We start from the raw sequence: 72,089 nt of genomic DNA, 5'->3' as shown, positions 1-72,089 counted from the left end.
TATTGTAGGTTGCGTGTTCTCCACTGACTAGCATTTCGTAATACAACTTTGTGCTATCTGAAGGATATTTGGCTATACAATATATTTGACACTGAAATAATATGCGAGCCTTGCGACCAGTGGCCGCGGATATACATACAGCCCCTGCAGTTGCCTCCAGTGGTCGGCAATTGTCGATTGTCAATTGACGTTGACCGTCTCGTCGGGCATGTCAAATAAATTAATTTGTGCAACGAGAAACGTCAAAACTAATTACGACATCGCTGCACGTCAATTGAGCCTGGCCAAATTGTTGAGGTTGCTTTGGCCAGATGGGCGTGGCCGGTGGTCGGTGGGCGATGGGCGATAGATTGGGCTGGTCGGATGGTCGGATGGTCGGATGGTTGGATGGTTGGCGGCTTGGGGCAAACAAAATATATTAATGGCGTGTCAGAATTAACATTTAATTATGCGAATTTGTCTGCGCCGAGAGCTGGCGCTTTGATGCATTTCGAATGCAGCTCCGAGAATACATAGTTTAAACCATTAATTAGGGGCCATCAATCTTGGGGCTAACGGTTGCCAATATGTCGCCCGTCAATCAATCAGCATCCGCCCTTTTGCCGACTGACTGCCGTTTCCAATTGATTTCGTCAATTGATTTTAACACCCATCAGACATCAATGCCAAGGAGGGAAAAACAAAATGGCGAGCCCATGGATTACGGGCTTTTCCGATCGAGTATGTGTGCGTTATGTCATCGTCAGCGTCACCGTCAGCGTCAGCGTCAGCGTCAGTGACACTTCAATATTTTATTAAATGACATTAAACTGTCTCTATCGGCTTAATTAATTTATTGTTGCTGTATTGTCGACTCTCGTGGGCACACACACTCACACATGCGAGCACACATACGTATCGCGAGCATGTGTGTGACATTTTTATTATGCAAAATCAATAAAACCATCTCTCACTCATTCACTTACTCACTCGCCGCCAAATGTTCGGTCATGTCCTTTTTGACACTGACAGCCGATGTCCACTATAGCCTAACGTCCAGTTCACCGAAAGCAAAAAATGCCTTTAAATTGTTCAATTAATTTTCCATTTTTTTCTCTTTTGCCAGCTGCACTGCATCCAGATCCGCGGAGGACCCGGGCCACACCAAGACCAGTGGAATGCATTCCCTGACAGTTTGTCAATCGCAGGGGTGCGACAAACGAGGCCGGAGGGTTCGGTGGACGGACCACTGAGACCCCTGAGTCCTGAGTCTCGTGACCCCAAAGGACCCCGGACTGCAGACCACCAGCTGTAGATTCCACGTTCCGCACGCCGATCACATACATGCATTGCGGGCGCGAATTGCAGGCCGTTCGCGAAGTTCATTAAATGTGCAGCCCAATTTTTCGTGTTTGGTTTTTAAGTTCGTTGCTTTGTTTGCTGCCGTTGTGTCGTTTCGATTTGGTTGACGATAAAAGGATGTGAGCTCCCCATATCTGCATAATGACCTAAAAGTCTTTGAACGCAAGTGCTTACCGTTAATAATTTAATTCGTCACTCAAAGGTTGAACCAAACGGTTTATTCGCGTTATTCGCATCCAAGGGTGTATTATAATCTTCAAATTGTATCTTACTATATCAGGAAATCGATTCTTTATTTCCTATTCCTATTATTATTATTCTAAATAATCCCGTACATGAACCTGGTTGATAGAGTAACTAGCATCCTTGCTGGAATACGTAAAAGATACAAAGTCCTGGTGAAGTCGAGCTCCATTTTGAAGTTGTAAGTTTGGGGAATGCTTGTAGATTTTCTTTAAATCTCGAGCATCTGCCCAAAATCCAACTACCCAATTTAGGCTCTTCTTCGTGTAATCCCACTCCATCACGATTTCTGCTTGTCCATCGATTCCCGCTTCAGACTCCTGTCATTGTCATACCCTCGATTGCTCGACCTTTGTTGCTGCTGCTGATGAAATTTCTATTAAGGATTAATACGTCAACGTTTTTGTATTGGCGGCAGGTGCAAAAACTTTATGTGGCACGGCCAGATCCGCAATCGTCATGACAAAACTTTTGATGCTTTTGATGTGTCGGGCGAGTGGGTTCGGGTGTGGGTGAAGGGAACACATTTCCCGTTCTGACCCCTATCGAAATTGGACACTGGAGTGGCCATGACATGTCTTACACTTGAAGCCTCAATGGCCGCTGACAGACAGACCGCAGTATTGATGAGGGATTCGGTGATGGGACTGGTCGATGCGGCGCTGAATCCTCCAGGAAATGTGCGTGAAGAATTTTTATTGTCGTCGGAAATGAAATATGAAACACGCCTCATATGTCCGGCATTTGAATACCAATGCGAAGCCTTCGCCTAATTACGAATTACTCAGAAGACGGGGAGAAGTCCTGTAGTTAGTTTGTGCTGGCTAGTTCTAATTATCGACATGAAGTGCGGTCGATACATATACAAATATATATTACACTATTTAGCATTAACACTAACTATAAAATACCAGGGGTGCGAATATTCTCTGTTCGAGATTGCGTAGGTGCGTGTAATCTATGGTCGTGAGCCAAGTTTTTGGGTCAAAAATAAAATGGTCAAAATGTAAATGGGGCTTACAGCTTTTTGTAGGCTATGGGCGTTAAAGTGAGCTGTTAAAGCTCGAGGAGTAAGTCACAAATGCTTGCAATTGGCCGGTTTTAATGCAATTTAATCAGCTTTTGGCTTCTCTTTAAAAGCGCATCCATTGCCCAGCTCTAATCAACAGACGATTGTTTTCCACCGCCATGCCCTCAGAATGTTTTGACCATCCAAATTCGGTTTGGTAATCCCTCGTGAGACTTCGTTGCCTGCAAACCCCCAGTGGCGACACATTCCGACGGTAATTGCCCAACGGGATTCGCTAATGCCCCAAATTGGCTGTTGACGTCAAATTTCAAATTCGCAGTTTTCGGCCACCTGAAATCTCCTTGTGCCTTGATCCGCCCATTCAGCCCCTCATCGCCGTCGCCTCAGCTGCAGCTGCGTGACACTGGAACAGCTAATTATGAGTTGGAATCCGTCTTGGCACCCGCTCCATCCTTCTACTTGTGTGCAAGCGACGTGTCCAGTCTTCGCCGGCAATTGATTCATTGTTGGTTTGCATATCAACGCAGTGCGGCCCAATCGTTGCCACTGTGCAACAGATGGAGCAGCTGCTTTAACGTTTGCTTGCAATGAGATAATTAGCTGCAAACTGCTTGGGAACCGTAAAATAATTGGTCTGCCATTTCTTAAATCTTGCAGTCAAGTAGGTGTATGGCAAAAAAAGTACCCTAACAGTAATTACATATATTATATAAAACAAAATTAATGGATACCGGAGGAGAACGCTTTGTTGTCGAAAACAACGCACTTTTGATTTGTTTACGAATGTTTGTCATACTTTTCCGAGCTATGGCAGCTTTATGATAAAGTCGTCCCATCATTTTATGATTAAAAACGAGACTATAATATAATTATATTCACTTAAATTACTTTTCCAGCTAATTCCATGGCAGATACAAATTGTTAATTTAAGTTATTTCGGATTATTTTTATGGCTGCTGACTTAGAAACGATAGATCGGATAGTAGGTTGTCTGGCTTTTTATTACTTAGGTGAATGTTTTTATTCGCTTAGAATGTTGCCAGTTGATGTATCCGACTTATGTCAGAACTGGCTTCGATGTTGGATGAAGGAATTGGCTTGTATGGGTCAATCTGGTGAGCAAGAGACGTACTTTTTAGCCTATAGTTCTGAAAATATTCGATACCTGTACGTCTGAAGTACTTCAACTGCGATAATCATCAAAATCCTTAGATTTATATTAAGCAGGCAGAATAGCTTTAAATTGAAATAAAATGCGCGACACACATTTTCAAGAGCCAAGGAAGGGGCAGCTCACACACAAAAAAAGTTTAGACGGATAGGAGCCCCACATCGACGGTCTCCACCAACAAATGTGGGGACAAGGAGAGTGCGGCTTGGAAATACGCAAACAAAACAAATTGCGAACAAAGTACGTCCTTCGTTACCCCTCAAAAATAAAGCCAGAAGGCACTGGGTGTTGTGGCGCAGAGAGGATTTATTTAAAGGTGTATCCAGTCGACTTAGGGCAAGGACAATGAACTTGTCGCTTTCATCGTCGCCGTACTCGTCAGCCGCGAAGTCAAATGTCAGTCAAGACGATGACGTTGGTGATAAAGACGGACGAAAATTTCGAAGGCAGCCTGAGGCAGTCTGTCAGTCGCCGTAACAGAGGGCCGCCTCGAGGAAAGAATGATGGATGAATTTGTGATTTGTGCAGGTTAAATAAATATGTCTGGGCGGGGTCCTGGCTTCGACTCCCGCTCCTCGTTTGGCTAATGAAGTGATTAGTGCAACGCCTCCCCATGTAGTATTAGTTACTAGAGGGCGGAGTGCGGAGGGCAGGGCAGAGCCCTTATAAATAGCCGCAGAGCTTGACTTGAGCTACGCGTTTTCTTTTCCTGCCACGGATATAAAACTAAGCACTTTCCATCGATCACAAATATTAAACACATTGGTTGCCCACGTCCACATTTGTTCCCCAACAAACTATATTCGCAAAGTTTTTGGGGCTAAGGCCCATATGCCTCAGACTAAGATAAATTTACTAGAATTACACTGGCGTGAGGTTGAACACAAATTTCGCTTCGTATTGATTAAATTCGATCAATACCAATCGTCTGATGTATTTGCAAAATTATAATCGACCTTAAAAAGTATGTCACAGGTAGAATCAAGCGTTTCCGACTATAAAGTATATACATATATTCTTGATCAGGATCTATAGCCGAGTAGAACTGGCCATGTCCGTCTGTCCGTCCGTCTGTCCGTTCGTATGAACGTCGAGATCTCAGGAACTTAAAGCTAGAAAGTTGCGATACCAAAGAATATACGCAGTTTGTTACCTGATGTTGCCGCCCAAAACTTGCACTTTTTAAAAAAAGTTTTAATTTTTTAAATTTCATTATGTTTTTCGCAATTTGTACAGATATTTTTCGTTCGCACTTCTATAAATACTACTATAAATAGTGATTTACTTCAAGGTAAGTCCAAATACGTTATGCACCTTATTTTCAAATTTTAGTGACGTATTTTTGTACTGTAGTTGACTCTTTTCAAATTTGTACACTCTTCTATCTCCGAGAACTGTGCGAACGCCTTTCGATGTGAAAGCAATTGACAGGTTACGAGGCGTGAATGGCAACAGAATACCCATAGGACTCTTCATCCCACAATTCGAGGGAGGGACCATCTTATGTTTGTTGGTAAATTGTTGATGTGGCTATTAATTAACGCGTCATGGAATGACAAGACCAACGCTGGTGAGCTAATTTATGAAGATGTATATGTGAGGATTTGGCATAGCCGTGAGACCGTGTATATACGTGTATATGTATCTGCGATGCGTAAAAGCATATTTATGGATTATGTTGGTATAAATCTCAGTTGGGTTTTATCATGGTCGAGCCAAAGTCCAGAGGAGCAGAATGATGATGGAATATGCGTATTTTTTTAATTAGAAACATTTTGCAAGATTTATGAGTGTCCTGTGTGGGCTCATACACATATATATTCGCACTGTGATGCCCATTCGTTTTTGTAGGAGTGGTTCATTTGGGAATTATCTGCAGACGTGCCAGTTCTAATGATTTATACGTTCGTTTAATTGAGAAGTTCGAAGGGACTTTGATGGCACAAATCCAGAAAAGCTTTGATTATAATCGCACCTGAGGAAAAAAGTAATTAGAGTCGGCCACATCAATACGTCTGAGAACTAATGAAGGAAGGGAAAAATGCATCGAAATCGAAAAATTAATAATTGCGGTGATAATTCCACATAATTAGCAAAATCTCGAGTAATGATTTTCAATTATTATTGGCGTTGGAAGTGGATGGGACTGAATTGGATTGGGTTGGATTGGATTGGATTGAGCAATAAGAGAGGGATTTCTGATTCCATTCAGACTTCTGGTTTTTCCGTTTACAAACTTTTGGGTCCACGGTAGCGCATCTTAATTAATTCCTGTTTGATGAAAAACACTTTTACAAATTTATGTAGCCGAGAAAAAGAGGAAAACTTTTACCTGTCGGACGACGTCCAGGAAGCGTGAGAGTCCTTGGGTTCTTGTCAGCTTCAATTACCTCTTTCCAGCCACTTTTTCCCGCTTGAAACCCATTTCGTCAACTTTTTACAACCAACTTCTGCTTCTCCTTCCGATTCCGATGCCGCGCGAAGTCTATTCAATTTTTTCTCATAATTTATATGGTGTGTGTGTCGACACACGCACACAGTGAATTCGTCCTTTCAATCATGGAGCCAGGACTCCTTGGAACAATCGCACGTCCACATCCGCGTCCAACTGTCAGTCAAGTCGCCGACGCCTTCACCCACACGTCCATCCCATGCCCACGCCCACTGCTTCTGTCTCTGCCAACCAATACCCAACTCCCAACTCCCAACACCCATCCCCTCCAGCTCCAGCTGCCAGTCACCTTAGGACTTTACTTGGGAGGCCTTCATCTTCCTAAATCCGGCACCCGGAGTCCTCTAGTCTACTGGTCTCTTGTCCCAGTCCAACTTGAAGTGCAAGTCAAAGTCAACGCGCCTGAAAGACATTGATTGACTTTCTTAATAGACTTTACGTATTGTCAAAATTAAGGGAATGCTTAGTTTCGAAGCTCTTCATTGTATTTCGTCATTGTCTATGTCGACATCAATGGCGATGGTCACGTTATGCTTTGCTTTCTAAAATTAATTTATTAATAATCATTACACTATGCGTTTTAGTATATACTTACTTTGAGTATACCTAATACACTTTATATATTGCTATTTTGAGTCGTCCTATAACAAATCAACCATAGAACTTTAAAGGGCCATTTCGCAATCAAATAAGAGAGAACGCTGTAGTTGAGTTGCTGGACTATCAGATGCCTTTTACTCAGACAGTGGGAGTGCGAACGAGTAAGTTCAACATTCTTTTTAGCATATCGATTGTAAAAAAAATATCTAAAAACCTTACAAAAGTGTGGGGGTGGGAATTTTCGGGCAGTTTTTTGGCGTGAGAGTACGCATGGCCAAAATATTAGTTTTATATAGATACAAATTAAAAATACAAAAAGTAAACCAAAAAAGAAAAGACTGTCACGCCCACACTTTTAAAAACAATTTTAACCTTTTTCATTTTTTTTATTTTATTTTGCAATTTGCAATTTGCAATTTGCAATTTGCAATTTTTACCGATATTCCAGAAAATGAAGAAATTTCTCGTTCGCACTGAGCAACGGGTATCTGATAGTCGGTAAACTCGACTATAGAATGCTATCTTGTTTTGGAATCTCCATGTCTGATCCGTCTCATCAGACTGATGGACAGACAAACATGGCCAGATCGACTCGGCTATTGATCCTGATCAAGAATATATATACTTTCTAGGGCCGGAAACGATTGTTCTTCTACTCTAGAAGTAAAAAGTAAAAAAAAGAAGCTGACAGTTTTGTGAGGTTTGTGGGGGCTAGTAGTGGCTTGGCCAAAATGTTCCGGTAGACATTTTTAAAACAAATAATAAGACGAAAGAGTTAGAGTGGGCGTGGCAGCATTCCCAACCTTCTAGCTTTAATAGCTGCAGAGGTCAAGGCGTTCATACGGACAAACATACGGACAACTACTTTTCAAATTATCTAGTACTTTTACTCTACGAGTAACGGATACAATTAAAATTTGAGTGGCATGCTGAGCCAGGGCAATGACGTTAAAAAACATCTTTATGAAATGTAAATAATCTAGAAAACTTCGCGTATGATCTTGTCGAGCACTCCATCTTTTTTATATAACAACTAAACGACCATCCAATATCGCATGAGCTCTCCCAGAGCCTCCGCCTAGTTAATCAACGATCGTGTTCCACCTTGATAAAGTGGATCTCTTGCCAGCCACGATTAGGCGAAGAACATATCAATACTCTGGCTGGCCTTGTTGGTGGACTTCTGCTGCGATCCGTGGGACCACAGTCACCACAGTCACAGTCATCCGTCATGACCAACGACGTCGGCGTTCTCGTCGCAGCCATCGTTCAATGCATGAAATGGAGTGCACAGGCATCGGGTTTGAGCAGTTTGATGGATCAACTTGCGCACGTCCCGGTCATAACTCACAACACTTCTCCCGACCCCTTTGGCCATCACTTATATACACGTATCCCCATGGACATCGCCATCTATGCACACCCACAGCCAACAGCCCACAGCCCATTCATCTAACCCTCGGTTTGCTGGACAAGACTCCTCCATTTGACGTTTGACGTGAGAGCACGTTTGATGGAAGATCTGTCAGGATGGCCATAAGCCTTGTTCCAATTCGCTTGCAGCTTTAGCCTGTCTGTTTCAATGTTGGCCAATTTGCAAGCTGAATGACTGTCGGTGGCTTTTGTTCTGGATTCCATCCTCATGGGCAGCGATTTCTTCATTTTTGTTACCGCATGCCCCTGATTTATTGGCAATTAATAAAATTGAAGTGTCATAACTCACAAGTCGGTCTCTGCCAGCTGTCTTTCTACGTGTAATTGAGCATTATATGGTGATGCTTAAAATGCCAAAACTTAAAGTATATTTACGGTGCTCTAAAGTGTGTGGGGATGGCAAATGGATGGAAATGATTGATTCATAAAAAAGAAGGTGGAATATGTATCGTTCTCTGCAGGGTTTCCTGTTGCTTGGGAACACTTGCGCCTAAAAATGCCTACAGCCACATGCACACAATAAGAGGATCCTTCGACTGTGCCAGACAGAAGTGGGACTAGGACAAGGCCGCAGCGGAATCAAGGAATTATATCTCGCTAGTCTGCCGTGTGGCAAAGGCCACGACCTAAGCTCCCTCGCCACCCATTGCCCCTTTGGCATGAGACATGGCAGCAGCAACAGGGGCAAAAGTTGAGTAAAATTGCTTTTTTTCGCCAGTTCAATTTCGATTCGGGGTTGAATTTCCTTGCGGGGCACAAAAACGTCCGACTTGCGTTTTTCACGTTTTCCAAACTCTCACACACACACACACACAGCTTCAGCTCCAGACCACCTCCTTCATCCCGCGTGCGTGTGGGCCTTGGCAGCGAGTCGAGCGTCTGCCTGCCGTCTGCTGGAACATTTTCTTTTGCTGTGGCCCAGAGTTCAAGTTCTACCGTCGCACCATCACCCAGCGCCTGCCCGTTTCCATTCATCGAACCCAATGGCAACTTGTTGATTTTGTATGAAATACACATGCAAAAACCGAACCAATTTCCCCCTCATCGACCGTCGACCGTCGACCGTCGACCGTCGCTTTGCTTTTCCCTTTTTTGGCCCTCTCTGTTTTATTGTGTTTGTTTAGCCGTTTCCCCCACTTTGTGGCGAACTAGGCTGCTCCGCAACTGACCGAAAAAATCAATAATCGATATTTCTGTGATGCCCGTTTTCTTTAAAGTTCCGTCCTGATTTCCAACTTCATTTCTTGCAAACACCGAAGAGGTTGTTGAAAATTCTTGTAACAAGCTGCATAGAATAATACCTTAAGTAAGTATTGAAGCAACAACTTGCTAAGGTAGTAGCGTTAATTTGTTAATGTAAAAGAAATGGTCTTAGATATGTATTCGCGGACTTCATTATTTTTTTATTCAAACAATATTGTATTTTAAAGCCCGTCTGAATACTTCGACCGTTTTTGACAATGTGTCCAGCGTGTCACGTGCATATTGCGGCCAAAATCCTTCGGCAGAAACTCGATCCAGCCCAAACCCACAACCACATGCCACAGTACTGCTCATTCATCAATTGTGACAACGGCTCAAGTAATTCCTTCGGACATTTCACGCCAAACTGAACGCAGAGGACACCAATCAAAGAGCTATTCTACAAAGCAAAGGCTAAGAGCAACGAAGTAAAAGCAAAAGAGGACGCTATACTGGAATTCCCGACTATCAAATACCCGTTACTCAGCAAGTGGAAGTGCGAACGGGAAAGTGCAACATTTTTCTGGCACATCGATAAATATGAAATTGGGAAAAAAATATAAAATAAAAATACAATACAAATGTTTCAAACGAGTGAGCAGTTTTGGGCGGTTTGTGAGCGTTATACTGGGCGAAGCAACATTTAAAAAAAACTTCCTGGGATCGAGGCGTTCATACGGACACACGGACATGGCCAGATTGACTCGACTAGTGATCCTGATCAGAAATATATATATAATTTATGTGGTTGGAAACGCTTCCTCCCACCTGCTACATACTTTTCAACCAATCTAGTATACCCTTTTACGCTACGAGTCGGGGTATAATAATACCAATTAAAGTTTTTGGGACCGAGTGGTCCAATCGAAACACGTAAGCTGAGGGACGTGTTCTGCGAACGGCTGACATTTATTAATTTCCGATTAGCGGCGCGGAATTTATGTGCTACCGAAAATTTTAAAGCGACTCATCGGTAGCCCGCCGATCAGCGCTTACGGTTCGAGTTACCTTTCGATTTTCGGATCCTCCGACTTTCGTCATCTAATACTGCCTGACACTTGCTGTCAAGTGTAAACGACGCCACTTCACGGTCCATTGAGAAAGCCTCAGTCCCTTTGCTGAATTAATTTCATTGTGCTCATAAATCACGTTAATATATTTTCCCGATCTAAATGTGGTTTAAGGTCGCACATCAAATGTGGAAGAAATGTGCGGAGAGGTGGAAGCTAGCTGTGCTGATCAATTAGTCGAGCTGAGATTCCTTTAAAGTTTACTGTAAGCTATTTCCATATCGTACTGTGGCAGCTAAAAAAATATAATTGGAACGTCAAAAAAAAACAAGATAACAAGATGACAAGTCGAGTTTCGCGACTGCCAGATACCCGTTACTCAGCTAGTGCAAGTGGGAACGAGAAATTTCGGTAAATATCGGTAAAAATTACGAACAAAATTTAAAAATAATACAACAACTTTTCAAAAGTTGATGGCGGCTTATGGGCGGCTTGTGGACGGTAGAGTGGGCATGGCAAAACCTTTTTGGCAAATTTATAGAAACTTACAAAACTAATTAACAAACTAAAATATATCCAAACATTTTTCAAAATTGTTAGAGTGGGCGTGCCAACATTTGGAAATAAACTTGTGTTGTGTCTATGTCTCTGGAAGCTGCATGCTTAATCTCAACATTCTAGCTTTTGTATTTCCTGAGAACGAGGCGTTCATACGGACAGACGGACGGACGGACAGACGGACATGGGCAGTTCGACTCGGCTATTGATCCTTATCAAGAATATATTTACTTTATATGGAAACGCTTCCTTCTGAATACAAATACTTCGCTATAATCTTAAGTACTTATTTATGTATGTTTTCATATAGCTTATTTCCTGTCCGTGACGTTTTACTAGATTGAATAATTGCCAATATAGAGCATTATAGGGAGTTGTGTACCCAACTGACATACTCGTAGACTGTAAATGTTTTCATTGATCTAATTTTCTGCGGTGATTTCGGGCAGAATGGGACACATTTTTCGTGCATTCCACAGAATGGAGAACATCTGCTCTTCATTCCGAGCGGGCACAGCATAACTCATGCGAATAACAACTGTGGAGGTCTTGTTTTCTGTTTGCAGTTTTGCTGCTAAAGTGTTGAACCGCCGTTGGTGACGTTTTGACACCATTTTCGGTGCGGCGATGATATGGCATTCATCTTGACAGCCATAACTGCCTCCATTGCCTGCATGCGAGTGTGTCCTCTGTGGATGTGAATGTCCTTTCGTGCCCCTGATGATGGTGATGGTGATGACGATGATTTACTCTGTCCGTCTGCATGTCCGCCCACTGTGGGTGAGGGCGATTGCTGTGTCCGTGATGCATTTATGTCACTTACTTGAATGTTGCAACGCATTTTCGGTCACCCAAAGCACAAGCACACACGCAGGATAAATGACCAACATAGCACACCCCACTGGTGGGAAAGGACATAGGGGCAGGAGGTCAGAAAAAGAAGGGACTCCGCACCAGAGACTGAAACATGTTGCGTCGTTTGCAGCAAAACCAAAAAATGTCCTTGACACTTAACTCACGCTGCATTAATGTGAACTGAAACTGAATGCTGAGTTTCTTTTGCTTTAAACAGGCACAGTGGGCCTATCATATCATCATATACTCAAAGAGAAAATTGGCGTACTAAACTTATATATATATTATTGATCAACATTTCTCTGATCTAAAATACTTATACATCTGTTCCCCCTTCACCACAAACATCAATGCACCTTGTGTGCATATTATGTGGGAAAAGCCCATATAAAGTTCTGAAAAATTGCACTTTGAAGGCACTTTCCAGCACTGACCTTTCTATCTCCCACTATCGCCAGCCCTAGAAGGGTCTGAAAGTACGCATGTTTATCAACACTCTCCCAGAATTCACCTAACTACCCATAATATCCCTGTCGCCATCAACAGACCAAAGTGAAGTGCAAGCAACGCATTGCACTCCCATTCCAGCGGACATGCTGAAAAAGCTCGTAAATTACTGGACAATGTGGAGTGGCGACGCTGATTGGAGATGAGGGAAGCTGGGGAAGAGCAGGGACGAGGTCATGCCTGGAAAATATAAACATCAACAACATCGGAGGGGCAACAACTAGAACAACAACACCCATCGCTCATGTTGGTGATGATGCATTTTGCGGTCTGTCACACCAAATGCAATTTGACGGAGCTGTGCAGAAACTGTTTTTCGAGCTATCAACCAATTTGGCCACGGCTGCACGCCACGCCCCACCCTGTGTTCACAGGTCTGCTAGTTCTGGTCCTCTAGTCTGGAAGTGTCCTGTGGAACGGTGGCCATTCCCCTTGGGCCTCTCCTGCTATTTTTGGCTCCCCTCCACCATACGTAGTGTTTTATTCTGTACGTTTAATCTGTACAGTGCGCGGAAATGATCGTCAAGTAACGATCTTAGTCAAATTCACTTAATGTAGAGACCACATTTTTGATATATCCGTCTAGCTAACATTTTTTGTGTTGAACACAATTTGATAAATTGCAAATTTATTCTTATTCTTTAATATATAAGGTAACATTTAACATTGAAATGTTTGTTTCTAGTTTCGACCTTAGCCTCTTGTGCTTTTTTTTCGAAATACGCTTTCAATTTTAGGTGTGCCTATACCTGTTTCTATTTATTTCCTTATTATGTTATAAGTCCTTAGCGTTTCCCAATCTAAAGGCAAATGCATCAAATTCAAAAATGAATTGTCTTCGTATGTACTGGAGTTTTGTAACATAAAATTTGCATTATACAAAACTATGAAATGTAACGAAAAATATTGCGACGGAGTAAACATAATAAGTTATTTTCTTTAGCATTAGTGGTAGTACTGTAATATGAGTAACCTCTATACACTTACATATGCACCATACATTCCAGTTTTGTTTAAAATTGTCCAAATCAACAAATTAAGAGGACAATAAAGCTTGGTTAGTGGTTCGGCAGAGGAGTGATTCACACCGCTGATTATATTTATATTCTCATTGGACATGAATTGTAAATTATCGGCAGATGTCGCACTTTATAAACCTACGATATGGAATTAAAAACGTAGTCTAGGTATAATAAGTAAATTGTAAATGAACAAAATGAAACAACAATGTTTTTTTTTTGTTAGTGTGTTTCGTGCGTTCGTGTGACCGGAATAAAGTCCTGGTTTTGTACTCGGCAGTATGTGTTTATGTCGGCGGATTCATGTCGTCACCGAGTGAAATGTGTGTGTCAGATGCGGGGGATGCAGTCCGAGCCCTCTTCTTTCCTCCTAATCGCCACGGAAAAGCTGGGTGCGGGGTAGTTTTGAAATTTATGTTGCGTTGGTGAGTCGGTTTTATTTCCAAAGTCTTCTTTGTGGTCGTTTTTTTGTTTGTTATCTGTGTAGCCGGAGTAGCATCATGACCATTAACTGTCCATTGTCCAGGTCCACATGTCACAGACAAGTCGAGCACTTCACCGTGGGGGGAAGTAATGTGAGAAGCGCGAATATATGTTTTCAGCTTAAATTATTTAGCCTTCTTTCAGGAGTGTGTTACAACTTCGCAGCGGCATTCACAGAAATTTGATATGCATCCCAAGGTTATAAATCATAAATGGCAATTAAAGGATCTCTGGGTCTAACAAATTATACAAATTACAATCAAATGGATTTATTTATCGACGTTCTTATCCGCTTATTCGTTGTGCTTTTAGCTGACTCAGTCCACTTTGCACCAGAGGTTCTGTCGTGTTCCCAATAAATTTATTGCCAATCATCATGCGACGAGCCAAGTGGGTAAATATGGTAGAAAAATATTTGTGCGGAAAACTGAATGTGGCGAGTGTTGCCTACACCAAATTTGTATACCCGTTATTCGTAGAGTTAGATGGGTATACTAGATTCGTTGAAAAGTATGTAACAGGCAGAAGGAAACTTTTCCGACCATGTAAAGAATATATGTTCTTGATCAGGATCAATAGCCGAGTCGATCTGGCCATGTCCGTCCGTCTGTCCGTCCGTCTGTCCGTATGAACGCCTCGATCTCAGGAACTACAAAAGCAAGAATGTTGAGACTAAGTATGCAGCTTCCAGAGACATAGACGCAGCGCGACTTTCACTACCACACTTTTGAAAAATGTTGTAATTTTTTCATTGTTTTTATATATTTTTGTAAATTTCTATAGATTTGCCAAAAAACTTTTTGCCCAAACCTGCCACGCCCAGACTCTTGTAAATTGTTGGGATATTTTTTCACTTTCTTTTATATGTTTCTTGTAAATTTTTATAGATTTGCCAAACAACTTTTTGCCACGCCCACCCTAACGCCCATAAACCGCCACACTTTCAAACATTTTTAAGTTTTTATTCCTTTTTTATAAATTTTTCCTTAATTTCTACCGATATTCCATAAAATGCTAAAATTTGTCGTTCTCACTTCCACTAGCTGATTAACGGGTATCTGATAGTCGGGGAACTCGACTCGACATTCTATCTCGTTTTTTATCAAAACATGGACTTTTACCTGATATACCACTTTCCAGAAGTTTGAGCACAATCAGCGATACATATTTTGAATTTTAAAGATCCTGAAGTATTATCTGAAGTAGTTTTTCAATAAAATATAAGAAAATAAAAGAAAACAGCAAAAATTAAACATAAACATTCCAAGCATTCGTTTTAGTTAAATTGAATTAAGGAGGAAATCCTGAAATCGCTTTGTAATAGTAGCTTTGGTAAATCGCAAGCGAACAGGTGAATATTTTATTTCTTTCAATACGTAAGAAGAGAAAATTTAATCTGATTTGCATGGCAGTTTGGCAATGTAGCATTTTGGTTCTATTTATTGGGCTTCCTGTCCGGAACAGAAATTGGTTATTATACGGCTCCGATTCCCGAAATACTTCGTAGTGTTGTCTGATTTGAGTAAGCCCACGAATAGACAGATAATCAGAAGGCTGGGAAGTTGCTCTAAGTTGCAAACGGAAACGTTACTTTTTCCGGACCAAATCATCCAATTTTGTTCACTTGATTGACTGCACTTTTGATGCCGCTGCCAAAGCCACAAAACTTCAATGCAGATGCAGCTCTCCCACTCCACTTCCCGTCCCTTACCCTGGCCATTTGGTCTTCAGTACATGTGGCCAGCACCTCGCCCATATTCCTCGTCCAGAGTCCCTTAATGGACTTTCGCAATCAGCTGTCAATGCCTCGCCCAGCATCGGTTCGGTTATTTATTTTTGCCTCAGTGCGAAGTGTCACCGACTTCGCAGAGCTTCCATCAATCAATCGCTTCGAATTATAAATAACCAAAACCTCCTCGGGGCCGCCGTCCGATTACATGAGTGTGTGAGTGCACTCAGAACAATTTTGATTTGATCAAATTCGATTTCATCGTTTTGACTTTTCATTTTTGTACAAACGCCGAGATCTCGAACAGCAAGGGACGTCTAAGGAAAGGTGACGCTATTAAATGTTAGCGTTTTATTGCATACCCTATAGAGGTAGTTTGGATATAGTTAGGGAATTTTATAAGCTACCTTTAACATTAGTTGTTAGACGGGTATTATTCCCACAGTGTGAATGAGCAGGGGCGTGCCTGTCCAGCAACTGCGAATTGGTTACGATTTTGAAAAATTGCCGGTCAAAGGAAACTGGCAAAGAGCTCCAAGTCACGTTGTAGCTGACATTGCAGTACTTAATGATCCGTGCCAAAACAAATGAAATTCTTCTCTAATTGGGCCAATTCGGAATCTCTGCTGTCCCTTCATCATTCACTTTGACGAATTAATTACAGGCACTCGAACCGATGCGATGCACCGCCGAATGTTCAATATGGTTGTCAAAATGATAAGGGCCAGATCGGCTCTACTGAGCGCATTTTTGAAACTATTTTATTGGACCAATATTTATCTTGTTGATCGTAAAACTAGTATGGTTTCTTATCATTGAGCTACCCAGCAAGAACTTAGATGTGGGGCTGCCCGTTCAATCGAGCTGCTATAATAGCACACACTCCTTATAAAAGATCGATGAATAAGGGAATTCAACTATCGCTTCGAATAATGTGGATTGAAGTATTGCTACTCAAACTAAGCACAAAACTATCTGTGTGGATTCTCAGTATGTTGAACACAAATGAATACGAAAGGGCGAACACAGCTTTCACTTCGGCTTGCTTATCTCACATGTCAAGTGCATCGAATCCATCAATTTGAAGTCCGATTTCGCCTGATGAATGCGCCAAAGCCTCATCGACTAAAGTATCGCATGTCTAATATTGAGAAAACAATAACAATTCGACAAAAGTGTTTTCAACATATCATTGCGCATTGGCACTTGAGCATTTTGCTGTGTGCAGGCCATTTTTTAAGTGTCTCGATAATGTCAATATCATCGTTCATCTTTGGGTGTCTCGATTCCATATCCAATTCCATCGAACTGTGCCGGATTTCACCGGATTGACAGCCATCAGGCATCATGAAAACATTCGAATTAAAAAATCAGCGTAAACAAAAATTGAATTCATACGCACTCGAAATTGAGCTCGGGATTTTGATCGAGTGTAAGACTGTACTGACACAGAAAAAAAATGTTATACTCTTTCGTTGTGCGAATGAGAAATTTAAATATTATCTGGAATATCGGCAGAAATTGGGAAACAAAATAAAATAAAAAATCCTTAAATAATAAAACCTGGACGTGACAGTTTTGGACAGTTTGTGGACGTTAGAGTGGGCGTGGCAACATTTGGAAACAAACTTGCACTGCGTCTATGTCTCTATGTCTCGTTCATACGGACAGACGGACGGACGGACGGACAGACATGGCCAGATCGACTCGGCTATATGGTCGAAAACGCATCCTTCTGCCTATTACATACTTTCCAACGAATCTAGTATACCCTTTTACTCTACAAGCAAGGGGCATAAATACATGAATATACCTAATTGCTTAGAGAATCTTCAATACATATATTTCACTCCAATAACAACGAGAAACGTTTTGAGTAGACAAAAGTTAAAAGAAAACATTTTTTTCCTGTGCAGCCCCATAGTCACTCGGCCCAGTCGATGCCATCAATGTCATTATCAATATCAACAACATGATTGGACATAAAACTGAAAACGAAACGCAGGCTCCTCGGTGCGATGAAAATGAGTCGAATCGATCTTTCGACCATCGCGATCTAGAATGTGTAAACACAACCGCACTAACTGCACTCAATCAAAAACTTGATTATTTTGATATGCACTTTGCTTAAGGCCTTGCAGCCTCCCCCATTAATAATTTCCGTCAACGCGGTCGGGGAAAACACCAACGGCATTAAAAACACATGCACTGCTCTCTGTACCACGGGCCTACAATAACAAACGGCTCTAGAACCGAAGAACGCAGTCTCGAGCAAGATTGCAGCTGCCTCGGAATCAACTTCTACCTGAACTCCAACTCCAACTCCGGCATCGACATCTGCATCTCAATCTGCATGTCAGCGTATCCATGATATTCGTGGAAGCCGCACTTGAGAGCATCAAGTGAAATGAAATACTCTTTTCATTGCAAAAACTATCAAAAGGCAAAGATCGGTGGGACGCAAATGCAAGCTATAGATAGTTTTACCTAAAAACCTAGAGCCATCGATACTTTTGTCTTACTTTGTAAAAACATTCTGCAGAATTACCACTTTAAGTGAAAAAATAAACATTAAAGGCAGCTAGCTTTGGCGAGTCCTTACAATAATTATATAGTTAAAAACAAAGGCAATGCCGTTTTCAATTTCTGCTATCGAATAGCAGATACCCATTTCTCGACTAGCGGAAGTGCTAGGTAGATATTTTAACAGTTAGCGATGGAAATCGGGAGGAGCAAAAATTAAAAATATGTGAGCGTGACAGTTTTGCGCGGCGTGTGGGCGTTGAAAAAGGCGGGGCAACGCTTGTAGGCAAATGTGCGCATCGTAAACGTCACTTGCCTAAATTCAACTTTCTAGCTTGAATAGTTCCCAAAATTATAGCTTTCATGAGGACAGACACAAACACAAAATCGAATGGCAACGTACTTATTACTATTTTTTAAAACAGAAAGAGTAAAATTTGCAAGGGAGAAACTTCAAATTTAGTTTGGCATATCGATAGAAACTGGCAAGAGAAATAAAATCGAAAAAAGAATAAATTATGATACGGACATAACTGCGTTCTTGTGAAAAGTAATGAGGTAATCGGTTTAATTTGTTTTTATACCCATTACTAGTAGATTGAAAGAGGGTACTTGATTGGCTGAAAAGTACATAATAGGTAGAAGCACTTCCGACTATATAAGGTATATTCGTATATTCTTAAACAGGATCACTAGCCATGTCCCGAACAAGCATATGCATATATACTTATTAAGTATGAAAACTTATGAAAACGCCTCTTCTTCCTCTTCTGGATGATCTGTCAAATATGCGCACCAATGCGTGTTGGACACTTAAGAGTCGATTAAATCAGGTGATTGATTGATTACTTGAAGTAATGATTGTCAAGTTTGCGCAGACCGCGAGACCACGCATTCTCCTTTTGATTGGTTCCCACAAATAATGACATGGCGACTTTAACAGATCGAACAAGATTCAACTCTGATTGACAACTTTACAGAACTGGCAGCGGGAAAAGATATTACTGTAAAAACAGAGTGATTTCTCTACCGATTAGGTAATAGTAGGTTTCGAATTTCCTATATTTTAAAGTTTAAAGCACCCGAAAGAAATTTTTGCTCAAACCTGTCATTCAACCTATGTTGATCATTCGATCGATGTTGCTCATTTCCCCCAAAGGGAAATTTGTAAGGAGCGTAGCTTTTATTAGCTGACTTTAAATTATATTTTTGCAACGAGTATTAAATCATTATCTTCGACGTCAAATAGTTCAAGTCAGCCTGATATAAAGTATATTTGGATCGTGTTATTCTGATAGCTAGATTTTTCATCTTTTCGCGCTTGTTTCCATTTAAGTCACTTGCTTATTTAGTCGTTATATAATATAATCTAAAAACCTTTTACAATAAAGTAATTAGGGTGTCCCGCCTTTGATGTCTAACTATGTCTCCCCAAATAGGTGCGATATAATTACTGCATTTAATACTGCACTTATACCCTATACTCGTACCGCACTCTCTAAGTCAATTGTGAGCGGTTTGTAGACGTTGGAATGGGCGTGGCAAAGTTTTGAAACAAGGAAGGGTCCTGATCCCGAGGATCTTGTGGATTCCGAGACCTTGTCGCTCCTACGGACAGCCTATTGGGTCGGAACCGCTTCCTTTTACCTGTTATGTGCAATAATGTATATGTATGTTTAATGTAATATATATGTAAAATAAATAGCCAATTAATGAAAATACTGTCCTAGCTTTTTTATTCGCTCATGGAGCGGTCACATAAATAGAGTTCATTAAAATGGCCGTTCTTATAACCTGCGAGCTTAAGATAGAAAATCCTATGTCGTACACTTTTAATGGACAAAATTTGCTGCTTTATGATATAATCCATTCACTGTGTAATCATTCGGAAGTGTCTCCCTCATAGCATTCCAAACTTAAAAATTATAATAAATGAAAAAAAAAACACATCTTAACGAGGCTAAGTGACGAAACAATTACATTCGACTAAATAATTAAACTACCAACCATTTTCTTATTCATTATAATCTTATGGTCTTTTTATAAGTATCCTTATTCTTATTCCCACGTATTGTTATTATTCACCGTTTATTTGAATGCTGTATCAATGCTTATACTGGCGTCCACATGGAAATTTACTGAAAATATCTATGTACAACAAATTCTTCTTGTGGAAAAACATAGTGACGAAGTTCCTAGCCTGACCTTATTGAATGTGACGCTTTTGTTTCTTATTAACATTGCAATGTTTACTTTAGTTTTTCACAGGAATTAGAGTATTTATCTCACTGGTTATTAGTTCTCTGGTTACTTACTGGTTTCTTTTTCTGTCAAAAGCGCTTACCGACATCTGATTTAAAACAATTCACGCAAAGTTTCTTCATTAATTCCCATCTCGCCTTGCTTTTCGTCTATCTTTAGCATCTAGGGCCATAAATTAGCCGGCCATGTAAGAGTATAATGTATTCATACAAAACACTTGCCTCGGATCCTTTTTGCCATCTTGACAAAAGAGTACGTGAAGCTCGAAACGCAAGTAAAGCACAAAGTATCTCTTATAATACCCGTTAGTCGTACAGTAAACGTTGAAAAGTATGTAACAGGCAGAAGGAAAGGTTTCCGACCATATAAAGTATATATATTCTTGATCAGGATCATTGGCCATGTCCGTCTGACGGTCAGTCCGTCAGTCCGTCCGTCCATCCGTCAGGAACTACAAATACTTTATACGGTCGGAAACGCTTCGGGTATAGGGACTAATGCAAATAAGTAAGCAATAACAAGGCGTTCTGAGTGAATCAAGATATAGATTCGGTATTGGAGCTCTACCGAATCTCAAATTCGTTACCTGTCAACCTCAGGATTCAAAAAGTCAGTAAAAATATAAAGGACGTCCGAAGGAAATAGTCTTGCGTGTAAGTCGCACTGTCCTATCAGTCAAGAGAAATCTTTCTGTGGCAACGCGAACAAGCTGCACTAAATGCCGTCCAAAATTGAGAAGCGAAAGATTTTAATTACATCTACAATACCACACCAAAGGACCATTCGACTGGGGAACTGTCTGGCAATTATTTACATTAGCACGATCACAGCTCAGAGGCACTGCACATGCATCATCGTGTTGCGAAGTCGATCGAGATCTCCAGACACCAGATACCAGATACCAGATCCCAGATCCCGCACTCCATAGTCCATACATCGGCCTACAGTCGCTGTCTGTGTGCCTGCCATGTATGCATATTAATTTATTGGAATCATGTTAGTGAGTCGATATTGATATAAATCCATTTTCGATTGCCTCGGTGGCTCGGTGCCTCGGTGCCTCGGTACCTCGGTACCTCGATATCCAGAGGCCGAGCAAAGGGATCGGGATAAGCAGACCCATGCTGGGACTCTAAACTAGGCAGCAGACATTACAAAACTACTAAAATTCCCCCGGTCCCATGTCAGTGGGCAGAGCAGGCGATCTGGTCGCCTCAGCCCAGCTTCTGTCCTTCCCAGTTGTTCCCAGTCCGGTCTTCCCAGTCCGGTTCTCCCTGCCCCTTATATCGCATGCCCAGCGACCGTATTGAGCTCTAATCGTTCGACTATCATGCGATAATGGAGTCGAAGGATTTTTCTAAATGGAACAATCTGGGCCATGACAGCTTTGATGTTCGGGTGCTTTTTCTTTAATTACGTTTAACTAATTAACCAGATGACGTACGACAAAGCGTCTCTGACGGACCCAGAAGACCTCAGCCCGCAAAGGCGTCCCTAGTATATGATGACATTGCATAAATCGAAGTAGAGTTTAATTTAATTTTGAAGTTTTTCAGCCATAAAGCTCATATTTGTTGTCAACAGCAACAGCAAGGAACGTCTGTTCCAATGCAACTTCTGTTCACAGACACGAATAAGATTTCAGAAGAAATAGACTTTTCAACTTCGGCTAAAGAGTTAGCAGGAGAGAGTTGTTCCCCGACTATCAGATTCCCCTTACTGAGCTAGTGTGAGTACGAACGAGAAATTTTCACATTTTCCGGCATATCGCTAGAAACTGGGGAAAAAAACATAAAATGAAAAAAATTAAAATTGTTTCCGCTCAATTTAAGACTAACCACAAAATGAAAAAATATGAAAACATTTTTCAAAAGTGCAGCCCGGCAGATTTGGGCGGGTTTGTGGGCGTTACAAAGCGCAATTTATTTATCTATCGTTTGTATCACTTTGTCAATTTGTATCACCTTACCAAAAATATTTTGTCAACACTCCCCACTCACTTTCAATACGTGAGGAGCCCGATTTAATCGATTTAAACAACTAAGTAAAATGTATTTTTCTACATCACATTTATGTTAAGTTGAATAAATATGTTTATAATAGTTATAATAGTTTATAATTATAATATAAAAAATTGAATTATTTATTAACGATTATTTTAGAATGAAACAAGTTTTTTATTCATATCATTAATCATTCATAGATTAATACAATCGACATTGAGTGTCTTTTTAAAAAACATAATGTCATTTTAGCTGGCTTTCCAGTAACCTTAGTAATAGTGGATTAAGGGGATAGTCCGAGCAGCTTCCTGAAGAGCAGCAAAAAATTTAAAGGATCGTCATCGGCTGCCAGGATTAATGTCGATGGGTACTCCTGATTTGCATTCAGAAGAATATGAGCATTGTGAAGAGGGGAGAATTTAATGAGATTTGCTCATCGGGATTGCCATAATCGGAACTCCAGGCATGTCCGATAGTAAACTTATGAAACCGCAACATATCCATTACTCCAACTTGGGCAACTGCTGCTCCGAAAAGTTCTGGACGCACCAAATGTCCACCATTCGAGGCGCCCTTTTTGGCACATGGTATAGTTATTTTGATCAAAAACTCAGCGGCGGCTTGAAATCATTAAAAACATTGTGTTTGTTTAACATTCTGCCACCATCGTGCCAATCTATGCCACAAAAGCCAAAACTACAGCAAATGTATCCATAAAAATCAGACCTATTTTGCCGAAGGATGGCATCAGACTGTAGTTAAAACCATATGCAAACTTCATCCGCAATATTCATCTTTCTCTCTATGATAAACATAAGTAGGTGTCATCTGTGCTTTTATAAAACACCTGCTCAATTGTAGCAACCTCGGCTATCACTTCTTGTGATATAAAATAAGAACGATAAGAACCAAGAGAAACAGTAAAAGATTTCCTGACTACTTTTCTTTCCTGAAAATCCATTTTTGAGCCTATATCCAGGCCAAATTGTCGAATGAGCATTCCTGTTTAAGACCGCGAGCTTCAAGAACATCACAAATGTAGCAAACGACTAATTTATTTCCATCGACGCACTTGGACCTCTCCAAAATATATTTCTCATGCTTGGGTATTATCACAATCACCCGGTAATCAGATGCATTCTGTTTGTGTGGACGTACAAATCCGATCCCTCGTTGATTATGTAATCGGAGTTGGCATCGAATTTATCTACAACGGGCTTAAGTTTAAGTCGGAAAACTGTTTTCTCTTCCGATCCTGATTCAGCATAGTACAGCATATTGTTCCGAACGGTTGGACTTATGGATAAGATCAGATATTTTCCGCAGTCTGAAACATCGGTTTTTGATTTTCAGCCACCGCCTTGATCAGAATATCGACCAAGAATTCTTTGCTGTTCATGAGACATTAGAGAACCTAATATTTTCCAGAGTTTCGTGTAAATAGATACACTCCTGGTATTTCGTATTTAAATTTTATTCCAATCGGAACCACTTATGGTCAGAGCTTTCCAGAGCATTGTCAGCTTGGAACTAATAGTTTCCCATTCCGCACTTCTTTCAAGGAACGATTGGCTATTGCTAATATAACGAGTATCATCCTTCGGATCTCCCATCTTTTAGTGCTTCTGGATACTTAATCCTAACACTTGCTTCCTCGACTGAGCGACTCACGTCTATTGGACCACAAGCCGTCGATCGAGACATATGTAGATATGTGATTAAAAATAAGAGGATATTTTCAATGACTCGACGACGCCCATTACTAGTCGGAAAATTAGTTTTGGAATCTGTTTTCCTTAAATAAATGCACCATCAAATGAATTCAAATGCTCAAACAATAGTGACATATTTTAGAAGACAACTTCTCACAGTGGCAATTTTGCCGAATGCAAACAGATAGGATACTGGCTGGGTTTATCCATTAGACGAGAGGCCTGCATTAAATTATTTAAATTCGTATGCAATGTGTCGTGATATTGTCTATTCCGCCATAAGGCCCCGTCCACGACACATTGACATCTCTGGGGCGCCTCTCTGATTGGTGCATTTGGTCTTATTGGTGCAATTTTTGTAAGCCTAAGCATGCTGAGCATGTCAACAAGGGGCGATACACAGGCCGAGACTAAGAAAGACAGAAGGGCAGCGGAGGCCAGAAAGGCAACAAGTCAAGAGCGCTGACAGCCAACATGAGCGCACCAGCAGCCGAGATCAGTGGTCACAAGAGCTGCACTGCAAGAATCTGTGCTCAACTACAGGCAAGTTTACCTTTTATAACGAAAATAAGTTTACTTCTAGTTTTATTAGACGGCCTTATTACAGTCTCCCCCGGTTGATCACATGGTTAAGTTATGCCCTTAAATACTTTGAAATTGGCTAATATAAACATATTTTATTCGACAGAGGGCACATGCCTGATGTATATGCTAAAGAGTTTAATGGGACCTCGGGTGAAGTCGCTACAATGGACTACATGTACTCCATTTTGGACTGGATTGGACCCTATTTTATAAAACAGTGTAGCTCTTCCATACTTACTTCTTTATGCTGGTAGCCAGCGATCATACCACGTTGTTGCATCGATTGGAAGCTGGGCTTTGTGATCGTCATTGCAGATTTGTGGCTTGATCAAGATCGAGAATTTCAACATTGGCTCGTCTCATCTTTGAAGTTATCAGACACACGCAAAGCACACACACTACACCACAGCAGACCTGAATTGGTTCTGTATCTGGCAATGGAACCGAGGGTACGGAGATGAAACCGCGTGTGTTTTTGTCGCAAATCGCCGAGATTGCGATCTCATTAAAGCGAATTTTATGTGTTGCTGACCCGTTCTGGCGCGCTGCTACTTGACTGCCTTCTCCGATTCCCTAAAGAATTAAGATCGACGGTCCTGCGGTCCTGCACTCACGAAATTTATTGGTGGCATAAGTTTGTATCTGTTTGTTTTGTGGCTCTGAAGTGGTGGTTACTTTTGTCTGCCGTTTGCCAAGCGCTTAAGCTGGCCTGTAAGTGAAATGTTCGATAAATTATGCTCTAGCTAAATAAATGTGCCTTTATTTTAATCACTGTGGACGTCACAATCTGCTGTGATTGTACGATCTTAACAAGAAATTCACCAATCGAAAGGTAGCGCCCAACTAAGGCGGCGAAAGAGTTCGAGTTAAAACTTGAAAAAAGTTGGCGCTGATGGCTGTTATCTTTCGAAATATCTTCACTCACAACTTTTTTTTTATTCTTGCTAAAAATTTGCATTCTAGGATCCGAGGCTCCGTTCAAAAAATATTAAAAAAATTTGTTTCCCTAAAAATACGGAACTTTAAAATGGTAATAAAAATAACTGTGTTTAGTTTATCCACATTGAGAAAAAGAACGGGGAAAACAGCCAAGTGTAAAGCGTGGCGAAAAAATGTGTTTTTGAGTCTATTTCATCACAAATGTTGATATTATAATTATTTGATTTTCCAATTTACACAAATTAAAAGGCAATACTAACATGTAATTCCAGTTTATATGCTTATTAATCGAACCCTAAATAGTTAAATAAAATCGTATATAAATATTCTACTTGTTAAAATTGTATTATTTACTTGTCAACACTTTAGTCGAATTGCCGAAATAATTTTGCAATGCCCGCGCAAATTACAAAATCCGTTACGTGGAAGGGAAATTTCTTGAGTATTTAATTTTTTTAACGGTCAATGTATAAATGTAACCGACGCTAGGTGGCGCTGGTGGCCTAGACTCTAGGAGTTTATATATTGTCCAGCAAAATAATTAAACTATGCTCTGGACTCCTAATTTCGATTTATAAATGTGCTCAGTGACTTTCCTTAGCATTTGAACTGTTCTTTCCCGTTTCAGGAGGCTGACCTCCATTTATATTCCTCTATTTCCGCTTAAGTAAAATCACTGTGGACACGTGCCCAGCCATATATTTATCACTTTCACATCTCAGGTTGGGCTATTTAGAGAAAGCCGCAAAGCTCATCAATCTAGGCACGCCAACCCCTTCCATACAATAAGTACCTCTTAGTCGGCCACAACTGATGAGAATGGTTTGGCACCGTGCGGATGTCCCACGAGTCTAATCAGGCTGTAATATGAAGGACAGTAGCCAGACATCAAACTGGCTGAGTTTCGCCCCTGACTTATTGCAGGTGACTCGTTCTTGCGACTTTTCCGACTACGGGGCACCCCTTTCCGGGTCCGAGGCTTGTGATCTATTCGGGGTTCTCTCTCCGGCCGGACATTTGCCAAATGAACGGCCAGTGATTTGGTTCTCGGCAAATGAATGAATTAGTTCCTTGGAGACGACTCAAGGTCTTCGGACACACACAGCTTGGCTGATTGATGAGACGGGTCCAGTGCTAAAAATGGTCTTTATAGATAGAAATAGAATTTTTCGAAAATTACCCCTTTAAATATTTATTCAGATTTTGAAGTGAAATATGGCATTGATGCGAGCGACGAGAGATTTATTCATTTTCTTCAAACCGCGAGATAAATGGGTGAAAACTGAATCGGCCACGTATTTTGAGAAGGCGCTGGTATCGGCAATGTTTATATTAACCGGCGTATACGGCAAATGGAATAATAGAGGTTTGTTATGGCGTTCTTCGACTCGACCTCTTAATGAGGTAAAGAGATTTGGCGCTTTGGTACTCCAATTGCATGCGACTAAAACGGACCTTGAGCACAATTGCGTGGGGATCGGATCGTCAGGCCTTACTCTATTTTTTTCTATTAATTACACTGATTTATGTGGTCATTGTCCATTGTATTGTGTTGCCTGCACCCAGTTCTTTGTCCTCAGAGCCACTGCTCTTGTGATGGCTAACTCTTTTAATGGCGCTCAAGCTAAGGGAACGGAATCGGGGAAAAAGTTATTTTCATTGTTATGGTTTTGGCAAAAGAAAGTTGATTACGATTCTCGATTTCGCGGCCCGCAGATGCCAACAGATACATATGGGAGTAAGTAGGAACCTATTGTTAACCAATTTGAGAACGCATTTCCTATCGACTCCTGTTGAAACACATTTGCGAGACTCGCTGGCCAAAAATTCCTTTCCCCCAAAAGTCTAAACTTGAAGAAAACGATGCCAGATTTACTGTGTTGTCTGCCTCCCTCTGTCAAAATAAATTTGCGGCATAAGTCGAGCAACTTAGAGCTGGGGAATAAATCAGTTTGTGAACACCAATAAAACAGAAATTATTTTTCTTCGCACATTTCGCGCATGGAAAGCTTCAGCTGAACTGCTCGTCGTCATCGCCTCTGACAACAGGCTAAACAAGATAGAATGCCCCGACTATTAGATACCCGTTACTCAGCTAGTGGAACTGAGAACGAGAAATTTCAGCATTTTATGGAATATCGTAGAAATTGGGGAAAAAAAATAAAATGAAAATAAAAACTTAAAAATTTGTGGGCGTTACAGTTTTGGGCGGTTTGTGGGCGTGTCAAAAAGCCTTTTGACAAATCTGTAGAAATTTACAAAATATATTAAAAAATATCACATTTTTCAAAATTGTGGACGTGACAGTTTTGAGCGTGGCACCATGGAAGCTGCATGCTTGATCTCAACCTTCTAGCTTCTGTAGTTCCTGAGATCAAGACATTCATACGGACAGACGGACAGTCGGCTATTGATCTTGATCAATATTGTATATTCTTTATATGGTCGGAAACGTTTCCTTCTGCCTGTTACATACTTTTCAACGAATATAGTATACCCTTTTACTCTACAAGTAACGGGTGCAAAATTATGTACCTTAACTCATTTGCGGCTTGTGAGATGTGGGAGGGGTAATGCCCATTTATACATCCAGATGCAACAACTTATCGAATAATAAATTCTAGTTTTTCTGATACTCAGTTTTTGAACAAATCGAGGAGAAGCTAAAGCACGAAACCGACTGTTACTTGTTGATTAAAAGGGCATACTAGATTCTCCAACCCTATAAAGAAAATATTTATCCTGATCATTATCTATAGCAGAGTCGATATCATGCAGACAGTTTTAAAACTAAGAAGCTAGTTTGACTGGCAAGTCTATTTGGACTCAGAAGTTAATACTGATTAAAAATATATACGAGTATATACTTTTTATGTTTGCAAGTGTCTGCGTTACTAAATTTTCACTGAAATCAATATCCAACTTTCGTTTTCGGAAATTCTTTACAACAACGGAAGGTTGCAGTCGCTACATTCTATTTAAAATTGAGTTTCCAATAAATTGATGATCAGAGAAGGATAATTATTAACTATCCACAATTATAAAGGAGGCAGGTACACATAAGGTACATCTTAAACCAATACCGCTTAAAAATTAAATTGTATAAAAACGTGTGTTATCTCATATTTTGGCTTTTCTATGATTTCCAGTGACCTTTTTCTCTTCTTTTCTTATCTAAGTAATTAATTACATAACATTATACATAATACATTATACATAAAACGTGTACCCTGGAATTAAAAAGGCTAGAAAGTTCGATTTAAGCATGCAGATTGTCACACATACTGTAGACGTCACTGTCACCAAAGACCCAAAACTCACCAATGAAATAAATACTTATTCTTGGCAGAAAAGTTTTTACTCAATAAATAGTCCTATTACTTTAAAATCTTACAGCCTACTACTATTTATTACTGGAAACAATTATTAAAATAAGATAGAATGCTGTAGTCGAGTCCCCGACTTTTAGACCCCGTTACTCAGCTAGTGGAAGTGCAAACGAGAAATTTCAAAAATTTCTGGAATATCGGTAGAAATTGGGATTAAAGTGATAAAATGAAAAATACTTAAATATTTTGTAAAAGTGTGGGCGTGAGAGTTTTGTGCGGTTTGTGGGCGTATGAGTGGGCGTTGCAAAAAGTTTTTTGGCGAATATGTAGAAATTTACAAAATATATAAGAAAATTAAAAAATATCACAACAAAAGTTATATATATATATATTATCAAAAGTGTGGGCGTGGCAGTTTTGTGCGGCGTTAGACTGGGCGTGGCAACATTTGGAAACAAACTTGCGCTGCGTCTATGTTTCTGGAAGTTGAATGCTTAATCTCAACATTCTAGCTTTTGTAGTTCCTGAGATCTCGACGTTCATATGGACAGACAGACGGACATGACCAGATCGACCCGGCTATTGATAAAAAAAATATACCTTTATAAATGAAATTGGAGATGCATTAATTCAAATTCTGATTACGGAAAAATTGCCTGACGAAAGGATTCGGAGAAATAACACAGTTGGATAAAAGCTGATCGCCAATTAGTGACGAACGGATTCTAGGTCAACCATGGGCAAGTGTAACGCTTAGGCTTTCAAATTGGTATATTAGTAAATTCAATAAGCAAACAAATTTCCAGTACCACATATCTACAGCACACGGGTTAAGTCCTCAAAAGATGATACAATTATTCATACACGGGCACAATATAATTAGTTAAATTAAATTATATAGTCTACACAAAATATCAAAATATGAAACAACCAACGTCGAGGTAATAGCCAGAGCTTTTCGATTCCTTTTGTATAGACAAACAATTACTAAAATTGTAACAATGGCAGCATAGCGACCAAAAGTTACAGCACTGCAATATATCAATGTCAGCTGAAGTCTGGAAAAGAAGCACTTTGCCCATTGGCGGAGAATTTCGATACCATTGTCTCGTTTGGTTGCAGGGCCAGCCCTAATGCCAACTTTTTGAGTTGTTCCCTTTGGGCATAAGTCGCATCATTGGTGGTTCACCAGACCAGGTTGGTCATTGTTTTTCGACATTCTCTGAGAATGAGTACCACAAGGAAGAAATTAAATCGTTTGCTACAAAAATCACTTCATTCATTTCGCCAACTCCAGTGAAGGCAGAAAACTGTTTGGTTTAGCCAGCTGCACACGAGGCGATGTTGATTCGATCACATGCTGTCAAGCTTGTTGCAAGATGGTTCCACCACAGCTCCCAATCGCAATCCCACTGATCACATCGTTACAATGCAATTAGGAGCAATATTATTACATTAAACACTTAACCGTGTTTACATGTATCTCGGCTGAAATCATTCTTTGCCTTCACGGCCTCGACCATATTGCTAAGTGACAGTACCATAAACATCGTAATAAATCGGTTCACATTTATCAAAAGTGTGGGCGTGGCAACATTTCGAAACAAACTTGCGCTGCGTCTATGTCTCTGGAAGCTGCATGCTTAATCTCAACATTCAAACTATCGTAGTTCCTGAGATCTCGCCGTTCATACGGACGGACAGACAAACGGACAGACGGACGGACAGACGAACATGACCAGATCGACTCGGCTATTGATCCTGATCAAGAAAATATACACTTTATATTCCTTCTGCCTGTTACTTAGTTTTCAACGAATCTAGTATACCCTTTTACTCTTCGAGTAACGGGTATAACTAGCTACGATCGCACCTCAACACAGAAAAATTCGAATATCAACTTTTATGACGAACAATTATTACTCTTTACTCGTAGAGTAAAGGGGTATCTAAATTCATTGAAAAGTATGTAACAGGCATGTTTGATATCTAAGAAGTTCTTTTAGAGCTTGTTTACATTCTACCAACGTGCATTATAATTTTGAGTAGCCTGTTGCCTTTCTCTAGTCTGACTGGGACATTTGTATGACTTGTCGAATGCCGATATATATCTTTTAGTTGTTTTCTTATCCATTATTTTCATTATAACGATATATGTATATTCACGATGTAGGCGCAGTTGAATTATTGTTGTTTTTAAATATAAATCTTCCTCAAATATTTCGCTACATATGGTAGAGTAGATAAGACTATGCCCCTCTCTAGCTTTGAGCAAAGAATTAGAGGACTGGAATCTTCATCCGGTAAGATCTAATTTTTGCCCACCCATTTTTTTGCCGACGTCCACTTATGATATATGAAATTTAAAAAATTTTCGAAAATCAAAAAGTTGACTTTCTGAACATACATCCCATTAAAGAATTAGGCGTTTGCCCATATTTCAAAACTAAATATTTTCAATTAAAAGCCTTTGCCCACCTCTTATTAGGAAATATTTTTCTTAAAGAACGTTTGCCCACCATTTCAAACTATTTTTTTATGGTTGGCCCACCCTTAAGAATAAATAATTTCGTTGCCCACCCTTAAAAATGAATAATTTCGTTTATTAAAAATATTTAGTTAAAAATCGCGGTCAAGCTATTGTTATGATCGGCCTATTGTAGGTACTCAAGATAATAGGGCGCAAAAAAATTCTGCACTCAAGAATGCCGACTGCTGTGAACCACACAGCACCCATGGATCTCCGATAGAATAAATATACATATAGGCGGCGGCGGGACTGCATATTCTGTGAATTCTACTCAATCTCAATGAGCCCAACGACCGCCCGAGTGGAACTGAGTGCTTGTTTTGGTTGGGGATACTGTCAAAGATATCGCAGCTGGCGGCAGAGACTCCCTCTACTGGATGTGCCCTCCGATCGCCTGGTTGATAATTTGTTTGTTTTGATACCTGTCAGAAGGGCTGGGGTGAGCAAAACTCACTTCGCCCTTTAAGGGAAATTTATGATACCCATATTTGAACGAGTTGTGAATATGTATATTTAGAGGAACGTCATCGCAGAGCTGGGTCGGGAAGAATTATCAATACTATTTTTAAGGGATTGAACCCCATTCGGACTGGGACCTTCATAGAGCAATTTTTGGTCGACCACGTCCAGTTTCAAAAATATTGAAGTTCAAAAATGTAAAATAACTAATTAAACACAATATATTAACTTTAAAATTACTGATAAAAAGTATTGTAAAATGAACTGCACGAAATAGGCTGCGGCATGAAAAAAGCTTACACATTTGGTTTTCGTTATGGTAATGGTTTTTGTTTATAGAATATGTCAATATTCCTAGTTAAAATACTGCGTTTCAGTTTAATTTTTTCCTTCTTAGCTTCGCAGCAATGCCGACGTGTACTTTGATTTGCCAACTGCACGAAATAAGCGCGAGCCACTGAAGTTTCCGAGATCTTGACGTTCATATGGACGGACTGAAAACCGGTGGACAGAGGGACGGACATGGCCAGATCGACCCAAGTATTGATTCTAATTAAGAATTTACATACACTCATAGAACGAATTTTCTGCATTTTATAAAATCGCATTCCGCATTTAGAAAAACTACGGACGAATTTGTACTTAAAAAAAATAATGTGCCACAAGGTCAGGGTAACGCACCCCAAAAGCAAGGGTATGAACCGTAAATGGAAGACAACGCGCTATGATAATTTTTTCTTTCCGAATTTAAGTTCGATTTTTCAAAATTACGGGCGATTTTTTTAGTATAATATACTTTTCTACTTTTCTATACTTTTCTAAATCGACGGGTAATATGCCTTAAAACGGAGGACATTGGGCATAGATGAAAACAAAGAAAAAATTAAAGAGAGAAGTCTCTCTGTTTTGTTTTGTGCTTCACTTTATTCTCAGTAATGGAAGAGCACGCAGGGAGAGCAACAGATATGTTCCAATTTTTCGTCGAACTTTCGGGGGTTTTCTTTGTGCATTAATGGTTGTGCCGACAAGTACATTTCAACAGACGTTGAAAATCTTCTGAAAGAAATTTTTTCAAAAGTTTGGGCGTGACAGTTTTGGGCGGTAGAGTGGGCAATCCGAGTTTTTTGGCAAATCGGTATAAATTTTGCAAATCTACCAAAAAATGAAAAAATTTCAAAACATTTTTCAAAAGTGTGGGCTTGGCAGTGGGCGGTAGAGTGGGCGTTGCAAAAAGTTTTAAAGCAATTCGATAAAAACTAACAAGACTAATAAGAAATTGAATTTTTTAAATTGTGCTTATGGCCTTGGCGGTTTGTGGGCGTTAGAGTGGGCGTGACAACATCATTTAACAAACTTGCGCTGCTTCTATGTCTCTGGAATGTACATGCGTAATCTCAACTTTCTAGCTTATATAGTTCCTGAGATCTCGACGTTCATACGGACAGACAGGCAGTTTGACTCGGCTATTGATTCTGATCAAGAGTATATTTTTCTGCCAGTTACATGCTTTTTAAGGAATCTAGTATACCCTTTTACTCTACGAAAGACGGGAATAAAAATTAGGAGGGTGATCAAGGGGCAGGAAGATAATTTGGCAAAATGTCAACTGCTTCATAAAAGACCTTTATAACACAAATGTATTTTCTTAAATGTATCTCGATCAGGAGTTTGATCGATTCAATTTTGTTTTTAGTATATTCATTCCATTCAACAACTTTGTATGTCCCATTTGTAAAAATCCAAATAATCTATGTAGAATCTGCTCCAAAGGCCGGAGCACTAATTGCCTGGGACACATTTCTTATGCTTACCGCTGACACCGACGCCATCTGCTGCTCCTTGCTCCTTGGACTCTGTCGCCGGTAGCAGTTATCAGCGGAATTTTAAAGCGCATCATGGCAAAAAGGAAAAAAAGACGCTGGGAGTGAAAAGGAATGTGAGCCAACTTAGAGCAGGGGCCATTCATACCTCCTCTCCATCTGTGACTGCCCGCTAATTCGCTGGCATTTTCTTTATTTTAGCTAAATGCGTTGTGTCGCCCCCAACTCTTCCAGTGATGGCTGTTGTCGTCTTTTGGCCATCCTTTTCTTAGCTTCAGCTACACACTTCAATTGCCGCCTCCACGGCCGCCAAGAAATGAAATTCTTGATATCTTTTGTTTGTCCGCACGCTGCTGCTGTCCTAACGCATCTTTGTCCTTTCGCTTCCCTAATTAAAAAAGGGGACAGCTTCTTTCAAGAAACACACGCTGATATACTCTGGAAAACACAAAAGAGTTTTTCAAAAATATGTAAGTCGTAATTGTGGATATGGCAGCTTATGAGCAATGTGGATTACGGTCGCAAATAATGAGTTGGTATAAATGAACAAATAATAATATTTTAGAATAGTGTATAATACCCTCCTGTTAATGTGTAAAATGTTCTATTGTAAGATGTAATTGTTCTAACTAGAAGCCCTTGAGCCCATCAAGCTTTTGCCAAAATAGGACTACCCTCTTCTGAGGATATTCAATGGAAAAGCAAAGAAAAACGAAATTAAACCGAAAGGAGTCGAACGACCACACTAATTAGACTCAAAGCCACATTTAGTATGCTTTTGATTAGTAAAAGATATATCCTAGCTACCCTAAAAAAGTTTTATAGCTAGCGAGGGGTATGTGCTGCCGGACTGCATTTCTTGCTATATTTACAAAATTGGCTACTTCTTCGTTCATTGGCCGCTGTCAGCGATTAAACAATTCGGTAAACATGTCCCATGCAACCGAATCAATTTTCGCATCAATTCGTGGGTATTGGATGAAATGAAATGACATGTCCAGGTTCAAGGCCCAGACCAAGTACACTTCCATTTCCCCCTTTACTGCATTGTTTTCTTTCTCTGGAATCAAGGTTTAGGGAATTCTTAAGGCGGGTGAAAAATGTGAAAGCAATCAGTGGAGATTTTTCTCCTTTCGCTTCCCTTCCAAAAGTTCCACTGAAGAAAATTTTGAAAATCTTTACTTTAGGTTTTTGTACTTAAACACTGTAGTGGCGTGGCACTAAAACGTACGTTGAAGATTTCACAAAATCATTTTATATTTTATATCGTATTATTTTTTATATAGTCATACAATATACTAGATTAGTTGACGGGTATGCAACAGATAGAAGAAATCTTTCCGACCATAAAAAGTATGTATGGTCTGGATCTGGATCACTAGCCGAGTGGACCACGTAAGTCCATTTATTTGTAAGTATGGAAGCTGAGATCTCGGAAAATCGAGACTAAGCCCACCACAAGCCGCAAAAAGCTGTCAGGACCACAATTTGGACAACTTTCCAATTTTCCTTGTTTTACTATTTTGTTTGCCCATTTCTATCGCTATTCAAATAATTTTTTAAATATCTTTCTAGTACTACTATTGGCTAACGGTATCTGACTATCGAGGAAATCGATTTATGCGTTCTCTCTTATTTTTCGAAATTTGTCGACTTTACTATTAAGCTTTTTATGCTGATCAAGAAAATCCTGACTACGAACTTCTTTTTGACCCTGCAAGGTGTAGATGATTAAGTAATAAAAAAATAATTTGTGCAATTTGTGAAAACGTTTGTGGATACTTTTACTTCTTCCGTATGAGAGTATTGTAACACGTCAAATAAAAACCAAACAAAGAAGATCAAGAGCCTAAAACGTTGAATTGAAGAAGAGTGGACATAATTTTATAGATAACTAAGAAAAAGTACGTACATGTACGAATCATATGAATGTACAAATAGATCAAATACGCAACTAAGAAGCCTTCGCTGCACTGCCTCTCTTCTAGGAATCTGCTGCCAAATCCCTTAATGGCTAACCGTTTTTTCAAAATTTTTCCGAAACTACCGATTTCAATTCAATGTGTACAAGTTGACTTTTCAACAGAGAGCTATCAGAAAGTTGGCCGTCAAATGCTACAGTTCCCGGAATCCCATTTTTGTCGTGCTTTATTTATTTATTTATAGTTTTAATATTCTTTAAATATTCAATTTTTATAAATAAGGAATACGAATTTAAAACTGTGTACACCCTATTCTTGAAAGATGACAACCCTGCGCAATAAAGTCCGAAAAATCTGTGACCCGATTGAAGTTTTTTAGTTTTTTTTGTGTTTTTGCTTTTCAAAACCCCAAAATTTCACCGATGATTTCTGTGTCAACCAACGTCAACTGAATTATTTTTTTATTTTATTGTTGTTCTTGTCAAGTTCTATTACTCCTTGAGGTACAAATTATTGAGTAAGCATTTATTGTAGAAGTTATTAAGAATTTTTTTATGACGTGAACAATAAATGTAACCGCCGCTTTGTGGATATCTTTGTGGCATATCTGAATCTCCCTTGCACTTTTGTTACCTTATCTTATCTGTGGGCGTGGTTTGTGGGCGGTAGAACGGGCATACTTGCATACTTCATCTCACATTTTTAGCTTTTACAGTTCCCGAGGTCTCCACGATCCAGATCGGCTGATCAAGAATATATATACTTCTAGGAACCCTCTGCCGGAAAAATGATCAGATCGATTCAAAAATTTTTTATTTAAAAAAAGTCGATTCTAACCATTCCCCGTTCAGAGATGTAGATTCAGGGACTTGGATATTAGAATGAATATTAAGTCCGACCTTTTTTAACACCGACTTTTGCAACAAATTTTTCATATAATGGTGATGCAACGGATGACGATGACAGCTTGGCTTTCTCAAACGCGATTTGAGCTGTTGTCTGCGTAATTAATAGCAGTGCACAGCGAACAAGCTGGTCAAAAAAAGGGGAAATGTCAACGGGGACTTGTACTTGTTTGCTCACATCGAAAATTACCAAGACATTCGATGACAGTTTTTGTTAAAAGAAAAAATCTTGGCGGAATCCTGCAGCCAAACGGATGGTGAAGTCTATGGACAAAGGGGGCTTGGGATTTCAAGTACATTTTTATCAATGAGCAACCCCAAGGACTAATAACTTTTGACCAGTATCGGTTTGCTGTGTCTGCGTTTTTCCAAAATTAGCTATGAAGTGAAGTCAGAAGAAAGGAAAAACGCTGTGACAATCTCAGATAGACAGGGACATAGGATGACAAGCCAAGGGTCCTGCTAACGTTTGCTATTCCCTTGTAATTGCGGCGGACGTGTGAATCGACAACTGCCAAACAAATCGAAATCAATTAGCCGATTGCACTTGAAGGCGCCCAACGACAAGCAGCGTTGTAGATTTAACCACCCCAACCATTTCAGCCAAAAAGCCCAAACCTAACCAAAGTCCAAACCAATTGATGCAGTACCATAATGAGTATTTGGCTGTCCCAGAGTTTGAAACGAAATGCTTTTTAAAACAAACATAAGGGAAGCCAGCTTTGGGAAGCCAATTCTTATACGCACTGGTTTATACCGAATAAGAAGAATTTATGATCCAAACCAATGATTTGTTTTTTAATGTTTTCACTTAGTCTTCCTATATCAGCTACTGGAATTATATATTATGTTGTCAAAATACATATGTATACCGAGTTAGAACATTTTATGCTTTAAAACAACGAAACTAGAAGAGCAAAGATTTTATATTCTGTCCGTTCATATGAACGTTTCAGAACGTGACTACGAGAGGGCGTACACTCACAATTTTAAAAAATGTTAAAAATTGTTTTGATTTAAAATTTGTCTTGCCTATTTCTGTCGATACGCCAGGTGGTTGCCCGAAAACGCCCACATATACCCTAAAACTTTCACGCCCACAACTTTAATTTTCTTAATTTTTTATTCAATTTTATATCGATTTAGCAACAAATTTTCGCCATGTTTCACAAGCCGTCTTACACTGCTCAGACATATAACAAAGTTTTGATATTTTTAATTGTATTGCTCGTTTGCCAATTTCTATCTATGAATTAAAAAAAAAAAAAGGATTTAAAAATGTTCACCTCACAATCTAAGTAACGCTTATGTGATAGTCGATGAACTCGAATATAGCGGTCTCTCTTGTTTTCATTTAATTTTCCAGCTGTTCTTATGGCAGCTTCATGATATATTATAGTTTATCGAATGCGATCAAATTATAACCAACAATAATTATATGTTGTCAAAAAACTGGTGTAGTCGAGTTCCTCGACTATCAGATACCCGTTACTAAGCTAGTGGAAGTGCGAACGAGAAATTTCAAAATTTTCTGGAATATCGGTAAAAACATATGAAAAAAAAAAGTTATAATTTTTTAAATGTGTGGGCGGTAGAGTGGGCGTGGCAAAAAGTATTTTATAAAACTTACAGAAATTTACAAGATATATAAAAAAATTAAAAAATATCACAAAATAAAAAAAAGAAATAATATCACATTTTTCAAAAGTGTGGGAGTGGCAGTTTTTTGCGGTTTGTGGTTTGAGCGTGGCATTTGGAAATAAAAGTGCGCTTCGTCTATGTCTCTGGAAGCTGAGTGCTTAATCTCAAATTTCTAGCTTTTGTAGTTCCTGAGATCGAGGTCAGACGGACATGACCAGATCGACTCGGCTATTGATCCTGATCAAGAATATATATTATTTATATGGTCGGGAACGCTTTCTTCTGACTGTTACATACTTTTCAAGAAAATCTAAGATTTCGTTGAACAGTATGTAACAGGAGGATGCCAAATAGCAAATAAATTGTTTATTTTTTGTAGTCGTTTTTAATAACAAGATTCTATCAAAGTTGCCTTAGCAAACAATCGTATAAATCAATGGCGCCAGAAATCGCAGGACCTTGCAGAAATAAAATGTTATCAAGATAGGCAAATAAATCATTATATTCTCGTAAAAGTCTCATTGCGAACCTCTGACTGAAATCAAATTACCCCCTGCAAGGGCGAGCCAGATCATGTACCAAAAAACTTCTGTTATGTCCGATTGAAGGAAAACTAATGGGTCACTCGATCGAAAGTCAAAGTGTCTGTAAATCACCCACAGCCTACCAAAGCAACACAGAGTTATTTGAGGTAAGGATTGCCGACAGGACGTCGAGTACCGACTGAGCCGAGCCGGAGTTGATGGGGTTTACCAGTCGTCCACCTCCTAGATAAGTCAGTTTCGGTAGTCGTGTTGTTTGGGCCATATTTTGGTCGTTTTACTCTTAAAACTCGTATAAAAAAGAAGAAAGAAACTGAAATTACTCTCCATGGTATAATTTAGTTGCTTCCTTTTCGCGCTGTAGCTGCCCTATCCGTGTGTGCTGTGCCAATGCGTCAAAGACAGACCAATGCACACCAGAACACCAAACATTTTAGATCCAATAGAATTGTATAATGTTCAGTTTTAACTTTGAACCTTTTCACCACACCCATGTCATAGTTTTCGGTGTTCAGTTGAAACAATCGTTGCGGAGGAATGAAAAACGTAACAGGCAGAAGAAGGCGTTTCCGACCATATAAAGCACATATATATTCCTGATCAGGATCAATAGCCATGTCCGTCTGTCCGTATGAACACCTCGATCTCAGGAACTACAAAAGCTAGAATGTTGAGTTTGAGCATCAGCTTCCATGCAGCGCAAGTTTGTTTCCAAATGTTGCCACGCCCACAAACCGCACAAAACCGCCTCGCCCACACTTTTAAAAAATGTGATATTTTTAAATTATTTTATATATCTTGTAAATTTCTACATATTTGCCAAAAACTTTTTGCTACGCCCACACTTTTGAAAAAGGTGATATTTTTCCACTTCTTTATTTATCTTCTAAATTACTATAGATTTCCAAAATACTTTTTGCACCACAAACCGCAAAAACTTTTAAAAATTTGTCCAGAAAATTTGGAAATTTCGCTTTTGCACTTTACTAGCTCAGTAACGGGTATCAGATAGTCGGTGAACTCGGGACTATAGCATTCTATATTGTTTAAAAGTGTGGGGTTAAAGTTTTTTGTGGTTTGTGGGCGTGGAACTTGCTAAAACAAACTATTTATTTATTTATGCCTAATCTTTCTAGCTTTTATAGTTCCCGAGAGCTCAGCGTTATACGGACGGTCAGACAGTGATACTTTGTTGGGTAGGAAACGCTTTTTTCTACTTTTCAACGAATCTAGGAAACCCTTTTGCTCTCCAATTATGTACATAAAAATGACAAGCTGTTTCTAGTTATTACTATAAATGAAGCTTAAGTAGTGACCAACATTGGTATCGGCTTACCGGAAGATCTTACCTCACCTGAGAACCCTTTGCATTTCCAGCCAATTTCAAAAGACGAGAGTAGTATTCATTAAACACAGCCATAAAAACGAGCCCTACGCTGTTAGAAGTTCTTATACGTGGCTGTTTCCTTTTATTTTCTCCCCAGAGCTTCGAATTAAATTCATTGCTCGTCAAAAGGGGCTTGTAAAGTTAGGCTTTACAATTTTGTCGTTAGCAGAGCTATCGCGTTGAGCTCTCCAAACGTCGACTTGGCTGCACTGTGTTAGCATTTCAATTTAATGTGACTACTACCCATGTGAATTGGTGGAGTGGGTGACAACGGGAATGCTCGACCCTTTGCCCGTTTCGCCTCTTCATATTTCGTAGTTGAAACGTAATTACTTTAGAAAATAATCGTTAAAAGTAATGGTCTGTATCAAATATATTAAAATAAACCGCGACGCTGGCAACGCCAACCAGGAACAGGACGAGGAACAGGAACCAGGACGAGACCCAGAACGAGAAACATTACCAGCGTCAGCAGATCAGAGGGACGAAGAGTGGGGTCACGCTGGTTGAGAGCGAGTGCGATTGGCAAGGAGGTGTCTGGCTCTGGGCATTCACACTCGTCATGTCAGGAGTCGTCAAAGTGTCCACGCTCCATTGGCGGCCACCGCACAGTGGTTCAGAAGCTTAGGTAAATGTTATATTTGTGGAATACAATTTTTTTTTAATTTAATGAATTCATAAAATATTTGGAGAATTATCCATGAAAACCAATTTGTTTGAAGTTTTACGTACACTTCTAAATTCGTAGTAATTAATTTCTTTAACAGGCGATCGTTGGACCCTCCCTTAATATTTATTTTTATTTTTGCACTATTCAATATTTCCACTTTTTTCATTTTAACACACCAAGTACCATAGTACAATGTCGTCAGAGTAAAGGACCTGCCGTCATATGAAATCTGTATTTAAAATGAAATGCCTTTTGATCCACTGTCCCTTGTTAGAAAAGTGTTGTAGCTGGCAAAGGGCAGTCGGCCGGGGACTTGGGCCATCAGATGAAATGAGTTTTTATCATCGTCTCTCTGCTGGGGTCAGAGGAGCGTCCTGGTTCTGGGCACATTAGTGGGCTACAATTTCATTGTACCTCTGGACCTGCTTCTGTTCCAGTTAGTCCGCTTCTATTTCATTTATAATATAATTCCCAACGTCTTCCCGCACTCTGGCAGCCATTAAAAAAACCTATTCGCGTTCGGCACCTCATCTGCAGAAATAGTTATCGCACAACCCACCTATCCGATTCATAATGCATAAGGCGCCAGCCTCTGGCAGTACAGTTTTCCATTTCCATTACCGGGTTCATCTTAAGGCATCTCATTCCTATTTCAGAACTTCCTTTGTATGTTAAATGTAATTTCTTTTGTTTCGTTTCTCGCACGTCATTTGCAAAATAAAATTATTACAAAATGCTTTCCTTCTTCCTGGCTCATTTGCCATTTGTTTGGCTTGGACCCTTTTCGCCTGTATGTTCTTTACCTTTTTGCATTTTTCCTTATTCCAAGGCTCTGTCTTCGTCTTCCAATTCGCCAACAATTCCTGCGGGCTTATCATTTGCTCCATCAGTAGCTTGGTCTTTTGGCTTTGGCCTTAGTTCGGGCCCTGTACCCTACTTCGCATTCAGTTCCCTTTTGCGGCGGCATTTTTCTATTTAATGGCTTCTCTTGGTTTTTGTTTTTTTAATTTCCCAATTATTTTTGAATGTCTTCATTTAACTTGTATGCTCTGGCTTTAAACTGCAGTGTATTTAATTTGACGAAATCCTTAACTAGCCCTGGTAGTATTATTAGCACTTCCGCCTTACCGAAAATGCAGCTGTGTCACTGTGGACAATAGTCCACCTAGTGACGAAGTGCATATATATATTATATATTCATAAGTTAATAACCATAATTTTTATTTACTGAATAATTACAATCATTATGTTTTAAAGAACACCGACCTCCTTAATTTAGGTCTCAAACTGAACTTAACTGATTGATCTGGATTGATTGACGTTCAAGCCTCGGTCTCGACCTTTTCGAACATGGACTTTGGATTTTAGAGTTTAGAGAGAGCTTTGGAGTTACAGATTCTGATTATCTGGGCATTTCAGATACAAGCGCTCTTAGATTCTTACGATTTGGTTTATTGATAATATATATACTATACTACACTACACTATATATGCAGTGTATGCCCTAGACTCTAAACAAAGCCACTATAGCCTGAATTCTTCCTTTTTGTGGCCAAAATGAATAACTCCAAAACGGAAAGAGATATTTAGTTTGTTTTTTGTATTGGGTTACGCTTGTTTATATCTTTTATAATACTAAAACTTGTGGGTCTCTTATATTTTTAAAGTTTTTAAGTTCAGAACGGAAAAAGATATTTCGATTTTTTTTTGCATTGATAAACACTATTCGAATCCCAAAAAATTTGGGCGTAGTACCGCCCCTTATTAATTAACTAATTATCGTATACATTGAAAGTCTAAATCTAATTTATTCCCAGAAGCGCAAAAAATGTAATTTTTATTAAAATAATCTGAAAAAAAAACTACAGTAGCTATATTATGAAGTACATTTCGTGTATGAATCCCTTTCTCTTTGAATCCCTTTAGAAGAAGTGCAGCAAAACTCGAAATTTCAAAACATTTCCGTATTTCAGAACCTCATGTTGCGACTTAAAAATGTTAATTAATACGAAAGGGCGCAAAAGTGCGAATTAAGATTACATTCGTATGAACAAGAATGGAATTACCTTCAACGCAATATATATATTATGGTGAAACTAGGGAAAACTCATTTTAAAATTCAAATTAAACAGCTAAAAGCGCTATTTTTAACGCTCAATCACAGGGCCAAGCCCATTAAATTCAGCAGCTCAAAATCAGTAACACACAGTACAAGCAAAGACATTAGAATAACTAATATCTTATAATTAATGTCTTTGTTACCAGCCACCATCTTTCGATGTCAATAATATTTAATAAAAACTAGAGTAGTGACTTTTAAACCGATTCTGATATTCGAAAAAAAGCGCTCTTGGCACAACACTCCGAACAGCTGTTTTTTAACAGCTGATATTCAGTGTGTGACATTTTCAAAAGTTTTGGTAATTTATAATCTTATACTAACACAATGACTTTATCAAAACTTAATATTAAGGACTTTTGAAAAATGCGTTTTTGACCACAAAAAGGTATCACTCAGTCTATAGTGCAAGCCAAGAACCTGTACCGAGATACCTAATATTCAATTTTTATATTATACCTATTATTCAAATCAATACGACGTAAACATTAACATTTCATTTGCATTAGATGACATACATTTTTCTCACGACTTTGGACAAACTTTACTTTCAAACAAAAAGGGTTTAGACTGCCCATATTCGTCAGCATAAATCAAAATGACAAATCGAAATCTTCTGATCAAAGTCAATTTTCGGTGCCCGCGCTGCTGTCACTGATAAAAGCCATGATAATAACAATAGTGCATTTGTAAAAGCAGTTTCACTTTGGGGATCTAACTAAAAGTATCCTAACCAATGCTTTTCCGTTATAATACATTATAATACATAATACATTACACCGTTTTTTATTTTTATTTTATTTCCGAAGCGAAAGCAACAGTGTCGCTGTCTATAGGATACAACTTATATCCTCGTAACTGAAGAATGTAAAGAGAATTCAAAACCTTCACTACAAATATTTATTGTATTTGCTAAACGAACCTGCCTAAAGTAAACAACATTAGCTAAATCACGAATCAGGATTTCTGATGTCTAGTTAGTCAAAATGATCTAATTATATGATAATTATATGATTTATTTCGCGTACCGGCTACACCATTAAAGACCCTCTCAAACGTCTCCATGAATTATTATACCCGTTACTCGAGAGAAAAAGGGTATACTAGATTCGTTGAAAAGTATGTAACAGGCAGAAGGAAGCGTTTCCGACTATATAAAGTATATATGTATATTCTAGCACGGGGTCAATAACCGACTCGATCTGGCCATGTCCGTCTGTCCGTCCGTATAAACGGCTCGATCTGAGGAACTATAAAAGCTAGAAACTTGAGATCAAGCATGTAGAATTATTCTAGTGTCTTTGGTCAGACGCAACGCAAGTTTGCTTCCAAATGTTGCCTTTATGTTGCACTTTATGAAAATGTTTTGGTATTTTTGCCCACAGATTTGAAATTTGGTTTGAAATTTGTTTATTTTTTTTTTTTTTTTTGATATACATTTTTTTGCGAATTTCTGTCGATATACCAAAAAGAATGTGGACCAGAAAGTCGCCCTCCAACTAGCTGAGCAACGAGTATTTGATAGTCGGGGACTATCGCTTTTTTTCTTTGAACAATATGTGCTACCGCGGATCAGTTATGGAGCAGCAATGGAGCCAGTACTGGGCCATGCCCAGGTTTTATTCCTGTGTAAGGGAAAGAGATACCCGAGAGGCGCGAATAAATTACGAACATCTGCCAACTTTTGAATTAGCCATAAGGGCGCAAAATGCGCACCATTAATAACTGACAAAGGGGCTTGATTTGATTCGTACCGGAGGCTAACCCTGTTGGGCTGTAGTGGTCTCGTGTCCACGCACTATGTCAATGTCAACGGCGGACAAAAGTGGACAGCCAGTAGCCGTGGAAGATGCAGAGCTGGTGCGCCTGCGTAGAACCGTAATTGAAGAAATAACTCTGAGTCGAGCATGTCATTTGTCGAGTTTTTGTGTTGTCCCTGAAGGGCCTGCAGTTGCAACTTGGTGGGATCGTGTTAATAAAGTGAAAACCGCAGCAACTCTAAATAGATCACGACATCGTGTTAAATAACTCAAGAAGAGTACCAAATAGATCCAATATTCTTTTTATCTAACCTCAGTCTTTAATGACCCTGTTTAGTGACGAACCAGTTTTAGTACAAACATACAATTGCACCATTCTATAAATTCCTCTTCAATGACGTAACAAGTCAAATGACAGAAGTTTGGAGTCCGCCAAGGTGTAACCACCTGAGCACGGACATTGATTTCAAATGGTGGTGACATTGTGGTCGCTCGACACGGTCAGAATCGGATTCCAACGGTCAGGAACCACAATGGTAATGGCTTATACTTGCCCGGCACCACCAAGTGGGGACAGAATAGCTGGCCAGATCGTCAGATGGGTGTCAACGAGCGGCGTTGAAGGATTCACGATGTGACAATGTTCCCAATGTTCCTCAGCCATAATGCGGCTCTTCAGCTAAACGGCAAACAAGTACAAGCTGAAAAGAAAGCAAAAACTGATGCTGATGGCGGCCAGGATGGAAACGGCAACAACATGGGGCACTACGCTTGAAATTCACAATTGCAAAAAGTTGGGGGATATGTGAGAGACGTCCTCAAAATAAAGCGCGCCAGCAGTGATGGCAATTATCTAGGGAATAAAGTCAGAATTGAAACAAGAAAAAGTCATTCATTTGAATAAACAAATGGCCAAAAGTCATTTCTAGTACGTCTCCTTCAATACGAAGTTACCATAATGGCGAATGGAGCAAGGATAAACACTTTTTTCAAGCCGCAATTGACGTGGTGTCAAAATTAGCGTGACTATTGTACTTTTCGATGAACCCACGTGGAACAGCAGTTTACATACTCCTACTGATAAAATTGATTGGAGATGTGAAGGAAAATCCTGGCATCACTGGGAGCCATTTAAAACGAGTAGAAACGGCAATCATAAAATCAACAACTATGAAATTCATCACCCTTGGTAAAAACCCTCGCCTCGTTGACACTTCCGCCTGGCACTACAACTTGGACGAGTGTATAAAGTCTGCACTGGATTTGGATGGTCCGTCGAGGCAACAAGAACAGCAGCCACAACAGCAGCAGCAGCAGCAACAGCAACAGCAACAGGAACAGCAAGGAGCGCGACAGCAGTACTCCACTGTGGACAGCCGACACAACAGCAGCATCATCATCACTCACGGACGGACCGGCAGCATAACGGTGACGGGTAAGTGAAATTAATTGCATTGTTTTTGGCCAATGAATTCCTAGTTGGCAGTTTTTGTTTTCGGCTTAAACGCCTTGCCGCCTGCCGCCTGCCGCCTTGCCACCTTGTCGCCTTTTTGCCGAAACACCAGCTCCACCAGCTCCAGTTACAGCAGCAACAACATGGTGAAGGCAACATGGAGCATCATCGCACAGCGACCTCGGCGCGTTCCTCTGTTCCGGAACCCATATCCCGATCCGATCCCCATTCCACTCGCAGTCCTGTGACATTTTGCAGTTCATCACATGTGATTGCCGCAGTATGTTGTAGAAAGCATTCGGTGGACACTGTATCCTGAGTTCCGAAAGTTCTGAAACACCATTATCATTATGTATTTAGGCATACTTATGTATATAAATAAACATACATATTTTAAGCGAAACATTGTTGCACACTCTGTTGCAAAAACAGCACTTCAGGCCACGATATAAGTTGGGAGCAGATTTTAGGATATCTTGCATTCTATAGGAGGTGCTTCTGCTTGATGGCAAGCCATGTTGGTTTCAATGTGCGGCTGGCAGGATGTTTTTGGATCCACACGTTTGTTCCCCCGCCGCCAGTAGCTCTTGTCCTCATCGCTTTATCGCGCCTAGACCCAGCTTGGGCCTGGAGCACCAGTTTCAGTGCCTACCCAATCCCAGTCCCAGTCCCAGTCCCAGTCCCAATCCCAACCGAATCCGAGTCCCGGCTCCGTCTGCACGTCCTTCCCGTAGCCCTCCAGTCCCTCCCACTCCTGGCCAGCATTCTCGTGGTGGCTCTTGCTCCAGTTAGTTACCATCATCAACATGTTGACATGTCTATGACTGCATGCGGACGTACGGATGTATGTGTGCGCTGATGTGCTGTTTGTGACAGTGTGTGTGGGGAGCGGGTGTTTGGTTGTGCGTTGCAGTACGCTAACCAAGCTCAACAGCGTTTATCACTCATGCTTATGGTCTTGTTTTTGCGGTGATATATCACACTTGACACTCATTCATTCGGCATCGGAGTTTAGTGTTTAGTGTTTGGTGTTTTGGGCTCGTCATGGTCCACACCCACTTCCTCACCCTCGCCGCCATTTGAATTTCAAAGCCTTCTAAAGCATGCGAAAATAAACTTTCTCCCCTTGGAGTGCGCCCTTCATTGTTTTCGACAGTAGCAATTGAGTCGCTATCGGCTATGTATCGCATCCCAGAAGCGGTAGTGTGTTTATGATTTCATGCTTATCAGGTCTTTGAGTAACTAATTTGAGTCACTATTAATGTCCTTTGTTATTGATGGCCCTGTGAGTTTTTCAGTTTTTCAGCTACAGCATATAAAAATGCATTTCAAGTCCTGCTTTGCTTTCTTTGCGCTATTTGCCTCGCTTCGTTTCTATTTGTTTCGATTGTTTTGAAAATGCCTATCCAGATGAATGATATTTATACCCGTTACTCGCAGAACTCGACTGTAGCATTCTCTCTTGTTTTATCTGAGACTTTGTCTTGTTTGATGACAGTTGGGAGGCAAATATTTTTAATAAAAAATAAAAATAAAAATAAAAATTGCTCATCCTAAAGGATTCAGGATTTCGCATTCATTCTATGAACTTGTTTCGTGCTACTGGTTCGCTGAACTTTGTCAAAGTGAGTGGATCGACATTAAAACAAGTGTGGAAAGCACTTATAGCTAACTACAAACATCTTCCAATTCAACTTACAGCGTACAACTGCGTAAATTAAATTAAAATCATTAAAATTTTACAACTGCACCTTACCAATATTGTTTTCATACACACTGAATGCCAATGTGTTAACCAAAATAATCTTATTTCTGGATAGAATGTAACAGACATTATATACAATTTAGTCTCAAGTTTCTAAAATAAAGCAGATAGTAAAAACTTTTTAAAATCAAATGGTTTTAAACCGTAGCAAACCTTAAGATGAGCACCCATAAAACAAAAAAAATTATACCGTTTGCAACGACAGGTGCAGTAAAAATATACGGACTCCTTTTCATACCCTTTGTACCATTGTATTTCAAGAATACGTTGTTTACAGCTTAAGGTTTCCAACTGTAACAAAGTCAATGTTAATTAATTAAAATCTCCAGGAACAACACAAAAAAATTGCCAGCGCACATATCTTAAGTAACGCTGCTAGATTCCATACAACTTTTGAGTCCACCCGAAACATATACCGTATACCGTGTTTTCAGGTATTTGCCACTCAAGCTCTTGTTTTTTTCGATTTTTCAATTGACACTAAATGAATCTGCATGCTAAATGAATCAATGTAGCTGTGTCCACCTTAACATATAAAGCGCATCTCTTTTTACTCTTACACGTTGACGATCACATGTTGTTTAGGGAAAGGACTGCCTGCAATATAATGTCATTCTGGAAACGCAACTGCCTTTGGAATTGTCGTCTGGCCGCATCTGTCACCGCGAAAAATGTGTCGGTATTTTTTTCAATCTGTATTTTTTGACAGATGGACACGATGTGTGTGGGGGTCTGAAAGGTTTTGGGTGGAGTTTCGCGGAAGGTGCAATGTGTGATAAAAAATCGTGTGTCAATTCGTTTTGTGACGTTAACCACTGCCTAAACAACAAAAACAATGCCGGCCGTTTTTGCAGGCTTCAAAACTGTTTCTGCTGCAATAGAAAAAGAGGCGCGTTACATGACATTTGCGGCAGGGAATTGGCAGCTTCCACAGGTTGCATTGCACAAACCTGATTGACGGCCGGTCATTCCTATGTAGGTAGGACCTGGCTTTTGAACGCTCTGCGAATACCATGCTCAGTGAAAATAAAAAAACTGAATGTGAGTCGCATCTGAAAGAGCGTTGGTATTTTACATTTTATTTATTGGGCTACAATATAAACCGGGAGATTTTACTCTACGTTTAACAGGTGTAATAAACTTATTCCACCCCGAGCCATGACAAAAAGTGAACAAAGATAAAGAACGAATTATTCCTTTATTCTGTATTTAGAATTGGTTTCTACCAAATCAATATTGTTTTTTATTGTATTTCATAATTGACTTCTATGTTGATCGTACATTTGTATATTTAACTCATCGATAAAGGCTTGCGGTGCGAGCTGGCATACTTAAAGAAGTCATTTATTATTAAAAAGTATAGTGTGATGCAAAGACATTATATCCTACTTTGGTTAAATTCTTACCAGCAATGTATCTCTTTATATATAATAAACCACTCTAAAATTGCTTTATTCAATACAAGAAAGGAAGCTAGTTTTCTGATCAGCAGGTGTTCTAATTTCGTATACTCCAGTTTTCGAAAATATATAATTTCCTTGTTAATTTGGTAAACATTGTTCTACTACATTTTTTAGTTGGCGGAGAAGTCGGACACTTACTAGGCAATTAATGCACAAGAATCCTCGACCATAAGCCGTTTTAATCGCTGTGGATGGCAGTCCACGTAGTAACGAAGTCCCCAAGGAGAGTCTGCGAAGGCAACTACTATATAAGTGTATACAGGAAGAAATGAAAATCTGCTGTGGTTGTCTAAATCAAAAATTTGATTGTGGAAAATCAATTAAAAGGAGACGAAACAACAGGTGGTTACTTTTTGAGAAAAAAAGTAAAAGTTAAACAAAAGAGAACGCTATTGTCAAGTTTCCCGACTATCAGATAAACGTAACTCAGCTAGTGGAAGCGAAATTAAAATTGGGAAAAGCAATGAGTGATAAATTAAATAATCTTTCAAAAGTGTGGGCGTGACAGGGCGTAACGTTTTGGGCGGCTTGTGGGCGGTAAAGTGAGCGTGCAACACTTGAAAATAAAGTTGCGCTGCGTCTTAGCTTTCTAGCTGTTATATTTCCCGAGATCCAGTCGTTCATACAGACGAACAGACGGAGACGGCCAGACCGAGTCGGCTATTCATCCTGATCAAGAATATATAATATATACAATATACGCTTTCTTCTTCCTGTTGCATACAATAACAATTCTTACTGTTTGCCTAACGGCGCCTAAATTGGGATGCAACCCTTATATTACCTCCTTATTCCAGTAGACTAATGTTTATTAACTTACCACCCCTAGTCTACCGTAGAATATTAGAATAATTATTCTAGTGTCTTTGGTAAACGATGCTGAGAACAGTCTTTTTTTGCACTCTTATTCGTGGTGAGTTGATAATTTAAAATTTAAAATCATTGTAGATCTGTAGTTCCCTGACCCCTACAGAGAATCATGTTCTGAATATAATATACTTCGTCCTATTATATAAAATTTTGACTCTCCGCCGCTCATACATTTTCATTACTATTATTTCTATCATTACTTTTCATTACAATTACATCATTACTAACTTTTTAGCACAAAACTAGACCTGACTTTTTCGAATAGTGTGCCACCTAAGTCTTCCTACACCAGCTGATTTGAACTTAAAATCGAAACAACCAGAACTCAGTCGTTTTCCATTTATAATTCAAATGAAAATTCAAAGTGATATTTTGGTCATAGGCTCAGGACGTTTAGACGGCAGCCCCTTGCAGGCGTGGCCCAACATACGCCAACCGAGATCGAGTATCCGACGACTAGATGACGGACAACGTCCTTCTGGCCGCCATGTAAAAATAATTCATATTGTCAAGATGTGCATCCTGTTGCTGCTGTGGTTGGGCTGTGCGTTCATAGTGTTTGTTTTTGCAACCGAGCATACGCCACGAAGCACTATGATCACCGTGATGCCCAATAAAACGGCCATAACGAAGGTTGCGCTGTCTAACAATGGGCTCAAAATTACACTACTAGGATCGGTACTTGGGTATCCCACGAGCGAGGAGGAGAGTAATAGAGCTAACGGCGTGGGAGTGCGTGTGGAATGGCGTAGCTCCGACTTAAATGTGACTTATCGTCGGACGGATATGTGGAATATTGGCATAAGCAGTGATGACAAGACATACGCGAAAGTGTCAAAAAACTTTATGGTCAAGGAAACGGAAGGGGCAGATACTCAAGTAGTGATCTCGCTGGAGAGTAAGCGGGATTCTCCGGTATCCCTGCACGTTGTTATGGACACAAATCCGCTGGTCACCGATATTTGCCTGGTTTATTCAGGATTCTTGATACTTGGACTCTATATGCTGATCATTTTCGACGTAATAGACCACACCTTTGCTGCACTCATCATAGCTACCACAGCTATTGCGATTCTCGCTATCCTGGAGCACCGGCCCGACATGGAGGCGATAATATCATTTGTTAACTTCGAGCCTCTGATGTTGCTCTTCGGACTCATGACCATTGTGGATATTATGGCGACAACTGGCGTCTTCGATTTCCTGGTCGTTTGGACGTACAGGATATCCAGGGGTCGCCCGTGGCCATTCATTTTTTTCCTGAGCATGCTGACCGCCTTGTTGTCAGCTTTCCTGAACAGCGATATCATGGCTTTGTCACTTACCCCAATAACTATCCGTCTTTGCGAAGAGATGTCCTTGCGGACAAGCTACGTGCTGGTCGTAATGGCTATATTCGCAGATATTGGCGGTGCATTAACGCCTCTGGGAAATCCACCGAATGCGATCGTAACGACAAATCCGGTGGCGGTTGCAGAAGGAGTTGACTTTGTCAACTTTATAATACACATGATGCCCGGAGTGCTGGCCGCGATGTTCGTGGTCTTTGGCATAGTATACGTGACCCACAGAAAAAGCATATTTGTCCTTGATCAAAATCAGTTGGACCTCATGCAGGAGAGAGCCAGAGGAAAACCACCGCCCAACCAGGAAACCCAAGAACGCATAGCTCTCCTCAAGGGTAGCTTGCCAAGCAAGTATTGGCTGAAGCCAGTGGAAGACTATCCAGAAACCTTGGCTGACTTGGAGGCCAGCAGTCCCATTCGCGATAAGCCGCTTCTGGCGAAATGCTGCATAGCCCTTATCTTTGCATTCCTCTGCATGATCCTCCACTCGATACCCAATGTGGCAAACGGGGCCTCCTTGGGTTGGGTAACTTTGCTAGCCGCCTTCTTGCTCATTATCCTGGACGACAAGAACGACCTGAACGCCATACTCGGCATAATCCAGTGGACAATCCTCCTTTTCATAGCAGCCCTCTTTGTTTTGTCTGAGGCCGTGGATCAGTTGGGATTCTTTGAGTGGCTCGGGAAGAGAACGGTTCGACTTCTTACAAGCTTGGAGCCACAGAACCAGATTGCGGTAACCACCATGGTGCTTCTTTGGACCACCGCCCTACTTACAATCTTCATCGACAACGCCGCAGTTACAATCTTTATGCTAAAGTTCAGCTTGCAGATGGCCAGCAACGATGACATCCCACTGCCCCCAATGTTTTGGGCCTTGACTTTTGGAGCCTGTTTTGGGGGAAATGGGTCTTTATTTGGGGCCGTTTCTAATGAGATCATTGCGCTGATCGCCCTACAGCACGGCTATAAGATAACCTTTTGGCACTTTTTCGCCATTGGATTTCCACTAATGCTGGTGACCATGGTAATTGGTTCGGGATACCTTTTAATTGCACACTCAGCCCTAGGCTGGAACTAGCACTTGGTTGCTTTGAGGAATATAGAGAAATAAAATGTAACTATTTTTAAAAATTGTGCCTACATATGTACATTTTGATATACTTACAAACAAAACAACATAGGGACAAACAAAAGAACATGGCAGCTTTCACTCAGCTTTTGCACTTTAACAAAATTAACCGTATTTTCCAACACTAATCTCAAACAATCTTAATCTTAATCTTAACAGCTAACTGTTAAGGTTTTAAAAATAAGAAAACTTAATAAAATATAAAAAAACACTTGCAGATGTATAAATTTATTATATTATTATCTATATATTATACCGATTCAATGATAATTAAATAAAAGTTTGGGCTCCATGTGTACATTCATTTTAGGTAATTTGTTTTTGTTGAAAATAAAGTTCGTGGTTCCCAAATTGTATATAATATTGTTCCAAAATTGTTATACCCGTTACTCGTAGAGTATAGGGGTATTCTAGAATCGTTAAAAAGTACGTAACAGGCAGAAGGAATCCCCTCCGAACATATAAAGTATATATGTACATATTATAGTCTGTCCGTATGAACGGGTCGATCTCAGGAACTACGGAAGATAGAATGTTCACAAAACACTTTTGAAAAATGCTGATATTTTTTCGTTTTTTTTATATATTTTGTAAATTTCTTTAAGTTTGCCAAGAAAAATTTTGCCACGGCCACTTCTACAGCCAACAAAGTCACGCCCACACTTTTGAAAACTTTTACATTTTTTAATATTTTTTTGCAGTTTTTACCGATCTTCCAAAAAATGATTAAATTTCTCGGGCGCACTTTCACTAGCTGAGTAACAAGTATCTGATAATCGGGGAACTCGACTATAGCATTCTATCTTGTTCTTTTAAATGCCAGACAATTTTTAGGAATATATAAGTTTTTAAGAAAATATTTATGTATATTTTGAATACATGTTTACTATTTCTATTATTAAGGCTGAGTATAATTTTAGGTTAGGGTAATTGCTATTTTAAAGTTAACTTGTTACTTGTCAGAAAATAATTTCTAAATATATACTCATTTTTTAGAAAAGAGAAATGTTTTTAAGGCTACAATTAATAATTTTTTTTGACGATTTAAGAACAATTTCTTTGATTTTGGCTAAAAGTTGTTGAATTGGGAATGGATCACTTTATTGGTTACTAATAAAAGAAAATTTAACAAACAAGTTAAGAATATTTGATGCCTAAATTGCTTAAAACTTGTAAAATACGATCGTCGTAAGGTTAAGGAAAAATTGTTTGTGCATTTAGAAAGTTTCAGTGCCAAATTGACAGCGATTTATAAAGCAGCCTTGATTTAAGATGCCAACGAAAAAAATAGGACGAAATTTTACAAAATCATCCTAAACTTATGAAGACATATTTTTCTTACGGTGCGTTAACTTAGTGTCTAGGTTATATTTCAAATTATAGAAAATGTTCTTGTTTAAGAGCGATATTCTCTTTTGCGAATGCAGCACACCTATTTTATTTGACGTTATGTACATATTTATTTATATTTATATTTAATATTAGATATATGTACACACATACATGCCACAAACTGTTTAATCAGACCATTTTATAAAAAGTTTTGTGCAGCTTATTAGGCCGACGCCAGGCTAAGCTGGCCTGCAATCTCGAAAACAGGCAATCTACTGCTAACTTCTTAATTTTAATTTTAAATAATTGTGATTCTAGTAACACCAATGGAATGGGAACTCAAATTGACATGAATGAAATCTGTAAGAGGCTCTGTCGCTCTTATTCGCTCCTATCCTTTGACCAGTGTGATACACCAAAGACGTACTGCAAAACTAATAAAGATGCGTAATGGTCGTCTGCGCACAAGTATTGGAAAATAATAACAGTGTAGGAAAAACGGGAACAACTTAAAAGGCGGGACCAAGATGCAGAACTCAGGATTTCAGAGACCGAAGTGAATCCATTTCCCACCTACCCACTGAGCTTGCAGGTATCCTTTTGCGATATGCATGCAACAATTGTTCCCCAAGTGACCAAGCCAGCAGGAGATTGTCATACGACGGTAGAGGCAACCAAACCGTTCTAGGAAAAAACAGTGAAAAAATGAATGCTTTTCAAGTGCTGGAAATAAATGGAAACTCTTTAACTTTAACAAACCTCTCTCTCTCTCTCTTCCTCTCTCTCTCTCTCTCTCTCTCTCTCTCTCTCTCTCTCTCCCCTCCCTCTCGCCCTTCTCCGCAACGCATTGCTTCATTTTCAATTTCAATAAATAACCTTGATTTAAGCGGCAGCGGCGTCAACGCCGGCAGAGCAGTCAGCATTTGACCAGCTGCAATACATGCACAAATGCGGGGGCCACTAGCACTCACACATGGGTTATACATGGGAACACCTGTCACACACCGCTGTCTCTCGCTCGCTCTCCCTGCAATCCTGCAAGCCTGCAATCCGCTGCTCTCAGAGTGCAGCGGAGGTGAGCGAGAGCCGCCGCTATAAATCAAAACAAAGGTGCACGACAAAGATGCGCAGGCGTCGGTTGGAACGTGAGAGCGAGCTCCACTCTCGTCCCATCTCACATCCTCTCTTTTATATATAATTTTTATGGGGGAACTGTCTCTTTCTCTCGTTCAACTCAGTTGGGCTGCTCGCTCGCGCTCTGCCGCTGCCGCTGCCTCTGCCGCTCTCGCTCTCGCTCTCAGCCGCTGCCCGCTGTCAGCTCTCAACGTTCCGATTGTCAAAAAGATATTTCAGTCGAATGTTTTAGTTTCGACTTCGGCCGAGCTGGAGACTCATCTAACGGCTTTCTCAGCGGCAAGTTTGAAAACATGTCGCCTTTGAACGGTGGGTGGTGCAGCAGTAACGGTACATCGCTCGACCTGCGACTAAATTGCGAGTGCAGGGAATAGTGTTCACGGAATTCCGTTAATCAACAGACCTCGAAAATGCAAGTGTAGGCGAATGTGAATAAATAAGCGCAGTAATCGTGACGAGCCATCAATAAATCACTAAATTAATAGCACTGCCGAGCAGCCACGGCACACGCACAGCTGTTGTGTGTGCGAAGTGAGAAGAGGAAGCTGAAGGAAGTGAAATTGGCGGCAGTTTGACCGCAACAGCAATAAAATACGTCTGCAACCCACAAACGCACGCTCACATACATCCGTTCGTCATCGAATCGTCGTGGTCCTCCGCTTCTCAGTCCCCGCCCGCCCCTCCTTGCCCCACGAGCCATTGTGACATTTGATTTATTTGACGTGTGTGTTTTTGATAGAAGTTCAACACGAAACTGTCGCACAAACACACGTATGCTCGCCGAGGAATTTATTCAGTGAACGAAAATAAAATCAGAACGAGTCCGCCGCCATCGATGACCAGGCGGACGGAAGACGAAAGTATCTCCAGGCAGCCCACTAATCAAACCATTGGAGAGCGAGCCCCAGTTCCCAGTATTCCCCAAAATGATGCTGCACGAGGCCGTCATGCTGGAAATCTATCGCCAGGCGCTGAGTGCAAGGTGAGCGGTTCCTCCGATTTGATGTTCCCAGCCAATCGCGATTCCATACGGGGTTTTCCGAGGAGGTCCACCAGAGGAGCGGTGCTCCATTTCGATTGCGTCGTTGAAAAGCAGCGAGAAATACACCATCTGCGTGAAGTTGCTTGCTGAAACAATCCAGACTGCGGGCTTTTTTTTCGGGCTTGTGTTCCATGCTTAAAAGTTTGTTATGATTGCAGCATCTTGCCGGTCAATTAGTGTGAAACGCGCTTCTTCTTGCACGGCTTGTGTTGGGAAATTACAAACCCCTTTTCCTCGAGTATTGAAAGTTTCTTTTTCTCAGCGTGTTGAATGCGGCGTGTCTGCCTCTTGGCATATCAAGAAATAATAAAATAGTTAATAGAATATACATAGATGTTCCGCTCTAGAGTGGAGTGCTTGTTTGCAAGTCGCAGATAGCTCCCATATTGGCAGTAGCACTGGTGCTGTTTTCATAACCGACCTTTTAAGAGCTACGAGAACGACTTCTTGATACATATAACAAATACTCGTATACCGTGCCCGATCCTAACTCGCATCACCTTCGGATTTTTATTTCAGTGAGCTTACTAGTCCGCGATGCCAGTCCCGGGAGTCCAACACCTCAGCTGGAGCGGTAGTGGGCACGGGAGACGTCCGATGCCCATCGACTGAGTCGCATTGTTCGGCTAACGATCGCCTGACTCCAGCTGCCACGCCCACTCTCATGCAAACGGGCACGGCCACCTCCCCGAACTCGGTGGGACTTCCCCTGACGGCGACCCTTCCTCCTGCAGCTGCAGTTGCCCTGCTCCCGCCCCAATCCGCCGCCATGGCTGCTTACCTAGCCGCTGCCCAACAAAATCACCTTCTGCTAACGAATCCTTTGGCGGCAGCGGCTTCCCTGGTCCAACAAGCAACGCAGCAGGCGGCGGAGGAAGTGGAAGGGGAGTCACCGGCCCTGGATTTTAGCAGAAAGCGGCCCACGAGCGACGGGGACGAGGGTCAGGAAGAGGATCAGGATCAGGAACAGGATCAGGAACAGGACCAAGAGCCCGAGCAAGATGTCCAGTGCGATAATGGTCCCTTAGATCTATCTGTAAGCACAGGGAAAAGGCAGGAATCGGACTCTCCGCCTGCCAGGAAGATACCAAGAAGTATATCCGGAGATTACAAGTCACCTCTACCACCTGGCGGCTGGATGCCGTCCATCAACCCATACCTGGCGGCTGTGGCCGCCAAGACGGGGGGATTGGGATATTCCAAGTTGGCACCCAGTGAGGCCAGCAAAGCGCTAGAGAAGATGAGTGAAATGAGTCGACTGGAAACGACACCAGCAGTTGCCCGAAGCTCAGGCGCTACATCTTCCTTGGGACCCGGAGTCCCTGGGGCAGGCGGTCCAACTGGGTCCAACTCCGGTGGACGGCACAGCGCCTGGCAGTCTCATTGGCTGAACAAAGGTGCTGATACCGCTAAGGATGTGTTTAAGTGTGTGTGGTGCAAGCAAAGCTTTTCAACTCTGGCTAACTTAACTGCCCACATGAAGGAGACTCAGCACTGCGGTGTGCAGATACCTTCGCCGTTGCCAACCGGAGGAGTCGGTACTCCGACTGCTGCTCCTCCCACCAGGTTGGCCACTTCAGCCTCCAACTCGGCCTGTTCCAGCAGCAGCAGCTCGACCTCCAGCTCTTCAAACTCCTCGAAATCAGAGTTAAATATGCTTATTAAGGAAACTATGCCCCTTCCCAGGAAATTGGTGAGGGGCCAGGATGTTTGGCTCGGAAAGGGCGCAGAGCAAACCCGCCAGATACTTAAGTGCATGTGGTGTGGACAAAGCTTCCGGTCTCTGGCCGAGATGACCAGCCACATGCAGGAGACGCAGCACTACACGAATATCATCTCGCAGGAGCAAATCATTTCCTGGAAGTCGGGCGATGAACGGGAAAGGCCGGCAAACCCCGGAGTTCCGTCTGCATCCGCAGCTGCTCCCCCTTCGCCGAGTGGCACAGCTCCATCAGTGAGTGCCGTGCTCACGTGTAAAGTTTGTGATCAGGCCTTCGGTAGCCTAAAGGAGTTGAGCAGCCACATGGCCCAAAAATCTCACTACAAGGAGTCACCGGATCCGTCTGCTTCTCCACCAGCTGCCGGCTCGGGCAATCCGAAAAGAGCTAGGCAAAATCGCAACGAGAAACGCAAGAAGTCCTTGCCGGTGAGGAAGCTCCTTGAACTCGAGCGTTCCGGCTCGAATTGCAGTCTGGACTCGGCGCTAAAGCCCCTGAGGGACTTTGCTGCTGCCACCAAAATTACCTGTGAAAAGTGTGGCAGTAAGATTGAAACTGCGTTGTTCGTCGAGCACATTCGAAAGTGCCTGGGCGAGAGTATTCCCATCCCTCCCCGTCGATCTAACGCGGGAGTAGAGCGTCTGCCAAGTCCCAGCTTAGGACTAGGCGGAGAGAAACCACCATCAGTCCTAAATGCACTGGAGCAACTCATAGAGAAGAGCTTCGAATCGAGAACGAGCAGAACCATGACATTTGGTGGCTATTCCGAAGCTGGAACCCCGCTGGGAGCCAGCATCCTAAAGCGCCTGGGAATAGAGGACAGCAGTGACTACACCAAGCCTCTTATGGATGCCCAGGCGATGCACCTGCTCCGATCCTCCTTCGCCTCGCGAGATCGCAGTGCCAGCGAATCGAGCTCGGCCAGTAGGGTGGAGTCATCCTACACCCCCGACAGGCAGCAGGCCACCCCCCGCAGAACTCCAGATACTCCTGCTCCGCCTCCTCCACCACCGCCCACTATCAAAGCTGAGCCACCTGAGGCGGAACCTTCGGCGAGTGGCGATCCAGAGGGCTGCAGCCCCCGGCAGCAGATCCAAGTGAAGAAGGAGTTCAGCATGGAAGGGAGTCGGGAGAGTCCTCAGTCGGTAGGCGAGTCTCCCGCTCTGCAGACCGAAAGATCTCCCCCAGATAATGGCAGTCTACTGGCCTTGAACTCCATGTTCGATCAGCTCAGTGGAGTGGAAAACAGCAGCAACATCAACTCGGGTAAGAGAAAGCAATCCATTCTCTTGAACTTTTTGTTTTATAGGCGAAGGCTTAACTGGGAACAAGGGACTAGTCCGTTTTCAATAAACTATGTTATTCCCTGTCATAGGCAGAAAATATTTAAATAATTAATTAAATAACAAATTGGTAATAATTGAGGGATTGATTCGTTTTATGAACATGTCGTCACTGACTGCTGGAAATTCTATTAAATGTACTCAACCAAACCTTCTTCCAGGGCACTGCTTTAACAACAACAACAACAGCAGCAGCAGCAGTAGCGTCTCCGCTCAGAAGCCGAAGTCCCATCCCCTGGCTGCGCTACAGAAACTGTGCGAGACGACGGATCCCCCAGCCACCGACCCACGCAGCGGATCCTCCGCCGGGTCCTCCACCGCATCAGCAACACTACCCTCTGCGAACGGTAGCGATCTGGTGGCCTTCAGCTGGGCCTGCAACGAGGCCGTTCTGAGTGCCAGTAATGGTGGCTCCGGCGGCGATTCGTCTATCATTAAGTGCTCCTACTGTGATACCCCTTTCGGATCGAAGGGCGCCTACCGCCACCATCTCTCCAAGGTGCACTTCGTGAAAGACGCAGGCGAGGACTCTCCCAGACTCAAGTCCCCCTCTGTTCAGAGCCCCAAGTCGCTGCCCTTGGCCTCCCCCAGGAGATCCGCTTCCAGGAGTCCGGCGACAGGATCTACGCAGCCCCCTCCCTCGCCCACCATCAATCCCTACGACGAGAGTCCGCAGTCTAAGTTCCTCAAATACACGGAGCTGGCCAAACAGCTGTCCTCTAAAAACGCCTAGACTCCAGAAGCTGCTGTCGCAATTCTGCAAAACTGTGGATGCAGTTGGGCAATGTAGATTGGGCAATAACTTGTAGATAAGTTACGTCACCTATGGAAACAGCAGGAGAGTCTACTGGTAAAAGAGCTTGGGAAGAAATATAAGCGAAAGTTTCTTTGCACGGATTAAACAAATTTCGTCACAGATTGCAGACGCGTAAGCTTTAGTTTATAATCAGAATATGTCCTTTCGATTTAGGCTAAATTTAAATTGTTTGCTTAACGAAGCAGGCTGTCTAACAGTCATATAAAATCAAAAGCCAAAATAATTTAAGCTGAATAACTTAAACCAATTATGGTTTAAGTTCCTAAAAGATCAAGAATACGTTCGTCAATGTCGGTTAACATAACTTTAGCAATCCGTTTGCAAATTTCTAGAAAAGTGCATTGATTTCCGATCATGATTTTGATCTGCACAGCTCTCGCTCTTTCGTGCTCTTTCTCCAAGTTACAGATGTTCTCACTGTCTCTCTCTTGCTCTTTGGAGCTGCACACACAGTCACATTAAGATTTCCCCTACTTTTGCTGAATTTACCAGCAATTTCCCCAGACTGCCCTCTCTCGAGTTGTTGTTCCCCTCTGTCCGTGACGTCACGGCAATTCTGGTCTGCTCTTTATTGTTTCCCAATCCGGCAGTCGCTGTCTGAAGCACGAGCGAGAGAGGACTAGCAGCTGGAAATTCAATTACCACCACTTTGACGAACTGCTGTCCATCAAAGCGAGTCGGACAGGGACGGCCATAGTGGCGGAGTGACGAAAGGCGACGACACGAGTGCGTCAAAGTGGGATTGGATGGTGGCGAGAGAGATAGGCATAGCGCAGTGGGTGTGTAGAGAGCAGGAGATTGAGTGCCCCTACTGAGTGTGAGTGCGAGTGTGAGTGTGAGTGGCAAAAATGGACTTCGTTTTCGAGTGCAATTGGATTCGGACTTGAGTGCACTCAGGGAACAAGCCAACTATTACTTATTTACATACACGTATGTATGTATGTAACCGCTGCTCCTTGTCACAATGAATAAAAAGGAAAAGGGTGCCAAAAATCAAAACTGTTTAGATCTAGAAAGATACCCAACCAGCTCAATTGGTTCTTCTAAGCAATAACAAAACAACAGCAACGCAGTATACGTAAATCCTTACACTTAAATGATAACCTCAATGATAGAACCAATTAATGGTTGCGATGCATATGTAGCCCCCATACGAAAAAATGCATTGAATGTAAATACTAGCCAATGGCACTTTCCTTCCATAAGTCTAAAGATTACCGATATTTACATCAATATATAGCCACAGCAACGCATGTATACGGAAACAATTTTAAAATGGTATATTCATACACATATTAAACTATACAAAAACCCATGTATATTAGCAGTTCGAGTCTCAACAATTACTAAGAACTTTGAATATCTGACCTAAGAGTTAAACCTAAGAAGGGGCAATCTATGCAGAATGTGAATCATTTCATATTGTCCAAACAATCACTTTTACCGTCTCTTGCGTCGGGATTATTTATATCTATGATATATGGTGAATAATAGTTACTAACTACGTATACGAATTGTATTTCAGTTTTTGTGATATTATTTTTAATCAAAACCGTTCGCTTCCCCTGCCACGCAACGCAACATCCCGTGTATTTCCTGCAACACCCCCCACGCCCCTCGGATTATTCGCTTTAGTTATACAAACGCAATAAAGGCAGCATTCAGAATAGAATTAAACGACTTTTTCTATACGACGAGCAGAAGAAAGTCTAGTTTGCACTTGATCTACTAAAAGCCTTAATTCCTAATTAGCTCAAAGGGAAGTTACCAAGTAGTAGGAGCGGATAAGGAGTTCAATAATAAAATTCAGTTGTACGTTTGACTCTCCAATTTAACATTTTTTTGGCGGCTTCTGGGGACGTTCTTTTCAGCTATTCAGACTGACTGCAATGCAGGAACTGAATGAGATTCATTTGGCATATTACAGATACTTTGGAAACCGGAATGTCTGTTCTCGCGACTATCCAATGCCAGTTTCGCTGTAAGCATGCTGTTTTAGTGGCGAATAATTTGTGTAAGTATTTTGGTTAAGCCTATGTTCAGCCCAACAACAAACGCATATTTGTGGCTAAGAGCAACCGAAACAATCTTACACTACATAGGCAGTACTGCAGTTTCCATGTCCGGCAGACGGACAGGTGTATCATATCGGCTGGTGTTCCGTCAGTTACACCAACAAAGATACATATGTGTGTAAAATACACTACGTTTGGAGTAACGGGCTTCAGTGCAAACACTACTCAATCTAGCCGCGTATATTAAAAGATAACATCCAGTAGTTCTAGTATTTATTCATTCACCTGGTGGTACAAGGCGAAGTGAGCGCAGTGGAACAAGGCGCTCCTAAGCAATGGGACCATTTCATATTCGTTCAAAATTTGGCTTTTACGTTTTTTGGATATGCAAAGCTTGAGATGACCTTTGATCTCCACCCCAGACTTGTTGTCTTGAGCAACTGGACTCCGTGGGCTTGCTACTCCGCTTAATTCTTTTATACACTTCCCAACATTTATAATTGTGATTAATTGTGAAATTGCCTATTTCATCAATACACCTCAATATTAGTCTGTCTATTCGGCCAGTTTATTTTCTACAAAAAAAATGTGTCCAATTAGGCTTTCTGCTGTAAGCTCAATTATAAATATTTCCCAAGAAACGGCATGGTACTAGCACAACGTGAAAATACTATAGATAAGAATAGAAACAGCTACAACAGCCAACGGAAAATATAACAGTGCAATGCTATATGCGGTTTAGAAAAAGTTTTCAAGTTCAAACTTATAGCTAAGGCTGAGGAAAAAGGACCAGATTTACGCCATTGCACAAGTGAAAATGTGCGTCGTCTATAAGTACATTATGTAAACCAAAAGGTGTCTTCGAATTCTTTTTAGGCTGCTCCAACATAATTTATCTATCCATGGAATCTGCAAACTATGGATACTTGCATCGGAATATAGCAAAGCTGATAATATTATCAATATCATGCTGTTTCTCAGCTCTGGGCCGTAAACCTTGCAAGTTTTTCGGTTGCTTGCCAATCCAAATTATTCGGCCAGCTTAAGTCTGAGTTAATTGTGGCACGACGCCGCCCGAAAACGGTCATATCACCTTGTAAACTTATATGTGATAATAAGCGCGCCGAGTTAATTAAACCTGAATTATGGGCTACACGGTCGTCCTAACTCGGCGGTGTGGTAAATTAGTGGAAAGGGAAGTGACTTCGCAGGAACAAGAACATGTGCGAAATGTGAACGCGATTCGCTGATTTATGGGCAACAAAGGATTGAGACAACGACATCCAGATCGCGATACCAACTTCATACGCAAATCCCTAGCCCCCTCCTCCCGCTTGCCCATTTTCCTCTTCTTCGTCCATCGCTGATGACGACAAAAATCGCCCCGGAAACTTCAATTGCCAAAGGATTCATTTTTGCTCATTTTTATGATCTGCGCGCGAAAGGTAGCTCTTTTACAGGTACTCGGGAAAACTGTTTATCTAGAAGCAAAGCCTAGATACATTTTTTGCATAAATCAAATAAAATAAAACTAGATTAAATTAAATTAAGTTTAATTATTTATTTTATTTAATTAGATTAGATTACATTAAATTAAATGAAATTAGATTCTATTAGATTAGATTAAATTTAATTAATTTAAAGTAAACTAAACTAAACTAAACTAAATTAAATTAAATTAAATTAAATTAAATTAAATTAAATTAAATTGAATTGAATTGAATTGAATTGAATTGAATTGAATTGAATTGAATTGAATTGAATTGAATTGAATTGAATTGAATTGAATTGAATTGAATTGAATTGAATTGAATTGAATTGAATTGAATTAAATTAAATTAAATTAAATTAAACTAAGCTAAACTAAACTAAACTAAACTAAATTAAATGAATTAATTTAATTTAAATTTTAAATTCAATTAAATTGATTTAAATTAAATCAAATTAAATTAAATTAAACTAAACTAAATAAATTTAAATTAAATTAAATTAGATTAAATTATTAATTAATAAATTTAGTTAAACTTAATTAAGAGAAATTAAAATTAATCAAAAAATAAATTTAATTTAATTAAAATGACAAGAAATTACATGAGCAGTGTACATCTATGTGATATGCCTCGAAAGAGTGGAAGGGTAGGGGGGACATGTGTTGGATGTCTCATTTGCGCTAAAAGATAATTTTTGGAAAATGTTTCACACAACTTTCCTGGCCCCACTCAGCTTTCAGTTTGGCTTCATTGATTGCACGTTCTTCTCGAAAGGCATCCCCTCCTCGCAATGTTACTTGCCTTCGAAAGTTACGCACGGGACACCTTAGGGTTGACCTCCCACCTCCAAGCACCAACTGCTCCACCCGTTGCTACTGCTCCGCTTAATGAGATACAAACACATAAATTCTGAAAAGTGTCGTGAATAACGGTTTACTTTTTTGCTCTTTGATAAGCCAACAACACTGCCGACATTGAAACTGCCTCTGCGTCTAAGTGGGTGGCTAATGTGTGTGGGAGTGGCCGAAGTTAATTCCCGAGTCCTCAGGCGATAGACAAGAATATCAAATTTATGTACCTGAAATGTAAGAATCTCAGACAACGCAAATATGGGAGAATAATAAAAGTGGATAGTTAATAACTGCTTTTACTATATTTGTTTATTTGGAAATAGCTACTTGTAATATAGTATAAATTGAATATTACTGCAGTTATACTCGTTACTATTAAGATACTCGTTACTAGTAAGAGTGTTTACTAGATTCGTTGAAAAGTACGTAAGAAGCTTTTCCGACCAAATAAAGTATATATTATGTATTCTTGATCAGGATCAATATCCGAGTCGAACTGACCATGACCGCCTGTCCGTCCGTATGAACGCCTCGATCAGGAACTACCTAAGTTACAATCTTGAGATTAGCCCTGTTAAATGATGTTGCAACGACCACTGTGACGCCCACAAATCGCCCACACTTTATTATAATTATAACTTATTATAAGTATAATTATAATCTTTTTTTCTCAGAAAATGTTGAAATTTCTCGTTCGCACTTCCATTAGCCGAGTAACGGGTATCTGATAGTCGGGGAACTAGACTGTACTTTTAGAATGTAAAATACAATCTCCAATGGAGCTTAAGCAGCGCATCCTGCTATTGATCATCTACTATTTGCGAAACTCGACTTTGGCGCTAAGCGTTACACCTTGATCTTGTGATAAAAACTGGACAGCTTGGAATATAGCATCGGAAAACGTTGCGATTGTATCTAGAGCTGCCGCAAGAGATGTCAGGGCTCAGATTTAACTTAAAGGTAATTGCTTACCATGTACATAACATTCTATTTATAATTAATATAATTAGTATTATTTAATTCGATCATTCGGTGCCCAAACTACTAGAAGCTCTTGCGACGCGTTGCCACGATGTCAATCTGTGTGATAATTCCGCTCGAACCCAAGTCTGCCCACCAGAGGAAAACACCGCTAAATGAGCTTGCGAAAATCTCAGTTCGCAGCGCCCTGGGTCTCTGTGTGCCCATCAGTGAGCCATACGCTTGCCATATATCCTGTGGCATGCATAAAGAAAAGTGTAATAAAATTTGATTTATTGCAGACAAGATTCGAGCTGGATATGTTTCCTCTTACCAGCGAGTGTATATAACCGAGTATGTTTGTGTGCATTCGCATCCGCATTCGCATTCGCCTTCTCATTCGCTGCTGCGTCCACGCCTGCGTTTCGTTTACAAGGCAGCGTCTTCCGCACTCCACCCGCCTCCGCGCCTCCACTAGGGAGCACACAAGCTGGCGAATGGAGCGTCGGAATGCCAACCGGCCACCCACTCGACGCCACCCGCCCCAAAGCGACTCATGCATCATTCGTCTGGATATCATTCATCTCGTTTGCTGCCGTTTACCTCGGCACATTACCCGCACCGCCGAACGCCAGCCACCCCCCACCAGCCACCAGCCACCAGCCACCACCCACACCCACCACCCACACAATCGCATTCACATTTTCTGACACTTTTGCTAAACTTTTGCACTGCAGGCGCTTGTCCTGCGTCCTGTGGCAGTCTCATTAGTCTTTGCGGGCTCCTGGCTTCTGGTCTCGGCTTCCACATCCTCATCCTCATGCTCATCCTCATCCTCATCGTCAGCGATGGCACTGGCATTCGTCGCGTGAATCTGAGTCCATTCCTGATTCCGTATCTGGTGGTGGGTGGGCGTTCCTGAAAGCCGCCTGCCTTAAGTATATGTCTAAGGAAAACTGAGAACCTTGTCAGTTTTGCGTCAGAGGGCTGTTTCAGTAATTTCTATTTGTAATTATTAAACTTGAGACTGGTGATGATGCTTACAGGATATACGGCAGTCTGTGAGCATGACTTGGGCAATCTATGCCCAGATAAAATATACGTGTATATCGATTGCTTTTAATACTTTCAGCTGAGTATAGTGAATGTATAGTGAGTTATCACGTATTCATTTATTAAGGTACTGTGACTTTCTTCCATCTTTCACAACACATATGTACATATGTACGTTTAGCCTGTCAACAAGTACATGCCTATCCGTATGACCGTCGATCGGATAGCATTCGAAAATTGTAAACCCTGGTCACACTATGTGTTTTTCCTATATGTATATGTACATTCCTTGAATTCCTTTACAATCTGAATATTATTTTAAAAGGTATAGTATAATAGGGCATAGCACGGTCACAAACGTCAGCGAAGCGATACACAATATGAGCGCGGAATCCTTCTTGTTTTTGGTCCATTTTGCATTTTGAAGTAATACTTTTGATGGCACGGAATCAGCGGCATTCATATTACTCAGGAGGACGAGCAGCAAAAGGCATGTTTAAAACATTACATATGTACATCAACCTACGCTGTTTTATCTTATAGGTGGTCTTCACGGATGCGTGGTAGTTGAGCTTGAGAACTTTTGCATTATGCTTGGTTAAGACATAAATCAAAATACCATTACGCCCAAAAGGCCCGCCCATATCAGGAGACAACCCATGCTGTGATTTATTAGAAAAACTGCAAGGGAAACCCGGAACAGAAACAGGAGCAGGAGCAGGAGCAGGAGCAGGAGCAAAAGCCACAGCAGCAGCAGAAACGCGTTTCTTTTGATAAAAATTTTGAACTAAATCAAAACTTCATTTCACATCGGTGCCATTTCTTGCGCCAGGGCCTCAGTTGAGTTCAGTTCGGTTTTCAGTTGAGTTGAGCGAAACTCCACCCCCATGCAGCAAAAAGCGAGACGGGTACAACATCGAAACAAGAAATGGCGGCAAATCTAGGACATGTTGCAGGGGGCGGAGAGGGGCGGACTACACCGAAAAATGTTTCGAAAGCGCCAGGGAGAAATTCGATATTTGTTTATCAATCTTACTTCCCTGCTTCCCAAATTAATAAGTGAGGTGAAACGCGGCCTTATGATGGCACTCGGAATTTCTGTCTGCTTTTGGCCAAGATAAAATGAGTAGGAAAAATTGTTGTATCGCTTTAAGCGCACTCGTGCTCGTACAATACCATTTTGGTACACGCCGATGCTGTTTTCCCGATGTACTGGGAAACGTTAGGCTGCTCGAAGGATGCTCGTCCTTTCTCAACGACGCCGCCACATCGTTGTCCTGCGACTTGACTCGACAAAATTCACTGCTGGCTGTCAATTCAATAAATCATTTGCGTTTTGACACGGCGCTTCCCCTCACCCCGCACCGAGCTGCTGGGCCAATGAAAATCCATAAATACAGGAACAAAACAAAAAGGAGGGCAAAAAACGGGAACTAGAAAAATTCAGAGCCGCGACACCGAGAAACAGCCCCAGCAGACCGGCTCCCAGGCTCCCAGGCTCACAGGCTCCATGTGGGATGCACATAAATTGCAAGCTGTGGACCGCTTTCCCAGAAGAATTTTCCCAATTCGCACGGAGAGCAGGGCTGTGGGGGCGGAAGAGCACGACAGCCAGCCAGCAAGTCGAACCCGCATAGGTTTCCACCGCCAGAGTCCATAGATCAGAGCCCCTTCAGGGTTTCTGCACCCAGATGATGACGATGATGCTGGGGATGATGACGATGTCGCCGCAAGGAAGCCTCAAGATGCACGATGCACTACTAGGAGGATAGGGAAAGACGCAGACCGGCATGGTGGGTTGCGCAATACATTACGTGGAGTGTTGGGAGCTCTTGAGCCAATCCAGCCACGCCCATTACTAACAGATCCTGGTCATGTCAGCTTCCCTCTTGATGTGCAGCCAAGGTGCTGCGGCTACGTTTACTCATCGAAATCAAATGTACATATACTCGCATGTCTTTAAGTGCAGTAAAAAGGTACAAACGATTTTAGCAGACAGAACGCTATAGTCGAGTACCTATCAGATAGCAGTTATTCAGAGGAAATAGCGGGAAATCGTAACTAGTAAAGTGGATTGGGAAGTTTTTGTGTACCGGTAGAGGTTGACTAAATAAATATTTACTTCCAAAGAGAGGTGTCCACAGACTTGTCAAATTTGTGGGCGTTAGAATAGGCGTGGCCAACATGTTTTCATACCGGTGGAAACTAGCAGGTCATAAATAAAGCTATAATTAAGCTAAGTGACCATCAGATAACAGTTGCTTAGCTATTGAGAACGCGAAAAGGAATATTTATAATATTTATAATTCATTATAAGTATCTATGGAAATTGCAAATACAACTAATACGATGGAAATAATGAAAACATTTTTCAAATGTGTGCCAGCCTCTGCAAGTTTTAGAATTTTTGACAATAATTTTTTTAATTTCCCTTAAATGATTTAACTAATTAAATTTCTATAATATGTACACTTCGGACACACTGCATACGAGAACTGACAAAATTGTTTCTTATTTTGTAAAGTATACTAGAGTTTTTGCGACAGAAAACAGTGAGTAATCAAGTTATATGAAATATTAAATGCCTGCTGTAAGCGAAAATTCTAAACCTACCAGCAAACAAACTGCGGCACAAAACAAGCAAACGGAGGCAAATGCGCCAAGCGACAATTTCTAATTAAAAATTTGCCAGAACCTTTAACCCGTTTTTACCGGACATACACGTTCCCTGGCATTCCAGTACAATTTCTATACCTAAACATACAGCAAACACCTTTTAGACAACAACAAGGAGTTTTAGGGGATACGATTGGGGGAAAAACTCCTGTTTTGATTGCTGGACTGAGAAATTACCAGTAAATAGAAGCGAAACCAAATGTTTTAAAACTTGCTGATTAAATATGGTCACTTATAGTACTTTGGCCAGCAGTTTGGAACGGTCTCAAGTCGACTTACTATTAGTAGGAAAATTTAACGAATATCAATGTAATGTATTTTCTTCTTCGTAATATAACTTTATACAGCCGTGCAACGATACGTGCCCCACAATTTCTGATGCTTGCTTCATTGTATCTATAAAGCAAATATTTTATTTTTAAATGTGAATCCCGGTATACCATTTTCACCCTACAATTACCAGGGATTTAAAAAAAAAGCTCAGCTTGCTACATTTTATGCTGATCCCTGTCAGGCAACAAAACACACATAATCTGCAAAAAGGATAACAACAGGGAGGGGACTGAATGAGAGAAAAGAAAAGTGCCAGAGAACCGGGAAAGGATGAACAAACAAAATATTTATGTCTCCAACACACCTTGAAAAACACAGACGATAAACGTGGAGCAGCAAAAGGATTCGGAGTCTGAGGGGCCAAAGGCGTGGCATAGATTCTGGTGGGTTTTATGCTTCGCTCTATGCAAAGTACAGACAACAAACATTAACCAATAATGCAGACGCGATTATGTCCAACCAGAGGCAAAAATAGTTATGGGCACCAGAAGGACAACTCCAACTCCAACTCCGAATGTGAAGTTGACGCCAGTAAAGCAGGACACTCGCACACATAAAGGATTGGGATTGCTTTCCACGGACACACACTTTTTAAGGGAGCTGCACTCTCACAATCACCCAAAAAATTAAAAACAAACAGAACACGGTTAGAACGACAAATGGCGATTGGGGGAAAAATAAAGGACCTCGGAGAGAGGAGACCCGTGAGGCAGCTGCAAAAACGAAAGTGTTGGACAATGGGCGTTGCTTCAGGTCTTCTGCACACTCAAAAAGCTGCCCCGGCCACGTTCTTTTAGGAGGGACACTCATCAACACTGTCCTCTGATTTATGCCACGAGTTTGCGGAAGGTACACTCTAATAATGAAAAGAGCTGAAATATGTAGAATAGCCAAAAGTGGGAGTTCATTTCAAATAGAATAATAAGATGTAATATTAAAAGTCTCGTAGCTTTAAAAAACAAAAAGAGTCTGGTCGACATCTGATCACACTTTGGATTACAGCCATGAAGTGGAATTTACCTACTGACACTAAGGTCATACACGTACAATAAGTTGAGTTCGTATATCGAAAAATAGTGGCATCTTTGTTGGTATCAATCCTCCGTGGCCGAGATCTTCTGATCCAGATCTAAAATTTACCCTTACGAAGCAATGCCGCTTCCTTGTGTCCTTCACACTCTTCGACGGCTCTAGTACAAGCTTCTTCTATAAAAGCTAGGGTATAATACCAGAAGCCAGAAGACAAACGAAAACTTACGATAACGACAACATTGAGAGTAACTCGATGTCTGGCCAACGGGAGCAATAGAAATGGCAGCGATAACAAAGAAGGACCTACGATGATGCCACTGACGAGTTGGAGGAGAGCTGGAGGCAGGTCCCCAAAACGCATCCACCTCTCGCAGGAGGATCCCTCGTTTTGTTCGGAAGAGGAAGCTTCGCTATTCGTTTGGGGGTTTCTGTGAGTGTGTGGGCACTTTGTTTTCCTTTTGTCGCCCGGGTTGCCATTACATTCACTCGCCCGACAGCCAGTCAGCGCAAAGTCTTCTCCGCTCTGTTGCTTGGCCTGCGTCGAAGGACATTTCGCAGACTCGGTGTGCGAGAAGTCCTTGTAACAAAATTTAATACTTATTGCCCTTCGCCCAGCGTTGGCTGGGTTGCATGCTTGCACAAAGAAACGCAACCTGAATTTATGTTGTGACATTTTAAACTGCGCAATTTTTATGAAATCCTTTTGCTGTGCCTCTCCAGCGCATCCCTCCGAGTTTCAGAATAACATCTCTTGACTGAAACAGACATTCTCCACCAATCCGATGCGAATTTTTGTGCAACACTCAAATAACAGAAGAAAAAGCACTGCGAATTGAAGCGGGGTCCTGCGCAAGCCGCTGTCAGCCTGGCTTTGTATATATTTTTATGTTCGGACTCGGCCACCGTCCACCGTCCGCTAAAACCGAAAATGCTCGAGCCATCGCCCCGCGAGGCGACTGAGAAGGCAGAAAGTCCCACCATGATTTACGATGATGATGTGTCCTAGAACGCGGCCGCGTCTCCACCAAACTACTCCGCACTGCACAACAAGACCAGCTCTGAGGGCCGTCCTTTTCCTTCTTCCCTTTTTCCCTTTTCCCTGACGGCTAAGGCAGCTTCGAATATTTGGACACATGGAATTTTGGCAGCAATACCTCTAGAATGCATTCAACTGTCTGGATTTGCTTCTGCAATAGGATGGGAGTATATCGAATCATGTTTAACTGAAACAAGGATTTCACTATAGGTGCCATTGGAACAGTCGGAAAATTAGTTTAAATGTTAGTTTTCGTGTTTGTTGTTTTGGTTATAAAATGTTCTTATTTGATATACCAGTTTGTATAAGTATACGAGCTTATTTTCCTTTCTTAGCGAGCATTTATTGCTTTTAGGTACATATTTTGTATATATAGGTTTAATATATAGGTTGTATTTCTTATGTTTTTCGACCGAATAACCTATTTAAATTCTGTAATTAGCCAT

The 72,089-nt window shown here is 40.9% G+C and overlaps 3 protein-coding genes across 3 annotated transcripts; 2 read left to right on the top strand and 1 right to left on the bottom strand.

Moving 5' to 3' along the window:
- Positions 1-22,710: 22,710 nt before the first annotated feature.
- On the bottom strand, positions 22,711-24,075 carry LOC113563704 (prolyl endopeptidase). Its single transcript, XM_026983658.1, is given in 13 exon segments — positions 22,711-22,729; positions 22,731-22,764; positions 22,767-22,796; positions 22,799-22,894; positions 22,897-23,085; positions 23,088-23,147; positions 23,150-23,349; positions 23,351-23,426; positions 23,429-23,470; positions 23,473-23,601; positions 23,604-23,842; positions 23,844-23,916; positions 23,919-24,075. Coding segments are annotated over 13 exon segments (1,344 nt in total).
- A 26,601-nt stretch (positions 24,076-50,676) lies between these two features.
- LOC6548593 (P protein) lies at positions 50,677-52,807 on the top strand. Its single transcript, XM_001973921.3, has one exon. The coding sequence runs from the start codon at positions 50,685-50,687 to the stop codon at positions 52,758-52,760; it is 2,076 nt and encodes a 691-aa protein (XP_001973957.3). The 5' UTR covers positions 50,677-50,684; the 3' UTR covers positions 52,761-52,807.
- Positions 52,808-56,171: 3,364 nt separating this feature from the next.
- LOC6548592 (protein tiptop) lies at positions 56,172-61,869 on the top strand. Its single transcript, XM_001973920.3, has 3 exons — positions 56,172-56,259; positions 56,839-59,303; positions 59,542-61,869. Exons 1-3 carry the CDS (start codon positions 56,204-56,206, stop codon positions 60,111-60,113), a joined length of 3,093 nt encoding a protein of 1,030 aa, XP_001973956.1. The 5' UTR covers positions 56,172-56,203; the 3' UTR covers positions 60,114-61,869.
- Positions 61,870-72,089: the final 10,220 nt, after the last annotated feature.

Source organism: Drosophila erecta, unplaced genomic scaffold, assembly GCF_003286155.1.
Source record: "Drosophila erecta strain 14021-0224.00,06,07 unplaced genomic scaffold, DereRS2 tig00000975-arrow-arrow-pilon, whole genome shotgun sequence".
Classification (NCBI taxonomy): domain Eukaryota; kingdom Metazoa; phylum Arthropoda; class Insecta; order Diptera; family Drosophilidae; genus Drosophila; species Drosophila erecta.
This window is presented reverse-complemented; position numbering and strand designations above follow the sequence as displayed.

What these genes read in the sequence shown, in the direction of transcription:
- LOC6548593 (XM_001973921.3), top strand. Translation starts at nt 50,685, where the DNA reads ATGAAAATTCAAAGTGATATTTTGGTCATAGGCTCAGGACGTTTAGAC.
- LOC6548592 (XM_001973920.3), top strand. Translation starts at nt 56,204, where the DNA reads ATGATGCTGCACGAGGCCGTCATGCTGGAAATCTATCGCCAGGCGCTG. An exon ending in CGCCAGGCGCTGAGTGCAAG is followed by an intron (nt 56,260 to 56,838) that starts GTGAGCGGTTCC and finishes TTTTTATTTCAG; the next exon opens with TGAGCTTACTAGTCCGCGAT. An exon ending in CAGCAGCAACATCAACTCGG is followed by an intron (nt 59,304 to 59,541) that starts GTAAGAGAAAGC and finishes ACCTTCTTCCAG; the next exon opens with GGCACTGCTTTAACAACAAC.